The sequence below is a fragment of the Stegostoma tigrinum genome, chromosome 31, assembly GCF_030684315.1.
Source record: "Stegostoma tigrinum isolate sSteTig4 chromosome 31, sSteTig4.hap1, whole genome shotgun sequence".
Lineage (NCBI taxonomy): Eukaryota > Metazoa > Chordata > Chondrichthyes > Orectolobiformes > Stegostomatidae > Stegostoma > Stegostoma tigrinum.
In genome coordinates this window covers 15,640,881-15,712,969 of record NC_081384.1, presented here as the reverse complement: position 1 = coordinate 15,712,969, position 72,089 = coordinate 15,640,881, and the positions used below count along the sequence as shown (strand labels likewise).

General features: G+C 42.0%; 3 protein-coding genes across 8 annotated transcripts in view; all 3 read right to left on the bottom strand.

Annotated features, from left to right (window-relative positions):
• The window catches only part of si:busm1-163l24.3 (uncharacterized), a 23,088-nt gene extending 14,573 nt beyond the window's left edge, over window positions 1-8,515 (bottom strand). Inside the window, exons 1-5 of one of the 4 annotated variants that reach the window (XM_048560924.2) lie at window positions 8,313-8,515; window positions 7,956-8,050; window positions 4,699-4,879; window positions 2,768-2,871; window positions 1-535 (exon numbers count right to left, since the gene is read on the bottom strand). The exon at window positions 1-535 is cut by the window's left edge and continues 2,714 nt beyond it. In XM_048560924.2, the coding sequence (XP_048416881.1) occupies window positions 1-535; window positions 2,768-2,871; window positions 4,699-4,873 (814 nt within the window). In that variant the 5' untranslated portion in view covers window positions 4,874-4,879; window positions 7,956-8,050; window positions 8,313-8,515. Of the gene's footprint in view, window positions 536-2,169; window positions 2,208-2,767; window positions 2,872-4,597; window positions 4,880-7,955; window positions 8,051-8,312 lie in introns of those variants that run through there. The other 3 variants (XM_048560923.1, XM_048560927.1, XM_048560925.1) reach the window with 3 other exon arrangements.
• A 19,979-nt stretch (window positions 8,516-28,494) lies between these two features.
• Window positions 28,495-58,007, bottom strand: ifi35 (interferon-induced protein 35). 3 transcript variants are annotated; one of them, XM_048560852.2, is made up of 10 exons: window positions 57,866-58,005; window positions 52,381-52,427; window positions 47,340-47,429; window positions 46,097-46,255; window positions 43,112-43,228; window positions 40,029-40,176; window positions 37,548-37,654; window positions 36,098-36,284; window positions 33,500-33,612; window positions 28,495-30,873 (listed from the first exon to the last, which is right to left on the bottom strand). In XM_048560852.2, exons 2-10 carry the CDS (start codon window positions 52,393-52,395, stop codon window positions 30,661-30,663), a joined length of 1,149 nt encoding a protein of 382 aa, XP_048416809.1. In that variant the 5' UTR covers window positions 52,396-52,427; window positions 57,866-58,005; the 3' UTR covers window positions 28,495-30,660. The 3 variants fall into 3 exon arrangements, with proteins under 3 accessions (XP_048416809.1, XP_048416810.1, XP_059494718.1); XM_048560853.2 differs by lacking the exon at window positions 57,866-58,005 and adding an exon at window positions 57,468-57,597; XM_059638735.1 differs by lacking the exon at window positions 47,340-47,429 and having other exon boundaries at window positions 57,866-58,007.
• A 4,329-nt stretch (window positions 58,008-62,336) lies between these two features.
• rpl27 (ribosomal protein L27) lies at window positions 62,337-68,081 on the bottom strand. The gene is made up of 5 exons (XM_048560873.1): window positions 67,994-68,081; window positions 67,276-67,358; window positions 66,489-66,658; window positions 63,092-63,202; window positions 62,337-62,422 (listed from the first exon to the last, which is right to left on the bottom strand). Exons 2-5 carry the CDS (start codon window positions 67,354-67,356, stop codon window positions 62,374-62,376), a joined length of 411 nt encoding a protein of 136 aa, XP_048416830.1. The 5' UTR covers window positions 67,357-67,358; window positions 67,994-68,081; the 3' UTR covers window positions 62,337-62,373.
• Window positions 68,082-72,089: the final 4,008 nt, after the last annotated feature.

Here is a 72,089-nt window from a genome sequence, read left to right as displayed (position 1 = left end):
CCTTAACGTGGTACTGACGAAGAATGTTTTCATAGCTGTCTTTATAAAATTTCTGAATATACTTGTAAATATCTGAATCCATCAATAAAATGTAATCTTCAATATTCCCCAAATGTTGCTCTCTGCCACGTTGAAAGTCGACGTCTTTCTTAACATTGTCATTCTCAGGGCTTTGCACACCATTTTTAGTTCGCAAATCTTCTTCCCCCTTGATGCTAGAGTCTACACTTAATTTCCTAGCAGCTTTTCTGATGCTGTCTGAATGACCCACAGCTCTGTTTTCTGACTGATCGTGTTGGACTTGCTCAGCTTCATAAGAGCTGCTGTTGGCTTGGTTGGGTTTTAAACTGAGCAAATGGTGAATTTCTCCACTTAGTTCCTGTATTTGAGAAAATCTTCCAGCAACATTGCATTGTTCTGCCTTCTGATCAAAACTGAATTGGACATCACTATATTTCTTCTGCAAGTATTTCATTAATCCTTTTCCACTGAGAAGTTTTCCATAATCTATTGTCATAGAAATATGACAGATAACCTGCAAGAATATTACAAAAAATAAATCTACTGCATTCTATGACGTGTAATTAGGCCCGAATAAAGTGGACAACAAAATGTGAGGCTGGATGAACACAGCAGGCCAAGCAGCATCTCAGGAGCACAAAAGCTGACATTTTGGGCCTAGAATGAATCTGATGAAGGGTCTAGGCCCGAAACGTCAGCTTTTGTGCTCCTGAGATGCTGCTTGGCCTGCTGTGTTCATCCAGCCTCACATTTTGTTGTCTTGGATTCTCCAGCATCTGCAGTTCCCATTATCTCCGAATAAAGTGGATCTGCCTATGCTAAATGAAAACTAATGCTAAGTGTGGGTCTTTCTTCAAATGCAATTTGAACAAATGTTATTTCAAAGGAGAATGTCCTTCTTGCCCACTCCTAATTAAAAATGGATATTTCAGCACGGAATTAAAGGAATATGAATATGTACGCAGCATTAAAAATGGGAAATAACATTGACAATATTTACCTCACACAGATAGTACAGGTATTTGTTTGCATGTAAGCCGACCTCAAAAATACCCTCCAAAGGGCTTAAATGTCAACTATAAAGTGAACTGCCGAAAGCTGTGGATAGTTGTCACCTATGTCAATCCCGAGCACAGTTTGTTTTGTTTGGGTGTGTCCTAACTCTCCCACATCTTCAGAACGCAGCCCATATTCCCTAGTTGATTAATGCAGCCAGTTACAAAGGATCAGTGAGTAAAACTTCCTTTGCAGGCTGAGAAGCTGAAGTTGCCTATTATTGCACAGCTAACGTTCATGGCAATCACTTGCTAATGACTCTGTGTAATGTACAATGTGCCTTGCTGAAAACAGGAATCAACTTCTACACCAAATTTATGCAAAAATATGAATTATCGGCACAAAAAATGATGGTGCCTCATATACCAGGCCAATTTGTACCCTATGATTTTTGGAATGCATACAAACATTGTCTCAAATGTGAACTGTGCAACATACTCCATGACAGTCATGAATATTTGTAATAAAACTCAACGAATGCCTAATAGTCAATCTCCTGTGGCACACTGTGCAATTCACTTGAGGTCTTCATGTGCCATGAGTGGTCAAAATATGATGACTTAATTCAGTTCCTGTTTTAATGTCCTATATCCAGTCGTAATTTGATAGCTGTGTCATAAATGACAAGCCAAATTTCCCTCTTCACATAGCATCCTCCTTGCCCAAAGTTTGCTATTCATAGCTCAACCCTTAATATTGCACAAGAAAAAGGCAGCTCCCAAGAACTATCACAGCCACCCCAAACGTAAGACCACAGAAGCAGAATTAGGCCATTCAGCCCACCAAGTCTGCTCTGCCATTCGATCATGGCTAACATGTTTCTCAAAGCCATTTTCCTGCCTCCTCCCCATAACTCTTGAACTCCTTACAAATCAAGAATCTGTCTTTCTCTTCAATACGCTCAATTTGGGACCCTCCCACAGCCTTCTGTTGCAATGAATTCCATAGATTCACTACTCTCTGGCTGAAAAACTTCCTCCTCTTTTCAGTTCCAAATGGTTTTCCCTTCACTCTGAGGCTGCGATTGAAAGTGCGCTGCTAGCTAACACATTCTAGCTAACTGAGCCAATCGATTCATTTATTTACACTTACATTGGGAAATGCCTATGGCCACACTGCAGTTACTTGTGCTGTGAAAGAGGGATATAATTAACATGACAAATTTCCAATGGCAGCTTGCATTGTAAATGTGAACACAAAAATCAAGGAACCAGTGGGAAGGGATCACAGATGAAATTTTTGATTGATTATACATAGATATAAAATGGCACCCTTTGTGATTTCATTTTATTTCAGCATGGTAGACTGAATTTAGCAAGCAGTCCTAATACATGATAACTTACAACTAATATCACAATTCAAAACTATTTCCCAACAGCTTGTACAGAAAGCCTCAGCTTCATTTCAAAAGCCACTATATCACAAAAATCAGAAAATGTTAGAGACTATCCTGCTTCTCGGAAATATTTTTAAGTGTATTTGCTATTTATCAACAAATTGCTGTAATAAAAGTGTCACATTTACTGAAAATATATATGATCCCCCGCTGAACATGTTGCACTCTGCAAGCTGTAAGATCTAAGCATTTAGTTTGCACTGCCTAAGTGATGACGATCAGCAGGCATCATGTTCCTCAAATATGTAAAATAAACGCTAGATTTTGAGGATATTCAAGTAATTCATCAGTTACCTGATCAACTTTGATCTCAGTACAAGCTGATTCTACTTTTAATTTGTAATGCTTCCCAGAAATTGAAAGAACATGATTTTCCACTTGGAGAACCCGTTGAGCCACTGAGAAAGAACAGAGAATATTGGTTATTGTTAATACTACAAGCCAATGCGTGTGCTGAAGTTGGCAGCTGTTAACTCAACCACAAAATAGGACTCTTCAAGAAAGTATTGTCTCTCTCATCCAAGGACCTTTATTTCTTTAACAAAGTCTCACCGCACCCTTCCTCCAAAACAACCAATATTTCAGGAGCAAAGGTGACCCCCACCACCCAGAATTCTTTTGTCTACTACCAACGACCTTCTTAAACCCATTCCCCTCCTTCCTGTCTCTCTGGGTTCAGGGCTAATTGCTATCTTTACCAGCCATTCACTTGCTTCAGTTGCTTCCCTTTATCCCACCAAATCAGAACTCTTCCAAGCCATCGCCACCAATCCAGGCCTGAACAGTTTCTGTCCTGGCCATCTCATGTCCTTTTCAAGCTTATCCCATTCATACCTTCTGCACGGTCAATGCAGTTACAGCGCAAAACTCCTGACCACTCAGCTTTCTTCTGAAATCGTGCCAGGAACAAGGAACAACTTTTTAAAATAATTTCACAGTGCACAACAAGCAAGCAACAAAATCAGGTAAGGGTGAAAGCTCATGCTATGCACTGTACATTTTCACAATCAGTTTAAAGACCTTCTGTGCCCTAATCTGGATCAAATATGATTTGCCTGTGGACTTCATCAAGATTGACACACTGGTTCACTTCTAGGCTATAAAACAATTTTTTAAAATTAATCTCACAATTCAATATTTGTGATTAAAATTAATCCTTAGCAGTGTAAAATGCTTTCTCTCTGCAGATGCATTTTCTCCCTTTAAAAATCAGATGCATCATCTTCTTGCTCACAAAAAAAACACACCCATCAGCTCTCTTTCCTTGCAATCTGTGCCCGTTCACCTTACTTTCCAGGGAATCCATGGCCTAATCATTAATCGCCAATTCTGCTCCTAATGTGTCAATCTGTCCTCAGCCTGCTCCATCCTGTCTCAGGTTTTCCCTCAGTATGCTGCTCCATGGCAAGCTCCCACATCATTTGGACTTTCCCTGTCAGTAGTGCAAGATGTTGGAAATGCCTGAGACAGCACCAACCCCATTACTTAGAATCAACATTTGATCCAATATTATTCTCCTCATTATGATTTGAAGTTCTGAAAAATTCTTTCATAGAATGATTGGGCACCATTGGTTAGGCCATTACTGTCCATTTCCAATTGCCTTTCAAAAAGTGGTGAATTCACACCTTAATTTGAATTGCCTGAGCAGTAAAATTAAATTTTATCATCATGAAATTGATGATAAAAGAAACTGTTCTATTAAAATTGCTGAGATGGCTTAGATTAGTGCCCTTTGGTCCTAGTCTCTCCTACAAGTGAAAAACATCTTCTCCATTTCAACTCTCTCCAGGCCTCTCAGTAATTCTGTAACTTTCAAAGAGCACCCCTTCATCCACTGAGCACAGACCCAGAGTCCTCAACCACTCCTCATTTATCCATGAGATCATTCTTTTAATCCTCTTCTGGACCCCTCTCTCAGGTCAGCATGTCTTTCCTTAGATACAAGGCCTAAAACTCCTGATAATATTCCAAATGGGAAATTACCAGAGCCTGATATAGTCTCAGCAGTACTTCGCTGTTCTTGCATTTTAGGCCTCTTGAAATGAATGCTGACATTGCTTTTGCCTTCCTAACTGCCAAGTGAACCTGCAGGGCAGTATGACCTCAACGAGCAATACTTACAAAGCCTTCCTCTTGTGGACTGCAGCCCATATGTTCAGGTTCAGCTCACTATGGGTTTGTTCGATTCTGTCATCGCTCTTTACTAGAATGTGCTACTTTACCTTCTACCTCTTCAAAGACAATGACAGCAGACGTTGGCAATTCCGATGGAAACAGGATATCGGTGATCTCGCCTCCTCCATTCTTGGCCCGTAGAAAATGAATCATGAGTTTATCTTCAAGATTCCGTTTTGAGATATCCGTGGGTAGATCAGACACTTGAATGGCTCTATTCATTGTAAACTGTGAAGAAATCGTTTTGTTAAAGCCTGACAGGAATGCTGCGATTCCCTGCATTACAAGTGGGCACATTTTGCAAAAAAAAGCAAATTTGTTTCAACCAGCACCTTATGAATCAACACTCTCATTAAACCAGCAACAATTATATACCCGAAATACTAGAAATTTACTGTATTACATGATCTCGTCAATGTTCAAGTAGTCAGCTGGGGGGTGTGAGTGAGAATGCTGTCTGCCGGTTAGTTCCATTTGAGGCAAATTTGCTTTATTATTTAAGTGATTTATGCTGTAAGTATAACAGTGATGCGTAAACCCACTGCATTACATTTCTATTACTTAGAGTGTGTTTTCACATTGATTATGTGGACTTCTTGATCAACCAGAATATTTGATCAACTGGTACACTTCTGCTCCCATAGAAGCTGGTTAATGAAAGGTTTGCTGTTCTTAATTAGTTCTTGAGCTATCCCAAAGACATTAAATGTGCTACATCAATGCAAACTTTCTGTCTTTTATACATGAGTTTTAACAAGCAGGAGAGGGTCAGTGAGGTGGATCTGATATTTATGCAATCATAGTGATGATTAAACGGTAATTGATGTCACTTTTGGAGCAAGGTTACAAGATCAGTATGTTCTTCATTTATCAGTTGATTTACATTGAAGAACACTAATTACTATTCAGCAAAGTGTAGTGAGTGCTGCCAGTAAGTATGATGCTGTGCATTAAATGACCATAAAAATTAGAGTTTAATATGACTCATTCAAGCACGGGGTCCTTTGAAATATAACTACATGAAAGATGGCAAGTCTCTGATATTCACAATACAGACGAGGTTTACCGGGATGTTACCAAGGATAGGAGACTCAGTTATGAGGTAAAATTGGAAAAGTTAGTAAAGTTCTTCTTGAGATAGGGAAGGTTAAGAGGCAAAAAAAAGACTTTCAGGATAAAAGGTTTTGATAGAGTAGAGAAAAATATTTTCTCTCTGGTGAGTGAGTCAATATGCAGGAGTCATAACTTTAAAATCAAAGGCGAACTATCTGGAGGTGAGATGAGAATTATTTTCACTCCAGAATGCCACAATCCAGAATGCTCTGTGTGAAAAGAGTACGCAAACTAATTCCATCAATCGTGCTTAATGGGATTTGGACAGTATGTGAGGATGAGTGACTTAGTGGCTTACAAGGGCATGTGGGACTAAGCATAACATCTCTTTAAAAGGGATAAAACTGGATAAGTGGTCTCCTGTTCTGTGAGTTTCTTTGATTGTAAATACAACGGCTACTACAATGACCCTGACATTTCAGGTTCTCCTTTCGGTTTTATATTGGTATTTTGAGATGCAATCAAGCCTATTATATTTGGCAGACTTGTTTCAAAAGGACCCTATATGAAAAATAACAATAAGGACAATGATGAAATATACAGCAGGCTGACCAACAGCTGGCTACTAATGCATATAAATGAAGGCTCTCTACTGCAAACATCCACCTCTTTTCGATATAGAAATAATAGGAACAGCCAGTGCTGGGGAATCTGAGATAACAAGGTGTAGAGCTGGATGAACACAGCAGGCCAAGCAGCATCACAGGAGCAGGAAAGCTGATGTTATGGAATTCTGAAGGGTCTAGACCCGAAATGTCAGCTTTCCTGCTCCTCTGATGGTGCTTGGCCTGCTGTGTTCATCCAGCTCTACACCTTGTTACCTCTTTTTGATATGTTCTTTTACTGGTAGTTTTAATTATCTATTTGTCTCTGGTTTTAAATCAGCTTTGTACAGTTTAAAAGCTGAAAAACCTTGTCAACTGCTGTAGACAATAACTGTTAAAACTGTTGCACATGAAAATGATACCAAGCTTCGCTTTTCCATACTGATTCTCAGGCTTTAGACATTGTTTGTATTTATGGATCTTCCCTAGTTGCCTGACTATATTGTTTGCTTGACCTCTCCCGAGGGCATTGGTGTGCATCTGAATCACAAGTAGACCAGAAATTCAGTGAGAGTGGCAGATGTCCTTCCCTGATGGACATTACTGAACCAGATGGGTTTGCTCAACAATCTGACAAGGCTCATGTTACTAACACCAGCCTTTCCTTCGCCCCCTTTTTAAAACGGAGTTCAAATTGCAGTGATGGGATACCAATTCACGTTGTGGATTATCAATCCAAGCTTTTGAACTATGTAGTGTAACAGGATGCAGACTAAGCTACTTCATCCACATCTCATCTTCCTCTTAGGCAGATATTCTTCCATTGCAAAGTTGTGAGTCCTGAGGTGACTGGATCCACACACCCTGCCAGAGGTGCGATAGGCAGTGTTTGAAGAAGCAGGTTGGTAACAGGCTTGGGTTTCGACACACTCCTTCAACTGTTTGTGCCTGGCCTCCACCTGGGCCTGTCAGACATGCTCAAAATGGACAGCCCCTCATGAGAAAGCTCAGAGTGCAGAGTTTGCTTTGGGAATCTTGTGCCAGGAATGGAGTCAATACAACCCAACCAGCACAGCTGATCAACTGTAGTCAGCGTCTCAATACTGGGGGCATTGGTTTGAGAGAATACCAATGCTGCTTGGCCTGCTGTGTTCATCCAGCTCTACACCTCAGATTCTCCAGCATCTGCAGTTCCTACTATCTCATCACTGATTAGAATATAGGTTAGTCAACAATGCAAATATCTCAAATTACAACACAACAGGGTGGTATTGTCACTGGACTATTGATCCAGAGACCCAGATGATGGTCTGGGGAATGTGTTCAAATTAAATTGGAATCAAAAGAAAATCTGGAATTAAGGGTCCACTAATGACCATGAAACTGTTGCTGATTGTCAGTGGGAAAGCCCATCTGGGTCACTAACGTCCTTTAGGGAAGTAAATTACTACCGTTACCTGGTCTGGCCTACATGTGACTCCAGACCCACAGCAATGAGTTGCCTGTCAATTTCCCTCTGGGCACTTACGGATGGTCAACAGATGCAGCCTAGCCAGTGATGCTCACAATCATATCAATGATTTGTTTTCAAAAAATCATAACTACGCGCAAGATAAAAGCACTTTTCTGCAGCAGAGTGAACTCACCTGCTAGGCTGAACAGGACTTGGGGTCGATGGGGGCTCAGGATTGGGTTCTTGACTATGGGTTAGCGAGGCCGCATCCGTTCACAGCAGATCCATCTAGAAGGGCCGCAGAATGAAGACTACATTCAATGTCACGATGCAATTTACGGCCAAACTGAACCTACAGCCCATCCCCCCCGCATAATGGGTGTCTCCACTTCCCCCTGAAGAAGCCTCTTTCTGTTGCAGAAAGACCATTGTAGATTTCCGCCTGTCTCTCCAACATCCCCCGAACCCCGGGCTGTCCCCTCTCCGGAAGGTTTGGGGGGGTGTTTCTGGTCAAACTACTGCCAAAGTAGTAAAGGCTTGAAATTCCCACCTGCTGCGCTGCTTGTGTGTCAGTCCCCTCGCGTCGGCATCCAAAACAAAGAGACAAACGTAAACGCAACTGGAAATGTAACAATCGAAAGTGAAACTCCTTGAGATTCAATGCCCGCTCTCAGCTCAAACTGATTCCGAGTTCACCTCCCCCCGTAACCCTCCAACAAATCAACATGGGAATCTACAGCACACCCCGACCCCTAGGCTCACTCAATCCACTGCCATTCTCTAAAGGTTGGCTCTCTTTTAATTCCTAAATCCAAAAAGAAAATCAAGAGATAGTAAGAACTGCAGATGTTGGAGTCAGAGACAACAGTGTGGAGCTGGACGAACACAGCAGGCCAGACAGCATCAGAGGAGCAGGAAAGTTTGACGTTACGGTTGGGAATAAAGCTTGCCATCCAACTCTGTGGCACCGCAAGCACGGGGAACTGAGACCCGACCCAGCCCTGTTCTGAGGAAGGGTCACCGGACCCGAAATGTGAACTCTTCTTTTTTCCTTCACAGATGCTGCAAGACCTGCTGAGCTTCTCAGCAACAAAGTGTGGAGCTGGATGAACACAGCAGGCCAAGCAGCATGTTAGGAGCACAAAAGCTGACGTTTCAGGTTTTCTGATGAAGGGTCTAGGCCCGAAACGTCAGCTTTTGTGCTCCTGAGATGCTGTTTGGCCTGCTGTGTTCATCCAGCTTCATACTTTATTATCTTGGATTCTCCAGCATCTGCAGTTCCCAATATCTCTGAGCTTCTCAACAACTTTGTTTTTGTTCAGCCCTGTTACGTTGGGAGTCTTGAGTAAATTAGAATTAAACCCCATGAGACTCCTGGGAGGAACACGAGAGAGAAAAAAATTATTTTTGTTATTTAATTTTTTGAACAGTTGAATTATAAAGATATTAGCACATGGGTGGAATGAAGGCTATAGCTGGCTGAGACTGCAGGTGGTAGACCATATTTTATTAATGGGATATGGGCATCACTGGCACAGTCAGCAACTGTTAGAGTACCACATTCCAATGGGTCTGGAGTCACATTTAGGCCAGGCTGGATAAGGATAGTAGCTGTCCCTTCCAAAAGGATACAGGTTTTACAATAATCAATGGTAGTTTCATAATCACCATTACTAATCCTAATTTTGTTCATTAAACCCGAGCCCCCAGACCATGAGGCTTGGCACGAACATTACCAGTCCAGTAACATTGTCCACCATGTCACTGCCTCTGCACAACCACGCCTCTCAGCATTATATCCAATCAGGATTTACAATTATAATTGAGAAGTGGGGAAAATGTTGAAACCAAAAGGAAGACGATTTGGCCTAACATTGGGGTGGGGATCCCAATAGATGACAGGGGATAGTGGGGAGGGTGGACCAGGAAAACCAGCTGATAACAGAGGCCAAATAGGCAGATATATATGATCTGGCACCACGGAGGCTCAAGGCAAGGAGCTGAGCTGCCTCAAGAGTACAGTACAGTACGGGTGGAACTCTGCACGGTTAACAGTTGATAGATACTGTATACTAGTCAATAAGTGCAGGCTCATTCATTACGAACAACCATCTTTATTCTGAGGAATTTTCCTTCATTCTGAGGCGTTTTTCTTCTTGTCCATCTCTCTATTCCTAGAGTGTCCTGCCATATCCCTCATGCTCTTTTTCCACTGCCATTCCGTTGACCTTAACCTGAAGTAGCCATAAACATACTGCAGCCAAAAGAGCAGGTCAGAGGCCAGGAATTTTGCAGTAAATAACTCACCTCATACCTCCCCAGTGTCTGTTCACCATCTACAAGGCAAAAGTTGAGAATATTCTTCATTTGCCGAGAAGAGTGTGGCTCCAACAAAAGCAGCTTGATACTATTTACGACAAAGCAGCCTATTTAACACTCCATCTAATATCTTAAACATTTACTCCTTCTACAACTGACACACAGTGATATTAGTGTGTACCATCTATAAGATGCACTGCAGTAATTCACCAGGTTTCCTTCAATTACATCCTCTAAATCATGATATCTGTTTCATAATTTAATGATTCCTAAGAGCTTGACGTTTCTGTTACATTGGGTCCACCCATTCTACATTCTGTGTCCCACTCAGCCTAAGGGTGGAGAAAGTAAATATTATTCCAGCTTTACAAGGGAGGATATGTATTTGTACCAGCTCCCTAAGATACTAGCCATTATACCCAACCAAATGTTGTCGTATTTATTGATCTCAGGCAATTAAACATCTTGTTCTTTTAGGACAGTGCCTCTTCTATAGAAATTCTACAGTGGTGCATCCTCCACCATCAGTCATGAGATAGGCCTAAGACAAAGCAAAGACAGAAGAAATTGGTGGCATCAACTGATGGATGACATATATCACAGGGTACCAGCAGTGATCACTTGGGAATATATCACACCCTCTGCTATTTAGAAAGACAAGAATGCAGCAGCCATAAAGCAACACCAGCACTTAACAATTTCCCCTCTAAGCCACACACCATCCTGACTTGGGACAATATATCATTGTTTCTTCATTGTCATTGATCCTGGAAGAAATCCTGGACTCCCTTCTGAACTGCACTGTGAGTGCCACTCCATTAGATGAACTGCAGTGATTCAAGAAAGCAGCTCACCTCCACCATCATCTGAAAGGTGTTTGGACTGAATAACAGTGCATCTGAAAGATACAGTCTAATAAATGTTTCCAATCTTAGAATGATATTTCAAATGGTGCTTTCTCCCTAATATTGTCTCAGGATTCTAAGGAGTTCCCAGAGAAGATTCTTTCCCTCTCACTTTGTGGAGATTGTGGGGGAGTAGGGGGAAGGTAACAGGATAAGGATCGGGAGACCCCCATCATCTTTCCACCATCACAGAAGTTAATTTTTACAAGTAAGAACTCTCCTGTTCCACCTCTAGCTGAGATTGTTAAGTGGCCAATTAGCGATGATGTAAGGACGTCTACATGACAGCCCCACGATTAACTCCATTTCCAGTAAGTGAGGATGGTCTTATGGAGAACATTGGCATCCTGGCTAATTGGTAAAACAGTAAGGCCTACTAGCTGGATGAAACATAGAAACATAGAAGATAGAAACAGGAGTAGGTCGTTTGACCCCTCAAGCTTGCTCTGCCATTCAATATGATCATAGCTGTTTATTTAGGCCAATACCCTAATCCTATCCTCTCCCCATACCCTAATCTCATCAGCCACAAGAGCCACATCTACCTCCTTCATGAAAACACAATGTCTTGGCCTCAGCCATTCTCTGGGTGAAGAAATTTCCCATCTCAGTCTTAAAATGTTTAGTCCTCATCCTTAAACTATGACCCCTGGTTCTGGACTCCCCATCAACGGGAACATCTTTCCTGTACCTAACCCATCTATTTGTGTCAGAATTAGAGCCAGAGAGCACAGAAACAGACCCTTCAGTATAACACACCCATGCCAACCAAACATTTCAATCTGACCCAGCCCCATTTGCCCATATTTGGCCCCTATCCCTCTAAATCCTTCCTATTCATGTACTCATCCTGATGTTTTTTAAATATTGTAATTGTTCACACCTCCAATGCTTCTGCTGACATCTCATTCCATACACACACCACCCTCTGCATGAAGAAGTTACTCCTCAGGTCCCTTTAAATCTTTCCCCTCTCACCTTAAACCTCTAGTTTTGGACTACCCCACTCTAGGAAACAGACCTTGGCTAGTCACTCTATCCATGCCCCTCATGATTTTATAAACCTCAAAAAGGTCACTGCTGATCCTTTGACACTCCAGTGAAAATAGCCCCAGCCTATTTGGCCCCTTCCTATAATGCAAACCCACAATCCCAACTAAATCCTTGTAAATCTGTTTTGTACCCTCTCAAGCTTGACAACGTCCTTCAATGAGATATTGTATCATGATTCACTTTACCAACTTACAAGTGATTACGTTGCTTTCTCTAATGTAACTGACAGCTTCCACTAAAAACGCTGCCAATGTCACCAACAGCGTGCCTCTGCCAATGCTACTGACCTCGATGTGACTATGTCACTTCCATTAACGCCACTGACTTCTTCTGCCTTCGCTGCATTTTCTCCCATCATGGAGCATTTCAATCTCAGACATCCCAGAGTCTTCAAGGAATGCAACTTACTCCTTCCGGCATTTCATAATGCCCACTACGGCATCTCTAGCAATTCCCACACTTCTGCCCTCAAATGCCCTCCCCCCAACAATTAGGATAGAGTCCCCCAGTCCTCACATATCACCCCACCAACCTCCTCGTCCACCACATCATCATCTGCCACTTTCACCACCTACAATCCAACCCCACCACCAAAGATCCTCCCTACCCCTATCTGCCTTTTGCAGGGACCGCGCTCTCTGCAACTCTCTCGTCCACTCCACACTCCCCACTAACCCCACCACCCTGGGCACCTTTCCCTGCAACCACAGGAAGTACTATATCTGCCCCTACATCTCCCCCCTCACCTCCATTCAAGGCACAAAACAAACCTTTCATATACGACAGGGGTTCACCTGTACATCCTCCAACTTGGTCTGCGTCTGCTGCTCCCGATGTGGCCTTCTCTACATCGGTGAGACCAAGCGCAGACTCAGTGACCAATTCGCGAAGCATCTGCACTCTGTACGCTATAAGCCACAACACCTTCCGGTCGCCAGTCACTTTAACTCCCCCTCCCACTCCCTGGGTGACATGTCCATCCTGGGCCTCCTCCAGTGTCGCAGTTACACCACCCACAAACTGGAGGAACAGCACCTCATATTCCACCTCAGGAGCTCACAGCCCAATGGCCTCACCACAGAATTTACCAGTTTCAAAATCTCCCCACCCCTGGCCTCATCCCATGTCCAACCTTCCCTCTCATCCACACCTCTTTGACCTGACAGAACCTGTCCATCTTCTTTCTCACCTATCTGTCCCACCATTCCCATGACCTATCCCCGCAATCCCCCACCTGCATTCACCATCACCATATCACCTACCTTCCCCCAGCTCCACCCACCCGATTTACTTCCGAGCTCCCTTCCCCCTCTCCAATCCTGATGAAGGGTGTACACCTGAAACAACGACTTTCCTGCTCCTCTGATGGTGCTTGACCTGCTGTGTTCCTCCAGCTCCACATTGTGTTGACACTCACAAGTGCACCATGTTCACTCTGCCACATTTCCATTTGGTCATTCATAAAACTGCGTTAATCTAAATTAAACATCCCTTCCAATGCATTTCAGCTTCTTTGCACCTTTAAATTGTTATCAACCTCATGCTGCAAGCAGCATTAAGACCTGTTTCTGTATCAAAGGCCATCCCTGAATAAGTGTTCATACTATAACCTACGTAGAACAATGCCATCCCCGCCATCATGTCTCCATAACTCACGCAAAACTAAGGAAAGATCATAACGTTGCCCTGAGCAACCATCTCTCGGAACCTGACTAGGTTGCAGAACATCTAAGAGTTTCCTCCACTACTATGAACTTTTAAAATACATCTTAAATAGGGCCACTACCACCTTTAAGAAACTTATTATCGAAACAGTGCTTCCATGAAAATGCATGAATGAATGTGTAAGAACTATCAAAAAAGGCAATAATAGATGAAATCTCATGACCCAGCTGTGTGAGATCAGTTTAATGTCCTCTATACTTTTATTTAGTACACGTACAATTTTTCACTTATTTAGATCATGTAGGTCTAGTATTTTTAATAACATTATTAACTTTAAAGACAAAAGGACTAACACCTCTTAATTATGCAAGCTCCGACCTGTTCTAATCCCAACAGGAGTAACAGCCAGAGATAGTAGGAACTGCAGATGCTGGAGAAACTGAGATAACAACCTGTAGAGCTGGATGGACACAGCAGGCCTAGCAGCATTAGAGGAGCAGAAAAGCTGACGTTTCGGGCCTGGACCCTTCAGAAAAAGAAGGGTCTAGGCCCAAAACGTCAGCATTCCAGCTCCTCTGAAGCTGCTTGGCCTGCTGTGTCCATCCAGCTCTACACCTTGTTATCTCCAGAATACCAGCCAGCATTTGTCAAGTGCTTAACCCATTTCCAGCCTCCCCAGGACAGAAACTTGTGTACAATAGATACAGCTATGTGTTATCATAATGTTAAAGTTTTAATGTATGTAAAAACTGTTTATAAAAGAGGCTAGCGTAAAACTGCTTAGGATTCCATCGCTGCCTCAAACAATTGATTTAACCTGAATGATCAGCATGCCTCAGGGAAGTCGAGGGGTTGAGGCGAAGACCCTTTGTGGTCAGCTCACTGGTGTGGCAATTGAGCCCTCTGTGCAGGGCATCAGTCTGCATCACAAACCAACTGAATTTGAATAGAGTTTAGGATTGGAGAGCCATCCATGCAATTATTTTTTTTTAATGAATGTTTCTCACTGGGACTCTCTCACCGGCAAACTTTTTAAAAGCCAGCTCAGCCATACAGGCGAGATCAGTTCCTGATCTCAGCTGAATTTTTTGACCTGGGGTGGGTCAGCGTTAGGAGTTCATTGATTGGAATGAATTCTCATTAAGTTAGCGAGAGGGATACTACACGTGAATAGATCGATGTTTTGAAAAGAGGATGAGATATGAGCAAAAGTTGAATTGATGTGGAAGACCAGCCACAATCATCATCGACGGTGGAGCAAGCTTGAGCGGCCATGCAACATTGTGCTGCCGCTATTTGACTTGTTCTGTGGAAAGGAAGGAAAATGGTCCAAGTGTCAAAAATGCCGAAGACCACATCATTCTACAACCTCAAAATTTGATTGTGTTCAGCATGTTGTCACTCCTGGTACCCCTAAATCCTGGTCTATCATCTCAGCAGCTCGACTCTGCCCAAAAGCTGGTTACTTGTGACATTTTTGAGGGATCTTCCCAAGTCTGAAAATCATTTTTGTTTTTGTACAATCCGAGTTGGCCAGTGTGGAAGGAGGTCGTTTGGCATATCGTAGCTCTTTGAAATAACTCCCCAGTTCGTCCCCCTCTGCTTGGCAATGACTTCAACCACTTATAAAATCTCTTTAATGGAGGGAGACTTTGAAGGCATCTGATTGGAGTATTAACGATCCCAGAATACAACTGAGCCTTATTAAGTTGTTAGTTCTGATGATCAAGAGCTTGATGAAAGAGGATTGTTTGAAAAAGTGCCTTAAAAGAGGAAATGTACAGAGGCTAAGAGGTGTAGGAAGTTAGCGAGTTTTGAGAGGATTTGTTGCTTGGGTTGAGGTTCTGGATGTGAGTTTGCTCGCTGAAGGTGTAGGAAGTCTCTTCTTGGGTTTGAAGCCGACACAATTAAATGTTTGGCAACTAGTAGTGGGCTGTTTAAAATCAAGAGTGGGCAAGCGGACATAATTAGACGAGTGCAGATGTCCTGAAGTATGGTTGGACTGGTGGAGATTACCAAAATAGCGATAGGCGTAGCCAAGTAACGATTTGTAAACAAAAATGAGAATTTAATAAAATTACTGTTAATAGTATCAGTCAGGTAGAAAGTACAGAGAATAGGAATTGGTTCAAGTTGAGACTCAGGCAGTGGAGTTTTAGACGACCTCAAGTGTTCAATGGACAAATGTGGGTCTCCATCAGGGAATGCATTGGAATTGTCAGGTCCAGAAGTGAAGTAGTTCCAGGTGAAGGTTTCACTGCTAATGAGCCGAGGTATACAAGATAATGAGAGGCATAGATAGAGTTGATAGCCAGAGACTATTTCCCAGGGCAGAAATGGCTAGCACGAGGGGTCATAGTTTGAAGCTGGTTGGTGGAAAGTATCGAGGGGATGTCAGAGGCAGGTTCTTTACGCAGAGAGTTGTGAGAGCATGGAATGCGTTGCCAGCAGCAGTTGTGGAAGCAAGGTCATTGGGGTCATTTAAGAGACTGCTGGACATGTATATGGTCACAGAAATTTGAGGGTGCATACATGAGGATCAATGGTCGGCACAACATTGTGGGCTGAAGGGCCTGTTCTGTGCTGTACTGTTCTATGTTCTAATGCTACTGTGGTTGCTCTATAAAGAGGCTATTTTCACCACTCACTTGGTCATTGGTCATTATTGAACACAATCCCACACTTCCTATAGAAGGGCAACCAGAATCGCACGCAGTATTTTAGAATATCCTCAACAATGTCCTGTACAGCTGTAACATGATGTCCCAACTCCTGTAATTAATGTTCTAGCTAATGAAGGCAAGCATCCCAAATGCATTCTTCACCAGCCTGTCTGACTGTGACTCCACTTTCAGGGAATTGTACACCTGCATTGAAGGCCCTTTATTTGGCAACGCTCCCCAGGGCCCTACCGTTAATCATATAAGTCCTGCCCTGGTTTGCCTTACCAAAGTACAACATCTCACATATACCTAAATTAAACTCCATCTGCCACTCCTTGGCCTGTTGGCCCATCTGGTCAAGGGCCCCATTGTATTCTGAGATAATCCCCTTCACTATCCACCAATTTTAGAGCCATCTGCAAAGTTACAAACATACTTCCTATATTCTCATCCAAATCATTTATATAAATGATGAAAAACAGTGAAGCCAGCACTGATCCTTGTGGCACACTGCTGTTCACAGGCCTGGAGCCCAAAAACGGACTCCCTCCTCATTCTTCCAAACTCTAGTAAATACAATCCCAACTGACTCAATTTCTCCTCATATCAATCCCACTATTCTCGGAATCAATTTGAGAAACCTTCACTGCACTTCGTTTATAGCAAGAACATTCTTCATTAGATAAAGAGACCAAAATGGCACACAATATTCTAGGTGTGGTCTCACCAATGCCCTGTGTAACTGCAGCAAGATATCCTTGTTCCTGTACTCAAATCCTCTCACTAAGAACGCCAATGTGCAGTTTGCCTTCTTCACTGCTTGCTGCACATGCAGGCTTTCTTTCAGCAACTGGTGCACTAGGACATCAAGGTCTGGTTGAATATTCCTCTCTCTCAATTTACAACCATCCAAATAATAATCTGCCTTCCTATTTTTACTACTGAAGTGGATAACCTCACCTTTATCAACATTATACTGCATCTGCCATGCATATGCCCACGCACTCAGCTCGTTCAAATCACATTGCAACATCTCTACATCCTCTTCACAGTTCACTCCTCCACCCAGCTTTGCATCATCTGCAAATTATAAGATATTATACTTAGTTTTCTTATTTATATTATTCATATATTTTGTGAAAAGCTGGAGTCCTAGTACCGATCCCTGCAGTACTTCACTAGTCCTACTCTTTATTTCCTCTTTGCAAATTCATTTTCTTTCCATCTCAATGCACTACCCCCAATCCTATGCACATTAATTTTAAAGGTTAATCTCTTATATGGGACTTTGTCAAAGGCTTCTACATTCATTGTCTCCCCATCAACCCTACTATTTACGTCCTTGAAGGATTCCAGTAAATTTGTCAAGCATAATTTCCCTTTTGTAAACTCATGCGGTGCCTCATTCTCCCACTGTTTTCTAAGTGCTCTGCTATGAAGTCCTTACAATGGGCTCTATCATCTTTGCCACTATTGACGTCACACTCACTGGTCTATAATTCCCTGTTTTCTCTCTATCTCCTTTTTATCTTCAGAAAGGAAAATATGCCAGAAAAAATCGGGAACACAGGACTTGGTGAGAAGGACGAACTGAAGCAAGTCTGTATTAGTAGAGAAATGCTGTTGGAGAAATTGATGGGATTGAAGGATGATACATCCGCAGGGAATGATAATCTACATCCCAGAGTAATTAAGGAAGTGGATCTAGAAATAATGAATGTATTGGTGGTCAACTAATAAGATTCTAAAGACTCTGGAACAATTCTTATTGATTAATCCCACCATATAAAAAGTGTGAATTTAGTTTGTTAGCCATTTTTTTAAACCCCATTTCTGACCATAAGGGACCTACATTAGTTTTTGCCAATTCTTTCTCTTTACATACCTAGAGAAGCTTTTACAGTCAGTTCTTAAATCCCTACAAAGTTAATTCCAAACTCGATTTTTTTCCTTCCAAATCAATTCCTTAGTTCTCCTATTTTGACTTCTAAACTGTTCCCAATCCTCAGGTCTCATGTTTTTTCTTGCAAATTTGTGCATCTCCCTTTTGCATCCATAACTATCTCTAACTTCCCTAGTAAACCATGTTTTGGCCACTCTTCTCTTTGCACTAGACAGGAACGAACAATTTCTGTCATTTACCTCTTCGTTCTTTGAACATTTGCCATTGCCTATCTACTGTTACTCCTTTCAGTTACATTTCCCAATCCATTGCAGCCAACTCACATCTCATGCCATCATAGTTTCCCTTAATTAGATTCAGGACTCTAGTCTCAGAATCAAATACCTCACATTGCACCTTGATGAAGAATTCTGTCATGTTATTGTAGCTCAACAGTAAAGGATCACTCAAACTACATCCGAAACGCCAGCTTTTGTGCTCCTAAGATGCAGCTTGGTCTGCTGTGTTCATCCCACTCCACACTTTGTTATCTTGGATTCTCCAGCATCTGCAGTTCCTATTATTCCTTTCTCTAGTTGGTTCCTCACGTATTGGCCCATATACCCTCTAGGAATTCCTCCTCTACTGTATTGCCACTTACTAAATATGTCCAATCTATGCAGATTAAAGTCATTCATAATTACAGATGTTCGTACACTGCATACACCTCTGATTTCCTCTTTAATGTCATTCCCAAGATCATGATTGTAGGTTGGTGGTCTATACATCGCCCTGACTGATGTTCTTTGCTCCCTCATATTTCTCAATTCTACTCATGCAGATTCTACATTGTCTGAGCTAATATTTTTACTCAATATTACGTTTATATCCTCTATAACCAGTATTGCAACTCCACCACCTTTTCCCTTTTGTCTGTCCTTTCTAAATGCTGACTATCCCCAGATGTTCAGTTCCCATCCCTGGTCAGTCATGTCTCTAATTTATCTCAACAATGTCATTCCCATTTGTGTAAGTAATTTATCTACTTTATTTCGAATGCGCTGTGCATTCAAGCACAAAAGACTTAAAGTTTGTCTTTTTTAATATTCCTGTCCCTTTCCCACTATTTTGTTACAGTGGCCATGCCTGGCTCTGGCCTTTGATTCCTCTGCCTACCACGCCTCTTATTCATCTTTCTGTCTTTTGATCTTGATTCCTTCCATAGATTCCTAAACCCCTGCCAATTTAGTTTAAACCCTCCCCAGTCACTTGAGCAAATTCAGCCCCAGGTCCTGCCCAGGTGTAACATGTCCAGTGTATAGTGGTCCCTACTCTCCCTGAACCATTCCCAATGCCCCAGAAATCGGAAACCCTCCCCTTCACACCATCTCTTTATGCGCATGTTTATCTGATACATTGTGCTATATCTACTCTGACCAGCATACAGCACTAGTAATAATCCTTAGAACGCTACCTTTGAGGTCCTACTTTTCATCTTGCTTCCTAACCTGCTATATTCTGCTTTGAGGGCCTCAACTCTTTTTTTAACTGAGTCAACACAGTGTGGAGCTGGAGGAACACAGCAGATCAGGCAGCATCAGCAGAGCAGGAAAGTTGATGTTTCAGTTCGGGACCCTTCATTAGGCCTGGGGAGGGGGAAGGGAACTCGGAAATAAACAGAGATTAGAGGGATGGGGTTGGGGGAAGGTAGGTGGGATGGTGATAGGTGGATGCAGGTAAGGGGTGGTGGAAATAAATCATTGGGAAGGGTGGGGCAGACAGGTGGGAAAGAAAGCGGACAGGTAGTGTCAGGTTAAGGAGGTGGGTATGAGAGGAAGGGATTGGACATGCGATGAGGCCAGGGGGTGGGATGGGGGGTGGGGCCTTGGGGGTTGGGGGAGAGACTTTTAAAATTGGGGAATTCTATGCTGAGGCCAGCAGGCTGCAGGCTCCCGAGGTGGGATATTGGGTGTTGCACCTCCAGTTTGCATGTGGTATCACTGTTACACTGGAGGAGGCCCAGGATGGACATGTCACCCAGGGAGTGGAAGGGGGAGTTAAAATGGTGCCAACCAGAAGGCATTGTTGAGCATACAGAGCACAGGTGTTCTGTGAATCAGTTATCGAGTCTGTGCAATGTAGAGGAGGCCTCATCAGGAGAAATGGATACAGTAGACCAGGTCAGAGTATGTACAGGTGATACCCTGTCAGATTTGGAAAGATTAGTCTGGGGCCTTGGATGGAGGTGAGCGGGTAGGTATAGAGGCAGGTGTAGCACTTCCTGCGGTTGCAGGGAAAGGTGCCGGGGGTGGTGGGGTTAGTGGGGAGAGTGGAGGGGTGAAGGAATCGCAGACAGAGTGGTCCTTACAAAAGGCAGGTAGGGGTGGGGTCAGAATGTAGGTGGCAGAGGATGATACAGTAGATGTGGAGAATTCTGATTACTAGTAGTGTATTGGGTTATGGAGATGAAGTAGATAAAATGCATTGAAATGTTCAGTCAACCATGTAAGCACTGAATCGTGAGGTAGGCTTGATGGGCTGAATTCCTGCTCTTACGTCTCCCAGTGTGTGAGGCCCAGGTTCTGGAAGTGTCTCTCCTCTGTTCATTTTAAGGATCTACGTACTTTTCAGGACCTTTAAGTATTCTGACTGCGTACTCCAAGACTGGAAATTGTGAGTTAGTGATAGCCATATCATGGATGCATTTGTGCCATGTGAGAGCTAGGAAAACAAAACTTATTTTCTGTAACAGCATAGATAGTTGGCTACAAAACCGGAATATCGCAGAAGTGCTCATCCAAGGTCACATCAGTGGATTGGAAAATGGAATTAACATTTCAGGATGATGACCATTCACCAGAACTAATTAGGCAGATGGGGATTAGGGAATACAGGAACATGACGAGTCCATACTGCTTGTGCAGAGAATAAACACCAACATGGGCTGAAGGCGCTACAAGACCTGTCTCCATGTATAGATGTCTGTATTATAGAGAGTGCAGGTTCCTCACTTCTTTGCTGTTTAGCTTTCAGCTGCATCACATCACAGTCACTATTGAAGAGAACTTGTCTGATGTCAATAAAACTTCTACGACCTGATTGTTTGCTCTTCCCAGATGAAAGTTTCATCTACAGGTATGCCCATAATGCTCAAAGTATGCTTGAGGTTAATGGATTATTTTCTACGTACAAAGAGTTCAGTCAACAGTCAATATAAATCTATTGCTTTTCAAGTTTAATTAAATCAGTTTTGGCCTGCCAAGGACTGTAGAAATCATAGGTTCAGTTATGCTGTTTTTGATCCTCATGTCTGTTTCCCTGCCAAGGTTGGGTGTTTTATTTCTTCTCTGGCTTTTATTTTCCTGCAATTGTTCTTTTTGTGTTTGCATAAATCCAAAGAAACATAAGCATTGTTATCAGCCTCTCTCTGGGTAATAGGAAAATGATCAGCACACTTTGTAAGAAAATGACAAGAATCTATTCTTTTCTACGGTACAGTAAAGATCTCACCTTTACTGTGCACTGCTTGCTTCTATGAACAGCCAACTAGTGTTTCCAACAAACTGCCAAATGGATGTGTGCGTGGAGTACTGACACTGGCAGGATACAAGTGGATCCAGCAGCCCTGACTTAAACTAGGTAGCCATGACGTGGAGGCGCCGGTGTTGGACTAGGGTGGACAAGGTCAGAAGTCATACAATGCCAGGTTATAGTCCAACAGGTTTATTTAAAATCACAGGACTTCAACTAATGAAGAAGCAGCGCTCCAATTTTAATTAAACTTGCTGGACTATAACCATGTGACTTCTGACCTTAAGTTAAAGAGACAGAAAGCGGCTCAGACACCACCCACCCTGATCTTAGCATCATGAGGCCTAGGAGATTTTAAATTGCATGTCTTGTTTATGGAAGCCCCGCTTCCCCAAACTCCTCGGCCCAAAACTGACTAGAAGCAGCAGCTGACTGACGGGCAGGAGAAGAACATCAAGCGACAGGAGGTCCTCACTGTTTTCGAACACAGATACAGGAATACGCAGGGAATAGAGGGATACAGACTGCATGGAGGTATCATGTGTCAGTGCAGACTTGTTGGGCTGAAGGTCCTGTTCCTGTGCTGTACTGTTCTTTGGTGTTCAGAAGGGGCAGAGAATGGAAACGCCTGGGGTTGGGGGCGTTTATATGTGCAGCTCAAGATGCACTTTTGCTCTCTTTTGACCCCCACATAGCAAGTTAAATGAAAAGCTAAACATGGTTTTTGGTCATGCTTAGACCGATATTTCTTTCTTGTGGTGAATTAACCAGTTCAGAGTTCTGATTTGAGTCCAGATGTATCATCAGAATTCAATGTATCTTTTCATAGATCTTTCATAGCTTTCCAACCGGGTGTCTGTTTCGGCCGCTCAGAAGCACGTATGATTTATTGGCAGTTTTGATTTTTGGAGGTTACATGTTCGTTTCCCTGTTGTGAAGTTGGATAGAGAATTTGTGGACTAAGAGGCAGAACATTAGAATTTGGTGTTTGTAAAGTATTGGTGATTGCAAAATGCTAGGGGCAAAAGCAGTGCGCAGTCCCTTTAAGAGATGATGTGCTTTTTCTATGCTTAGAGATTCAAAAAGGATGTCTGTGGGCAGCATGTTGTGGGTTTGCAGATGCACAGAGCACCTGAATTGAAACATTTGTACCAAAAGGCCATACAGTCAGCAAGCCAAGCGGCAGTTTTGTTTTGTTATCAAGACAATAAGTTTTGAATTTCACCAATTCATTTGAACCAGGCACCCAGATACAGAAACCAATTAAGTTTAAATCTGATAGTTTTGAAAACATTGGACTAATCCTTTTGTAAAAATTATTGATATGTCACCAAGGGTATCACAGAAGGGGCAGTTGGGCAAAGACAGGAGAGTGAACTGCCATCTGCAAGACTTAACAGCTCTCAGCTTTCAAGACAGAATCGCTTGCTCTCACAGTCTTCTCTAAGTTTTAGACAATGCACCATCTAAATCAAAGGTACCTGTGACACAACTAGTTAGTGTTCCTGACAGAACATAGAACATAGAACAGTACAGCACAGAACAGGCCCTTCAGCCCACAATGTTGTGCCGACCATTGATCCTCATGTATGCACCCTCAAATTTCTGTGACCATATACATGTCCAGCAGTCTCTTAAATGACCCCAATGACCTTGCTTCCACAACTGCTGCTGGCAACGCATTCCATGCTCTCACAACTCTCTGCGTAAAGAACCTGCCTCTGACATCCCCTCTATACTTTCCACCAACCAGCTTAAAACTATGACCCCTCGTGCTAGCCATTTCTGCCCTGGGAAATAGTCTCTGGCTATCAACTCTATCTATGCCTCTCATTATCTTGTATACCTCAATTAGGTCCCCTCTCCTCCTCCTTTTCTCCAATGAAAAGAGACCGAGCTCAGTCAACCTCTCTTCAAAAGATAAGCCCTCCAGTCCAGGCAGCATCCTGGTAAACCTCCTCTGAACCCTCTCCAAAGCATCCACATCTTTCCTATAATAGGGTGCCCAGAACTGGACGCAGTATTCCAAGTGCGGTCTAACCAAAGTTTTATAGAGCTGCAACAAGATCTCACGACTCTTAAACTCAATCCCCCTGTTAATGAAAGCCAAAACACCATACGCTTTCTTAACAACCCTGTCCACTTGGGTGGCCATTTTAAGGGATCTATGTATCTGCACACCAAGATCCCTCTGTTCCTCCACGCTGCCAAGAATCCTTTCCTTAATCCTGTACTCAGCTTTCAAATTCGACCTTCCAAAATGCATCACCTCGCATTTATCCAGGTTGAACTCCATCTGCCACCTCTCAGCCCATCTCTGCATCCTGTCAATGTCCCGCTGCAGCCTACAACAGCCCTCTACACTGTCAACGACACCTCCGACCTTTGTGTCGTCTGCAAACTTGCTGACCCATCCTTCAATTCCCTCGTCCAAGTCATTAATAAAAATTACAAACAGTAGAGGCCCAAGGACAGAGCCCTGTGGAACTCCACTCACCACTGACTTCCAGGCAGAATATTTTCCTTCTACTACCACTCGCTGTCTTCTGTTGGCCAGCCAATTCTGTATCCAAGCAGCTAAGTTCCCCTGTATCCCATTCCTCCTGACCTTCTGAATGAGCCTACCATGGGGAACCTTATCAAATGCCCTACTGAAGTCCATATACACCACATCCACAGCTCGACCCTCATCAACTTTTCTAGTCACATCCTCAAAAAACTCGATAAGGTTTGTAAGGCATGACCTACCCCTCACAAAGCCGTGTTGACTGTATTTGATCAAGCCATGCTCTTCCAGATGGTCATAAATCTTATCCCTCAGAATCCTTTCTAACACCTTGCAGACGACAGACGTGAGACTTACCGGTCTATAATTGCCGGGGATTTCCCTATTTCCTTTCTTGAAGAGAGGAATTACATTTGCCTCTCTCCAGTCCTCAGGTACGACTCCAGTGGAGAGCGAGGATGCAAAGATCTTCGCAAGTGGCGAAGCAATTGCATTTCTCGCTTCCCAAAGCAGCCGAGGACAAATCTGATCCAGGCCTGGCGACTTGTCAATCTTAATGTTTGACAAAATTTTCAGCACATCAGCTTCGACTATCTCTATCCATTCCAGCATGCACACCTGCTCTTCAAAGGTTTCATTCACTACAAAGTTCGTTTCTTTCGTAAAGACAGAAGCAAAAAACTCATTTAGGGCTTCCCCTACCTCCTCAGGCTCCACACACAAGTTCCCTATGCTATCCCTGATCGGCCCTACTCTTTCTTTGATCATTCTCTTATTCCTCACGTAAGTGTAAAATGCCTTTGTGTTTTCCCGGATTCCTTCTGCCAAGCCTTTCTCGTGCCCCCTCCTGGCTCTCCTCAGATCATTTTTGAGCTCCTTCCTTGCCTGCAAGTAATCCTCTCTAGCTGAACTTGACCCTAGCTTCCTCCACCTTATGTAAGCTACCTTCTTCCTTTTCACAAGAAGCTCCACCGCTCTCGTCATCCAAGGTTCCTTAATCTTACCCCTTCTTGCCTGTCTCAGAGGGACATATTTACTCATCACTCCCAACAACTGTTCCTTAAACCGTCTCCACATGTCTATAGTTCCCTTACCGTGGAACAACTGCTCCCAGTCCATGCTTCCTAACTCATGTCTAATCGCATCATAGTTTCCTCTTCCCCAATTAAATATCCTCCCATTTTGCCTAATCCTCTCCTTCTCCATAGCTATGTAGAATGTGAGGCAGTTATGGTCACTATCGCCAAAATGCTCTCCCACCACAAGATCTGATACCTGCCCCGGCTCGTTTCCGAGCACCAAGTCTAGAATGGCCTCTCCCCTCATTGGCCTGTCAACGTACTGCGTTAGGAAACCCTCCTGAACACACCTTACAAAAACAGCTCCATTCAAATCTTCTGCTCGAAGGAGCTTCCAATCAATATTAGGAAAGTTAAAGTCACCCATTACAACAACCCTACTGCGTGCACACTTTTCCAAAATCTGTCGACCTATGCTTTCTTCAATCTCCCTGCTGCTATTGGGGGGCCTGTAGTAAACCCCTAACGAGGTGACTACTCCCTTGCTGTTCCTAATTTCCACCCATACTGACTCAGTAGGCAGATCTTCCTCGGCAAAGGAAGCTTCTGTAGCTGTGATACCCTCTCTGATTAGTAGTGCTACACCCCCTCCTCTTTTTCCCCCCTCCCTATTCTTTTTAAATGTTCTAAACCCTGGAAGATCCAGCAACCATTCCTGCCCATGAGAAACCCATGTCTCTGTTATGGCCACAACATCATAGCACCAGGTACTGATCCATGCTCTAAGTTCATCACTTTTATTCCTGATACTCCTTGCATTAAAGCAAACACACTTTAACCGATCCCTTGGTTCCTTCCCAGGAAAATCCTTCCCACTAGCTGGTCTACCTCTTGCTACTGCCTCACCTGCATCAACGCTCACCTCTGGTATACAGCTCAGGTTCCCACCCCCCTGCCATACTAGTTTAAACCCTCTCGAACTACTCGAGCAAACCTTCCACCCAGGACATTGGTCCCCTTCCAGTTCAGATGCAACCCGTCCTTCTTGTACAGGTCCCACCTTCCCCAGAAGGCATCCCAATTATCAACATATCTGAAGCCCTCCCTCCTACACCAGCTGCGTAGCCACGTGTTCAGCTGCGCCCGCTCCCTGTTCCTCACCTCGCTATCTCGTGGCACCAGTAGTAAACCAGAGAACACTACTCTGTTCGTCCTGCTCTGCAGCTTCCATCCTAACTCCCTGAAATCACTTTTTATATCCTCAAACCTATTTCTGGCTATATCATTTGACATCTGACAGAGAAGGCACAGAACATTCCAGAAGACACATAAATAGTAATTTTGAGAGGCTAAATTCCACTTTTATTGTTTATATAAGTGGAACTTGTATTTATTGGAACAGCATACCATTAGAATCTTGTTTTATTCAGGAACAGTTAGTTAGAAGGGGTTTGTTTGGTTTGTTAATAATTTATTTAATTTGTTCACCGTTAAGAGTTAGATAAATGAAATGTTACTTGTTGACTGTAAAGTGAGTGTTAGGGGTTTATTTTACTTAAACACTAGAAGTTGCTGAGAAAACATATTACACCCCTGCTCACTCTACTTTTAACAGCTTATAGGGCGAGACACTCCTCTCTGGGTGTTTTGATTTTAGTTCTCAGATTGGGTGGGGTGGGAGTCGACCTCCACTTTATAACATCCCTTTGGTTGAACCGTAAGGATGATGCGAAGTGCATGCGAGGGAGACATATATTCCTCATTCTTCAAAGACCTTTGTGTTAGGATCTAGATACTCCATTGGTGCAAACAATTTTCACCGACGATTTTATGAGCACTGACCATAAGACACAGGAGTAGAAGTTAGGCCATTCGGCCCGTCGAGTCTGCTCTGCCATTCAATCATGGCTGATAAGTTTCTTAACCCCATTCTCCTGCTTTCTCCTTGTAACCCTTGATCCCCTTGACAATCAAAAACCTATCCATGTCTTAAATGTACTCAATGACCTGGCCTCCCCAGCCTTCTGTGGCAGTGAATTCCATAGATTCACCACTCTCTAACTGAAGAGGTTTTCCTTTATCTCTGTTCTAAAAGGTCTTCCCTTTACTCTAAGGCAGTGCCCTCAGGTCCTAGTCTCTCCTACCAATGAAAACATCTTCCCAACATCCACTCTGTCCAGGCCATTCAGTATTCTCTAAGTTTCAATTAGATCCCTCCTCATCCTTCTAAAGTCTACCGAACACAGACCCAGAGTCCTCAAACGTTACTCATATGTTAAGATTTTCATTCCTGGGACCATTCTTGTGAACCTCCTCTGAACCCGCTCGTAGGGCCAGTAAATCTTTTCTGAGATAAGGGGGCCAAAACTGCGCACAATACTCCAAATGTGGCCTGACCAGAGCCTCTGAAGTACATCCCTGCATTTATATTCAAGTCCTCTCAAAATAAATGCCTTGGTCATGTTTTAATGAATTAAAGAAGAGGGTCTACTTTGTATTGACAAGGAACAGATGAAACACCTTAGACTTCTGTAATTGTCTCTTGTTACTGTTCAGTTATTTTAAAAAAAAAGACTTATTTCTTTTGTTTACAGATTAAGCCATAATTTGATAAAATCTTCATTCCATCACTTTCTGAAGTTACAGCAGTCTCAAGAGATCCCATGAAACATGCAGTCAGCTAAACATTGTAAAGAAGTGTTTCTGTTCCCCATTTTGTGTGATTACTAGGTATTGCGCACATGATATCAGAGTCTAATTCTTAAGGAATGAAGTCTTGACAACAAAAGTGACCTTTGATAGCAGCTGCACAATAAATAATAGATGTAGCTCCCAGCTTCAGGACTATCAAATCTTTGCAGTTACACAAAGGTTGTGTGGTTAGATGTATATGTGACTGAATCCACTTTAACTGTAATATTATATTGCCTGAGGTGTCTTTATATTTATTCAAACATCACTTCCACCTTCCTGTTTTTGTTTCTCCATGGTCATGGAGGAAATGCAAAGAAATTCTTACATGCAGCAAAAATTTAAAAATAATTTAACTGATTTGTTCAGAACTGGCAGTTATGGAAGATGCTATATCACAATATTATAAATGTGGCAAATGTTTTTGACAACATGAAAAGATGTTGTTGGAATTTAAAATTAGATTGCATGGATTATGGAATAATAATTCTAACAAACCAAGAGGCAATTCCGTCCATTTTATTAACTTACTAAATTAACCCATCATTAAACATTCCACGTGCTAAAGAAGTTACAAAGAAATTACTGTGCAAGTGTGATATGAGAAATCTCTGCAGGTGTAATTAGCTGACAGACTTATGAGTCTTAATGTGATTGAATGTCATTGTGCCTGAAGAATTGAATCATTTATCAAAATTTTACTGATACACAAAATATTCTGTTTGACATTTGTGTGCTTGACATCAAATAATGATCTAATGATTCCAAGACCACATGCAAACAGAAATATGTATTTTGCACAAACATTATTAAGAAGCAATAAAAAAGCTATTGTGAGTCTTTCAGCTCAATATACCCAGGATAATATAGCAGTTGAATTGAACAATGGAGCAAAATACAGGTCTATATTATTTAGAGAACAGTCAACTTAAATCATGCAAAAATGTTATTTGAAAGACCCCTTATGTTTCAGAAGGAAGACATGTCAAGTATCCTATTAATGTTTGTGTCAATATTTCTATCCCTAGAGGATATAAACAAGACACATATTGAGTACATAACAGTGCATCACTCTTAGACTAATCTGAAAAGTCACAAAATGAATTTTAAAGATCTTTTACTTAGACAAATTAGAATGCAAATACGATATAGTCTAGAAGTAAATATTGTGGCTAATTTAATACAAAATTGATCAACATCAAATAACATTTATTGTACTATTATTCTTTACACAATCTGTCTGCATATGTGGTTCATTGGGTCCTTCCTGTAATGGGATTTGGATCAGTCCTGCATTCCAGGACAGACCTGGATTGACTGCATATCTGTACACTAAATTGCATGTGTTAGAGAAGGTACAAAAAATGATAGAAGACTCACTGGGAAAGAGTTGAAGGGAGCAGTGATGTTGCCTGTCTTCTGATCTAACACAGAATCTCCTCTTTTGCTTTGTTTCCACCCTTCCCCATTTGACTTATTTATAAAGATTGCATTTCTGACTTTTTCCAGTACTGCCGAAAGGTAACAGAAGTGAAACATTAATTCTCTTTCTTTTCCCACAGATGCCACCTGACCTGCTGAATGTTTTCAGAGAGTCCTGGTACGATCTAACTGATGTCAAAGATGATGTTTTCAAATTACTTAATTTTATTTTTTCAGATGCCATGCTTGGCAGAACTTCAAAGATGCAGCCCAGATTTTGGAAAGGGGAAGGTATACAAGCTCCACATGAGGAAGTCCAACTTTTCAATATCTGGATTGCTCCAGAACCGTTAATAACTCAGATAGTGCAACCTGAGGCACTGAGACAGGGTCTGCTCATCTAGCATTGAAGCAGAAATGGTCTGCTCCTATTTTCTATGTCTCTACACTGCGGAAGAGATGATGACAAAAAAAAAGTCCTTAGGCCGAGGCTCAAACAGCAATTATAATAGCCACTCAAGTTACCAAGTGTTCAACAGAATTACTTGTATCCAAATGTCCATCTCTTTAATTAAAACTGTGACCTTAACCCTTAATGTTTATTATAATATATACTACATGCATAAATGTATGTAACTTAATGGTATTTCGCAACTACCAATGGGAGGCCAACTTTCTGATATTCGCAGTGGGACATAGAAATATCATAGATATCATTGAATCCCTATAATGTGGAAACAGTCCCTTCGGCCCAACAAGTCCACACCAACCCTCAGAGCATCCCACCCAGGCTCAGTATGTTCCAGTTTGCAGACTCTGCTTTTCTATCAAATATGTCAGAGCAGGAGGGCGCAAAGTGCTACAAAATGGTGAGGTCTGACCATCATCCCATGCAGTTCCAGGGCTCGGCCATGTTACGGGATAAGTGCATCACAGCGAACGACAATGATGGTGGTAGTTCTCATCTCCTCCCTGACCATGGTTCTTAGCAACACCGGTTATGTTCCAAGAATAAAGGATTCATCCTGGCTAGTGGCTGGGGCAGCTGTGAGAAGCTGAGGACAGGTTCCTTCAGTCTTGGGTCTCTGAGTATGACTGCTGCTGGGGAAACTAAATATCTCATCTCTTTTAGACTGAAACTACCTCTACAAATCTACTGGAAGTCAATTGAAAAACACAGCTAGCTTTGAGTATGAAGTTGTCTGGATGGTAAATGGTGAGAGCAGTTAATCACATTCTGTACTACAGTAATTCTTCATTCTTCTTTTCACTATCTACCTCAAAACAAACAATCGCACTTTTCTCCTCAGGAACATATGCTATTGCATCCACCTCACCACCCCCATTACTGGGTTTCTGGAAGTGTATTTCCAAATTATCTTGAAGGATTTCTTCATCCATTATGTCTGGAATTCCAGTAAAGAGGATACTCCTTTTAGAAATGACCTCCCGTACCTGAGGGTAAAGCAGAGAGCAGCAGGATATTTCAATAAAACAGAAGTACCTCCAGCATGGAAAATCCAAACAGAAGAAGCTGGAAATATTTAGCAACATTTGTCAGAAAGGAAGAACAGCAGACTGAACTAACTCCACAGAAGCTAGTATCCTGTCATCGGGTGACCCTTTATTTACACACGGAGAGTCCTTTGACACTGATCCAGCTCCCTCAGAGCCAGCGCTCAGGGTGACAGGGATGTCTGACACCCCTGTCCTTCTCTGTCAGCCAGGGCTTCTGATTGAACCAGGTTTACAGCCAAAATCACTGAACTCATTCAATGAGGTCCACCTGGCTGACCTTGTTACAATCACTACACTGAGATTACAATCACTACACTGAGATTACAATCACTACACTGAGACTACAGTCACTACACTGAGATTACAGTCACTACACTGAGATTACAATCACTACACTGAGATTACAGTCACTACACTGAGATTACAATCACTACACTGAGATTACAAACTAAAAATATTTTTAAAAGGGAAACAGAGTAACAAGAGGGGAAAAGAGAGACACATTATAGGATGATTTATGCAATGCTTAGATGGACAATGGGAGAGAAGGAAAAGAACAGATTCAAGGGGAGAAAATGGCAAATAAGTGAAATAACGAACAGAAACATATACACATTACTAAGTTACTCTGATTCACCAAAAGCAGAAGGGGACACAGGAAAAGCTAGCAAGGTAGAGGAGGTTCCTTGGTCCAGGACTACAGTAGAAAGAAGTGAAAAACAGTGAGAATTAGCATGACTGAATGCATCTAAACAAGTGATTGTAAATGTTACTCCCATGTTCCCGGACCATTGTGCTGGAACAGTTATTCCTGTGTTCCCGAATCACTGTGCTGGAACTGTTACTGCTGTGTTACTAGATCACTGTGCTGGAACTATTACTCCCAGTTCCTGCATTACTGTGCTGGAACTGTTACTCTTGTGTTCCCTGATCAATGTGTTGGAACAATTACTCCCGTGTTCCCGGATCACTGTGCTGGAACTGATACTCCGGTGTTACGGGATCACGGTGCTGGAACTGTTACTCCTGTGTTCCTGGATCGCTCTGCTGGAACTGTTACTCCCGTGTTCCCGGATCGCTCTGCTGGAACTGTTACTCCCGTGTTCCCGGATCGCTGTGCCGGAACAGCTACTCCCGTGTTCCCGGATCGCTGTCCTGGAACAGTTACTCCCGTGTTCCCGGATCGCTGTCCTGGAACAGCTACTCCCGTGTTCCCGGATCGTTGTCCTGGAACTGTTACTCCCGTGTTCTGGATCGCTGTGCTGGAACTGTTACTCCCGTGTTCCCAGATCACTGTGCTGGAACTATTACTCCCGTGTTCCGGATCGATGTCCTGGAACAGTTACTCCTGTGTTCCCGGATCGCTGTCCTGGAACTGTTACTCCCGTGTTCTGGATCATTGTGCTGGAACTATTACTCCTGTGTTCCTGGATCGCTCTGCTGGAACAGTTACTCCCGTGTTCTGGATCGCTGTGCCAGAACAGTTACTCCCGTGTTCCCGGATCGCTGTGCCGGAACAGCTACTCCCGTGTTTCCGGATCGCTGTGCCGGAACTGTTTCTCCCGTGTTCCCGGATCGCTGTCCTGGAACAGTTACTCCCGTGTTCCCGGATCACTGTCATGGAACAGTTACTCCTGTGTTCCCGGATCGCTGTCCTGGAACTGTTACTCCCGTGTTCTGGATCGCTGTGCTGGAACTGTTACTCCCCTGTTCCCGGATCGCTGTGCTGGAACTGTTACTCCCGTGTTCCCAGATCACTGTGCTGGAACTATTACTCCCGTGTTCCGGATCGCTGTCCTGGAATAGTTACTCCCGTGTTCCCGGATCGCTGTCCTGGAATAGTTACTCCCGTGTTCCCGGATCGCTGTCCTGGAACTGTTACTCCCGTGTTCCGGGATCACTGTTCTGGAACTGTTACTCCTGTGTTCCGGGATCACTGTGCTGGAACTTTTACTCCCGTGTTCCCGGATCGCTCTGCTGGAACTGTTACTCCGCTGTTCTGGATCGCAGTGCTGGAACGGTTACTCCCGTGTTCCCAGATCACTGTGCTGGAACTATTACTCCCGTGTTCCGGATCGCTGTCCTGGAACAGTTACTCCCGTGTTCCCGGATCGCTGTCCTTGAACTGTTACTCCCGTGTTCTGGATCGCTGTGCTGGAACTGTTAATGGGATCACTGTGCTGGAACTGTTACTCCCGTGTTCCGGGATCACTGTGCTGGAACTGTTACCCCCGTGTTCCCGGATCGCTCTGCTGGAACTGTTACTCCCGTGTTCTGGATCGCTGTGCTGGAACTGTTACTCCCGTGTTCCCGGATCGCTCTGCTGGAACAGTTACTCCCGTGTTCTGGATCACTCTGCTGGAACTGTTACTCCTCGTTCTAAACTGTAAGTTTGTGGAATACAAGGAATGTCTGGCACCGAACTGCATCCATTCCTCCATTAATCAAATGTAATGCACCCAAACTGTAACTTTTGTTTACTCCTTTGTGATTTCTCTGAGTAAATATAAGCATTCATATAAAATAAATGAAAAATACATAATAAGAAGAAATATCTTCATACCGTTACTTTTACAATCTCCCCATTGATAAATGGGGATATCCTCAGTAGGAGGATGTTGTCAATTCCTCGGAGGTCCACTTGGTGAAACTCTTTCTTTGTCAAGTTCTCAGAAACTGAAAGAAATAGAAAGAAGAGTAAACATGGATGTGCATTGATGTGATGATTGGCTAGTGTTTTTTCTATCTCATGAATTCCTATTCATAACATAGCAATCACTTGCAAACATTGCTAAAATTTTTCATAAGTTCCTTCCTTCTTGTGATTCTGTTCTGCAACACTCAACAGACATCGAAGCAAAACTAGTTCTCGGGTTTGTACACATCGTCACAAACGTTGTAGTGCCTGAGAAATGAAAAGTTGAGGATGGGAAGGTTTAGACAGAACTTAACCACATAATTTTTTTTCCCCTTTCTTGTGGCCGGGACATTCATAGTTTGCTTTCCCATTGGGACAAAATTACAAGGGTCGAGGCCCAAAACGTCAGCCTTCCTGCTCCTCTGATGCTGCTTGGCCTGCTGTGTTCATCCAGCTCGACACCTTGTTATCTTGGAGACTGTTCAGTCCCTTGGGGCCACTTCCACCTATTAATTTGATCAGTGTTCAGACTGAGGCCAAGAACTTCAATACTTTGGTCAAGAAGCACTTTTGTTTTTGCTGGGAGAAGGACACACTGTTACTTTTTGCACTCATCAAAACAGATGTAAGAATGCCAAATTTTAAAGGGAGCAACAATTTTACACCTCATAAGACAAGGGTGCTGATTAGCTGGCAGCTTGAGGCCAATAAATTAGATATTGCCATGGAAAATGCAACAAGGAACTGCTGTTCCCCATGTTCTTGTTTTATTCAAAAAGCGTGCAATGGCTCGATATGTTCCGTTTGCCTGCAGAGGATAGGTCCCTGTGTATGAATGTGTCTGAAACTGGTATTGAACATTGCAAGTCTGACTGAAAATCTTATAATGGCAATTCATGGAACATCTAGGGTTGTTCAGCAAGTGATGTCCAATCCAGAATCACATCTACTACCTGACATAATATTTGCAACCATCAGCAGATTGATTCACCTCTCTGTTCTGCCTATTGTACATAACACATCACTTTGGCTGGGCCCTGGGGGTTTCTCCATGGCAATATCTTCATCAATATATCATCTCTCCCTTTCACGTTTCGAAATGGGGTACCCTACAACTCCCTGCCACCTGCCCCCAGTATCCAGTTCATAACGTCAATGTAATTCAAATCTGAGACAGTCATTTTAAGTCATAGCGGCCTGTAACAATGTGAGTGATGTGGGTTTTTTTGCCCATTTCACATCCCACCCCACTTTACATTTCACTGGAACTCACAATTGACACATTTCGTATCAGCAACACTCAAAAGGTTTTCTCCTTCCAAGTCCATGCCCTCAGGAATCAGACACTGCTCAGAAGTGGAAACTCTGGTCAATTCTCTCCTGCCTAGCCCAGAGGTCACCAACCTAGGCTGAGATCTGTGAACTCAGACACTGATTCAACATCAAATCTAAGACTTTTTCACTCCATATTTCCAACCATTGATTGCTGAACCAGCCAAACCTTTGGAGAACTCCAGATACTAAACAGCAAATTGATTTTATATACCACCCTCATCACCAGAAATACTCAATGGGGCAGTACATAGAAAAGATCACATAAATGACTGCAGGGGTTTATAATATAGAAACTGACCCTAACTAAAGTCCTCAGTCAGACTATAATGAGTAGCATTGGATCCACACTGTGAAAAAGATGTCAAGGCTTTAGAGTGGATATAATAGGTTCATTAAGATGCTGTCAACCAAGATAAAATACACTGGGCTTCTTCCTAGTTTAGAATAAATATTTCTGGGATGAATGGCCATAGGGACAAGATTAAACGCAACAATACTTTGAGATTGTGAAATTCACTTCCAAAGGCTCATTTTTTATTAAACAAAAACAGAAATTGTTGGAGAAACTCTAAATCTAAGAAAAAACTCAGCAGGTTTGGCAGCATCAGTGAAGAGAAAGCAGAGTCAACATTTCAAGTCCGGCGACTCTTCATCAGGTTCTGTTAAAGAGCAGACTCAAAACAATAACACTGCTTTCTCCCCACCAATGCTGCCAGACCTGCTGAGTTTCTCCAAGAATTTCTGTTTCTGTTTCAGGTCTCTAGCATCTGCAGTTCTTCGTTTTTTTTTCACTCGTAGGTTAAGGAGATAGTGGCTGGACCAACATTTATTACGTACATTTATGCCCAAAGGACAGTTCAGAGTCGACTACAATGCTGTGGGTCTGGAGTCACATGTAGATCCGACCAGCTAAGGATGCCCAGTTTCCTTCCCTAAGAACATTAATGAACCAGATGGATTTTTCCAACACATCCACAAAATTATTCCATGGTCATCATTAGATGGTGCATTCTGGATGGTCACTGAAGTCAAATTTCTCCATCTGCCATGGTGGTATTCAAATCTGGTCCTAAGAACATTGCCCAGGGCCCTACATGTAACTTCAGTATATTTCTATCCGCCTAGGAAGAGGTTACTAATTCAGTACAGTTCACATGTTTCCCAAGATATTTTCAGTAGACATCTTACTTCCTTCAGTAACAAATGTTATTACAACATTGCCAGAATCTTCCAAAACCTCAATATTTTCCACTTCTCCTCCACCGTTTCTCTGTTTGCTGAAGTACAGCTCCAACTTGTCGAGCAGCTGGTCAGTTGTGGTAAGCTTCGGGATATTTGAAACCAGGATTCGCTTTTTACACACTCCTGTCTGAATCTGTGGGAAAAGATCAGTTCATGCATGTCATCCCTCTTACTCTGTGAGGATTGGCCATCGCCAGAATGTGTCACTGACTGTGTAATACTCACCCAGCAAAAACTTGTCACATAACATCAGACAGAACTGCCTTCTGAAACCACTACACAAATAATATGACAGTATCTGCATTAGGAAGGCAATTAGTAAGGTACAAAGGGTTCAGAAGAGATTGACCAAGATGTGCCGGGTATGGAAGGCTTGAGTTATTAAGAAAGGCTGGATAGGGTGGGAATTTTTTCACTGAAGTGTAGGAGTTTGAGAGGTAACCTGATAGAATCATGAGGGGCATAGATAGAGTTAGAGGTAATTGTCTTTTCCCTAGGATGGGGGATTTCAAGATTAGGGGTCATATTTTTAAGGTGAGAGGAGAGTGATTTTAAAAAAAGACATGAGAAGTAATTGTTTTTTTACATAGAGGGTAATTTGCTTGCTGAATGAATTTTCTGAACAAGTGGTAGATGCGGGCACATTTCAACATTTAAAAGACACTTAGTTAAGTGCATAAATAGGAAAGGTTCAGAGGGATATGGGTCAGGAGCTGGCAGGTGGGACTAGTTTAGTTTGGGATTATGTTTGGCGTGGACAAAGGGTCTGTTTCTGTGCTGTATAACTCTATGACTGTGACATTAAGTATTGAGACAGGAAGGGAAACACTCCAAACAGCACGTGAACATCCCAGGGGCAACAGAGGAGCTCAAAAGAAGGGGTGACAAAGTAGACCGGAGGGACATCCGTGTTCTTCCGAAAGCTGATCTTTTATTTGTGGTTCATACCTCCAAGAAGTAATATTTAGATGAGGAAGAGAGGGAAATCAAGGATAGGCCTTAAAAGAACCATGTAAGGAGCAGGACTGGGGAACAGCAGTGATGGCTGAAAACACTCTAGCTGTAATCGGGGCACGTCACAGTAAGAACAATCTCATTAATCTGCGCACAACAAAGAAGGATGGTGGTCTGCACTGTGTTAAAGTTCAAAGAGCAACAACACATCATGGTTATGCAGTGATGTGCATGTATAAAGATTACACATGTCCTGTCATGGGACACGAGTGCCCATTTTAAGCCAGAAAGTGGAAGTCACATTCAGAGCAAATGAGGTTATTCCACCACTTGGTCTCCAGAAGCAAAAAGCTCTGCTGCAAGATGTCTGTCACTCTGCCATCTAGTGACTGATCAATGGTAACTGCAGGTGATGAATTTATAGTATAGAGCCCACACTTACTTCAATCTCTTCTAACATCTGCAGCTTCAAGGGTTGAGCCTTTATCTTAATTCGACAGTCTCCTATTTCAATCTCATGTTCTTCCATTTCCAGTATTTTATTAGCAACTACAAAAGTAAGAAAAATCAAATATAAAAAATTCTTAAGATACAAGCGTTAGCCTGCTTAACATTTCCAAGAATATTTCTAGATAATTGCAGAACTACAGTAAAAAATCACAGATATTTTGCACTCATTGAGCCTTCATGGTTCATAAACCTAGGACCAGCAGTTTAAGAAACATGTTAGATGAGTTCTCACTGCAGACACTGCTTGGAGACAACTTGTTCAGATACTTTGCACTTAATCTGTGACGGCATAATATTACCATTTCCCACTGGCATCTCACTAAATTAAGAGTGATGCAGTATTCACTGTACTGTCAGGCTGCTGAGTTTGGAGATCTTAAAGGACAAAAACTGAGCCACATTGAGCTACTTTTGTGGCATAAACACGGGACAGTTTCAGGGAGAATCATACCGATCACCGCTGTTTGCACGGGTGCCTTCTTGATCAAATAAGGGGCCTGCTTGGGAGTGAGTAACAGACCTTTTATAAAAGCAAATGAGGAGCCTAAATCCCAAATTATTTAACAAAGGGCCAGAACTGACTCTGGATGACTCAGGATCTTTCAGTGACCCCTACGCAGTGGCTGCTCCTAGAAACATTTCTATCCTTCTCCTGTGTCCCCAGCACCCCATCATATATTCATCTTTTGCAAACACAATGGGCTTCTTGTGGTTTTTGACTTGTTAGCCCATGTATCATATACCACGGAGGATCAGGTTTGTACTGAATCAGATATAACAATGCACTATGTGCACTAATATAACATCTCATTCTTAAATATATTGTCTTAGAGTCATAGAGCTGTGCAGCACAGGAACAGTCCCTTCGGTCCAACTCATCCATGCCAACCAGACATCCTGAATGAATTTGTCCTGTTTGCCAGCATTTGGCGCATATCCCCCTAAACCCTTGCAATTCGTGTATGTCTTGTTTATATGCTTATTTAGATTACTAATATATCACTTGGTATTGATATGAGAGTATGTATGATATTACTATTACAGCAAAAGTAAAGTTATTGATAGTATATAAAGTTTTATAACAGTCTTACCAGACCATATGGCAGCTCTCTCAGAGAGTGATGACTGGTGGAGGTTTAACCTGAAGGTCAACATGCTTCAGGTGAGGAGAGAGGCTGAGAACACGCCCTTCACGGTAACCTCAGCTGGTGCAGGAATTGAACTGCGTTACGGACCAGCCATCAAACTAACTGAGCTAAACAACCTGACCTATTGCTGACTGATTAACAAGGTGGGCAGTGTCCCAGGCTGCTGATTTAACTAGCTCACTGAATAAACAGCCAGTAACAGGAGACCTCCTATATTACAGCATCAAATGCTGTGATGCCATACAGTTTTGATTAGATTCCCTACAGTGTGGAAACAGGCCCTTCAGCCCTACAAGTCCACACCGCCACTTGAAGCATCCCACCCAGACCCATCCCCCTATAACCCACACACCCCTGAACACTATGGGCAATTTAGCATGGCCAATCCACCTAGCCCACACATCTTTGGACTGTGGGAGGAAACTGGAGCACCCCGAGGAAACCCATGCCGACACGGGGAGAATGTGCAAACTCCACACAGACAGTCGCCCGAGGCTAGAATCGAACCCGGGTCTCTGGCGCTGTGAGGCTGCAGTGCTAACCACTGAGCCACCATGCCGCCAGAGATATACTTAGATATACCGTACAGTGCCTTTCTGAGACTTGTGCCAATGTAGAAAACAGCTGCCAGCCCACATTTGACTCTCTTCCTCTGCCCAAGCCCATGGTGTAATGTGGGGCTGAATTTGAAAGCCTCATGAACTGTCTCCCATGTGCTGGCAGCACATCTACATGATTACTATGAGGCCCAGTTGCTGCCAAGCCTCAACCATCTTAACAGAGACAGGCTGTTTTTGTGCACCAATGAGTATCAGTCTAAAAATGAACCAAAACCAATTTTTATTCCTTAATCTTTTCAATGATGCCTATTGGAATGCAAAAATAGATGAAAGGAACTACCAATGACAAACTCAAAAAGCCATGCAGTTTAATGATTACAACAATAACTTGCATTCTTGTAACAGCTTTAACTCACAGAAACATCACTTTCGTCGTTGTGAAAATGGAATAAAGTAGTTTTAGTGATGATGTGGACATGTAATTGGCAACTCAAATTTAACGCCAAAAAAAAATCAATTTAAATCAAATTTAGCCATCGGATTCAGCCTCTGACAACTGCCAAGATTACAACTAATAGCTTACAGCAATCAGTACATAGAACCGTTCTGTATTTATAGCCAATAATTACTAACTTTAATCACTAGGATCCAATGCAAGAAGACATGCACAACAATTGATTCCTTTGTTATTCGATTACTTTCTACCTGCTTCATCTTCGAATGTAATCACTGCCGAGCCTCCTTTTATTGGATAACGAATGTATGGCTTTAGATCAAACTCTCCTGCTGGTTCGTCATCTTCCTCAATTTTGCCATTAAAGCTCCATTGTTTGTGAGGCATGGAGAAAGAAACCTATAGGGGTCTCAAGAAAACCTCAGAATTAATATGATTAACAACAGGGACAAATAAGCAGCATTTGTGTAACATCTGGTAGCAATAAGATGTGCAATATAGGCTGTTCATACATACACTAATATTAAATTGTTATTGCTGTCCAGGCTGGGGCATGTTCACAGGCTTTGACAGAAGTACTAACCACAAGCCACAAAGCCAGTCCCCCTGTAGAAGATGTTTGTTACTTCTAAACAGAATAGGGCATTTGTATTTTGTGAGATACGCACTTCTAAAAATTTCTTCTTTCCAAACTATTTTGCTGCTAAATTGCCTAAACTGACACTAAAAAAAATAAGAAGAAATTGTAAGCCTTCTTTGCCTTCAATACAATCCTGGCTGATCTTTTCTTCTGTCCCCTCTATCCACCACCTTCCCATACGAAAGGTCCTCTTAAAATATCATCAGCAATGGTCCATTCACAACACTTTGTGGTAGTGAATTCCAAGGGTGCACAAGCCTTTGAGGGAAGAAGTTGTTTCCCATCTCAACGCTAAATCATCAGTCTTTTATTTTGGGACTGTACCTCCATGTTTTAGATTCCTTGTCAGAGGTAACAGTCTTTCAGGGTCTATCCTATCAAGCGCATTCAGATAATGTTTTGGATATCACAGCCCCAAAACATTAACCCTATTACTCTCCCCACAAATGCTGCCACACCTGTTGATTATTTCTAAGATTTACTGTATGCACTTTACTTTCTCATTTCCTATGTCCCACTTGTTTCGCTTCCACTCAAGTATCCAATCACAGAATAATTGGACAGCCTACTCACTGGCTTCTGTCCAGGGCTAATCCTTTCAAAATGAGAATCTTTCTTACCATTCAAATGCAAACGTAATGGAAAGAGAGAGCAGAAAAGGTATGTCCAGCTCTTGTGGAGGAGCGCTGTACCCAGCTATCCAGGGATTATGAAAGAAAGGTTGACTCATTAAGGAAGGAACAGGAAAGGGCAAAACCTGAGCTGACTATCAGCTGGAAAAAATAAGTACGTTGATTGTCCAAAGTTGCAGCCTTTAAGGCTTGTGAGGATCCCAGAACTAAAAAGAAATCTTACAGAACCATTCAATTATTTCTAATAATGTTTTAACTTCAAACTTCTAAATCAGAGATAGGTTGCTAAAGCTTTTCATCTTGCACTCACAGAATTACTGAAGTGTGGAAGTAGGTCATTCTACCCATCAACTCCAGGTCTACCCTTTGAAGAGCATCCCATCCAGACGAAGCCTGCTACCCGACACCCTGCATTCCCCATGGCCAACCCACGTAACCTGCACTGCCCCAGGCACTATGGGCAATTTAGCATGCCTAAGCTACCTAACCTGCATGTGTTCAGAGGGTGGGATGACACCCACACAGACACAGGGAGAATGTGCGCACAGACAGTCGCTCAAGGGTGGCATCAAACCCAGGTCTCTGGCACTGTGAGGCAGCAGTGCTGACCACTAAGCCACCGTGTCACCCTCATCAGGACAATTGCAAGTACGTAGAATTTCAAACAATCACTACAATTTAAACGACTGGGCCAAAACAAGCTTCAATTACTTGGCCAGTCAATTCTGATTTTAAAAATGACTTAGATGAAGCAATGGAAGGTACAGTTGCCAAATCTGCTGACAACACAAAGATGAAGGAGTAGGAAAGATGTCACAAAACAACATGGGAAAATTGAAATTGTCCATTTTGACAGGAAGAATAAGAAGTGGGCGTATTATCGAAATGGTGAGAAATTGCAGAGCAACTGAAGCATAGAGAGATGTACTGTCCTTGTGCTTGAATCAAAAGTGCAGACACAGCAAGTACTTAGGAAAGCTAACAAAATGTTATCATTTATCACGAAGGGAAGCGAATATACAAGTGGGAGGTTATGCTTTAGTCTCGAGACTGCATCAGGAGTACTGCACAAAGTACTGGCCACTTTTTTTAAAGAAGTATGTAAACACATTGATGGCAGTTCAGAGAAGGATTACCAGACTGATAGCTGGAAATGGCTGGGCTGTCTTATGAGGAAAAGTTGGACGGCGAGGCTTGCATCTGCAGGAGTTTAGGAGAATAAGAGACAACTTAATTGAAACATAAAATCGGGAGGGGGTCTTCACAGGGTGGATGTGGAATGGTGTTTCCTCTTTTGGGAGAATCTAGAACAAGGGAGTACTGTTTAAAATCAGGGACCACACATTTAAACAGAGAATAAACAAAAACAATTCTCTCAAAGAGTTTATGAGTTTTTGAAATAGTATTCCTGAAAATGTCATGGAAGCAGAGTTACTGGATTTTTAAAAATTCTTTCATCATATACTCCATCACTCCAAAAAAAAATCAGACAATTGGAATATTTCTGCTCGATCCATCTTTGACCTTCTCTTCTTCTGTAAATCCTGTCCACTTTTAGCATTGTACCCAAGCAAATATTACAATTGTCTCCAAAGAGGTGAGGTGCATACCTTACCTCCCAGTTTGTTTACTTCCCCTCCAGAAACATGTGTACATTAACAGATGATGCCTGCGGGAGAATGTTAGGTAGTGATTGCTTTTTTGGGAACGTGTGGTTTCAGGTTCTCTCTTTTGGACGCTTAGAAAATTTTCAACTCTCTTTTATCAAAATGAGTTGGCATTAGCAGACAAGAAATTGCAAATTAGAAGCAATCAGGTTGGTTCTAGAAAGCTCAATGGTACATCACATTTATACTGGCTCTGGCAACTATTCATCAGCATATAATGTCCTCTAGGGCACTCACCAGCATAAAGATATTTTGGGTCATTATCCCAAGTGAGGTAGGGCAGTACTACTGACTCCAAACATTAAATGATTGTGATCTCAGATTAGAATCACTTCTGACTTCTGTTTTTCATCACAAGCCTTTCAACATCTAATGGAATATTATTGCAATCTTACCTTGAGTTGCTTTTCTAGCTCTGATCTTTCTTCTTTGAGTCTCATCAACTCAACCTTTATATTTCCTTGATCCTCCCTCAGATTGTTATTCACAGTCTCTACATGTTCCAATTGTTTCTGTGGAAGAACACACAGAATCCATAAAAAGACAATACATTCAAATTGAATTCATTTTGAAAAACAAAACAGGTTCCAGATATAGAAATAACAAAGTGTAGAGCTGGAGAAACACAGCAGGCTAAGCAGCATCAGAGGAGCAGGAAAGCTGAGGTTTCGGGTCTCGACCCTTCTTCTGATGCTGCTGAGCCTGCTGCGTTCCTCCAGCTCTACACCTTTTTATCTCAGACTCTCCAGCATTGGCAGTTCCTACTATCTCCCAGCAATTGAAACATCTGATTACAGAAGCAGGAGTAAATCATCTAGCCCCTTGAGCCTGTTCCACCATCCAATAAAATCATGGCTTAGCTACAAATGCATTCAATGTAACTACTTTTACACTGTGTCTTTTGGTAACTTTGACTAACAAAAGTCTATCAACCTCATTTTAAAAAATGAATATTGATCTAGCATTAATTGCCATTTGCAGTAATAAGTTCTAAACTAATACAGCTCTACTTTACTTGAAGAGGAGTTTCCTAATCTTACCCCTTAAAGGTTTTGTCTGTTGTTAATTTTTTCACTCTTCCATATTCCCCAATGAGTAAAAATAGTTTTTCCAACTCATCCAGTCTATTCCTCTGAGTGTTCTGAAAACCTTAATCAAACCATCCCTTAACTTCTAAAATTCCAGAGAATATTTGGGGGATTACTCTTTGTAATTTAACCCTTAAACGTTGAGTAAAGGTCAGTACACTCAAAATTCATGTTTCTCCTGATGTTGAGCATTTTCAATCCAACTCTTGTGTCTGGTGGAAATCTCCTCTCTATATTAAGTTCCTCTACTTTCTGAAAACTAAGCTTCTTTTGTTTTATAAATACGAATAACATAAAGGGTGTAGAGAGTTACAACAACAGCTTGTATTCATATAACTTCAGTCTAATAAAACCTCTCAAGATGCTACATAGAAGCAGCAGAACACCAAAGATCATGCAGAGCAATATCAGGAGATGCTTGGAAAAAAAAAATGGCTTGATTGAAGAGGTCGGTTTTGAGGAATGTCTTCAAGTAGCAAAGAGAGGTGGAAAGATTCAGAGAGGAAATTCCAGAACTTTGCACCTTGGTAGCTGAAGGCTTAGTCACAGTGATGGAATCCCCAGTTAGCAACACAACGCTTAGAAATAATTTGTACCTGTAAGATCAGTAGCTGTAAAGTTTAGTTTCCTTATTGAGAACATACTAGGCCACAAATTACTGTTGGTGCTATTAGGGACAAAGATTTAATGCACATAAATATTTACAAATTAAAATGACAGGCACATAAATGTCAAGTGCTTTGCTTTAAGAGGAAATAAAGGGATAAACTCACCTTTTCAGGGTCCAAGCAGCATACGTCATTTTCATGGAGGGAGCATATGATAACATAATCCTCATTTATCATTCTGAAACTTCGTATAGTTTGGGACACTTCTATTAGATCTACACACCCAACCAGATGTCCTGTCATCTTATCTACAGAGATGGGCAAAGTGAAACCAAGGCCAAGGCCAAGAAAATGGTGCAAAAATCACAAGAAAATTCCTCTAATATGCTCTCAGACAATCTGGGAGGTCACAATTAAACTACATATTTGCTACCAAATAATCTTTTTCTGTTCCTTAAGGCCCAATCTCAGGCCGAGTCAAGGCCAGTTCAGTTCCCTCTTGAACACGTGCCAGCACATATTACAGCAGCCGGAATGTTTCTCTACCTTCTATTTTAAGGAGGTATTCACCATTTTTTAGATAATGCATTATCTCCAACAAATAACAGAAGAAAATAACAGAATCACAAGTTATTGAGAATTTGTCATCAAGTCATTTCTATTCTCTTTGGGAGGAACATTCAAAGAGGAAGCCCCCATATGGCCTCAGGCTTCAGTTTTTTTTAAACCAGTGTACTACCACATGCTTGAGATTGGAAAGATATGTAAAGGCATTATTTTCTACCTACAAAGGCCATTTATTTAATTGACTGTTAACTCTGTTTTCCCTCCAGAGATGCTGCCACACCTGCTGAGTTTGTCTAGCAATTTCTGTTTTTGACCCATATTGGCTCCTAGTTCAATAACCAGCCAGTTTTAAAATCGTATCAGAGATAATAGGAACTGCAAATGCTGGAAAATCTGAGATAACAAGGTGTAAAGCTGGATGAACACAGCAGACCAAGCAGCATCAGAGGAGCAGGAAAGCTGACGTTTCAGGCCTAGACCCTTCATTTAAAATTGTCATCTTTGTTATGGCAAACCTCAGTGGCCACACCTTTCCCTAACTCTGTAATCTTCCCCAGCCTGACAACCTCAGAGATGTTTGTGCTCCTCCTACTCTAGCCCTTTGAAGATCCATGATACGAATTAGTGCTCTCTTGGTGGCTGGACGAAGGTCACTAATATCCCCCAAGCTGCTCGCCAAACTCTCTCTCACCTTTTTAACACCTCTGCCTATGGGCAACCTTCTCTAAACCAGTGCTCACATCCATCAAATTCTATTTGTTATAAAATTCCCATGAAGAGTCTGGCAGGATTTTATTATATTAAAGGTGATATATAAATGTTTGTTGTAGTTGTTTTTTGTAAGCACCCAAAAAAATTGCCCAGTTTTCCTTCTTGCTTCACCAATATAAATGCATTCCTCTGCAAGCTCACCATTGGTGATGGTGTTGGAATGCTTGTGATTGATGTTCCTATATGGTACAGTGTCCAAATCATTAAAACAGCTTTTGCACATCACAGGACTTGCAGGTGCATTACACGTGTTGAAAACATTATTTGCCCTGACAGTTTAAAAATTCAATTGACTCTTGCTTTTTGCATAAAGCTAAAGATAAACATAAACCACAAAACTGCCAACCTGAAAATTTAAATCCCGCTTGTGTTTTTCCAATTTGTCATCCTCCATATTTTGTTGGAGTTTTTCAATCCGGGCATTAAATTCCAGTGCAATCTGTTCTATTTCATGTTTTGCTTTTTCCAGCTGAGCTATGTCATTTTGCAAAGCATTGTGAAAGGCCTGGTGAAAAAAAAATCAGTAGATTATTAATTAGACCCTTCTATCAAAATGTTCCTACAATACTATTGGAAAATTGCTAGTATCACTCCATGTTTTATGGAAACAAAGAAGGGAGTGAGAGAGAGGAACCAGGAGCTACGTCACTCATGTATTCATCTGTCATTAAACCACAATTTGACATATTCTGTCATTCCTGAGATGCGTTTCCAGACTTAAATGTTCTCTCTGGTTCAATCTCACTTCAATTTTCATTGAGCTTCAGAATTCAAGTTGCTTACTCACCCACGAAAAATACTTAAAAAGAGATTTCAAATGGTATCCTCTTTAATTCCCCATTCCTCCTTAATGGCACAGAGACCATGTTGGATAAAAATTCACCAAGTCGCTTTATTAAGAACAAAAAAAATAGAATGGTGTATGGACCTGAGTCTGTCCTGCAATTCAATAAAGACCTGGCCAATATTTTTTGTCTCAGTCCCACTCTCTGCCCTTTCCCTGATCAGTTGACTCTCTTAGTGTCCAAAGATTTATCCCTCTCAGTTATGCCTGAATATTTTTGGGGTAAAGAATTTTAAAGACACATCAACCTGAAGTGATGCGTCACCATTCTCCAGTGTCTCAACATCCAGCTATCACAACTCTTAAGACCATCTTTAATTTCAGTGAGATCATTGCTTAATTTAGCAAATGCCAGAGAACAGGGCCATTTCTGCATTGTTACTCCTGAAAGCACCTCCCTCTCATGTCAGGCATAAATCAAGTACCTTCCCTTCAGATCCATCAAACAAATTAAATCTTTCCTTAAAAAATAAGAACAAGCCTCCTTGCAGTTATACTTGAAGCCTCTTGCAATAAAGGCTATCATGTCATTTACTTTTCTAACTGCCTCCACCATGTGCATGTTAAGTTTCTGCAAACTTCGCATCATTATATTGAACAAATTCTTGGAAGTGTGTTTGTGATTTATTGAAAATACTGTAAAATCTTCTTAAAGCCATTTACAATGATGCAGTATATAGAACTCGGAGGAATTTCGGCTCATAGAGAAGGTAAAATCTGATGTAAAACGTCTCTGAAATCTGACCTTGCGATTTTCTATTTCTTGTTGAATTATTTCCAGTTTTGAGGCATTGTCCGTCACCAATTCCAGGTTCGGGCATTTCACAGCCAATTTCTGCAAAAAGGAACATCCACTCTTACAAAAACTGGTGATGTTTTCATGTTCATTTTGCATGTTTAAGACGATTACAGACTTGGACTTGAATTTAGGCTGCTGTTCCCATGTAGTAGTGAAGAACAGGGTGTTACATGCTGAAAAGACTTGTCTTTTCGCATGATGTATTAGACTGAAGTCTTTAACAAATGGCTGTAATGTAGGAAATCCTAAACCAAAACATACAAATGAAATTAAACAATCTGTAATCGAAAAATCTCATTTCTCTTTGCACTATGAAAACCAAAAAACCTTTGTGAATTAGAGGTAACAAGGTGTAGAGCTGGATGAACATGGCAGGCCAAGCAGCACCTTAGGAGCATAAAAGCTGCCGTTTCAGTCCTAGAACCTTCTTCAGAAATGGGGGAGGGGAAGGGGTTCTGAAATAAATAGGGAGAGAGGTGGAGACAGATAGAAGATGGATAAAGGAGAAGATAGGTGGCGAGGAGACGGATAGGTCAAAGAGGCGTGGGTAGTGCCAGTAAAGGTAAGGAGTTAGGAAGGAGATTGGTCAGTCCAGGGAGGACGGACAGGTCAAGGGGGTGGAATGAGGTTAGTAGGTAGGAGATGGGGTGCTTAAGGTGGGAGTAGGGGATAGGTGGGAGGAAGGACGGGTTAGGGAGGCAGGGACAAGCTGGGCTGGTTTTGGGATGCAGTTGGGGGAGGGGAGATTTTGAAGCTTGTGAAATCCACATTGATACCATTGGGCTGCAGAGTTCCCAAGCGGAATATGAGGTACTGCAGGAGGCCCAGGAGGTTGTCGAAGGAGTGGAAGGGTGAGTTGAAATGGTTTGCAGCTGGGAGGTACAGTTGTTTGTTGCAAACCGAGCGCAAGAGTTCCACAAAGCGGTCCCCAAGCCTCTGCTTGGTTTCACCGATTTACAGGAGGCCATATCGAGAACAGCAGACACAGTGTACAACATTAGCAGATGTGTAGGTGAACATCTGTTTGATGTGGAAGGTCTTCTTAGGGCCTGGGATGGGGGTGAGGGGGGAGGTCTAGGGGCAGGTTTAGCACTTCCTGCGGTTGCAGGGAAAAGTGCCGGGTGTGGTGGGGCTGGGAGGGAGTGTGGAGCGGACCAGGGAGTCACAGAGAGAGTGGTCCCTCCAGAAAGCAGATAAGGATGGGGAGGGAAAAATGTCTTTGGCGGTGTCGGATTGCAGATGGCAAAAGTGTCGGAGGATGATGCGTTGGATTCGGAGGTTGGTGGGGTGGTATGTGAGGATGAGTGGGATTCTCTTTTGGTGGTTATTGCAGGGAGGGGGTGTGAGGGATGAGATGCAGGAGACACGGTCGAGGGCATTCTCAACCACTGAGGGGGGGAAATTGCGGTGCTTGAAAAACGAAGCCATCGGAGATGTTCAGAAGTAGAATGCCTCATCCTGGGAGCAGACACGGCAGAGGTGAAGGAATTGGGAATAGGGGATGGCATTGGGTGGGAGGAGGTGTATTCTGGGTAGCTGTGGGAGTCAGTAGGCTTGAAATGGATATTGGTTTCCAGGTGGTTGCCAGAGATGGAAACAGAGAGGTCCAGGAAGGAGAGAGAGGTATCAGAGATGGTCCAGGTGAACTTACGGTTGGGGTGGAAGGTGTTGGTGAAGTGGATGAACTGTTCGAGCTCCTCGTGAGAGCACGAGGCGGCACTGATACAGCCATCGATGTAACGGAGGAAGAGGTGGGGTTAAGGGCCAGTGTAGCTACGGAAGAGAGATTGTTCCACGTTATCTACAAAGAGGCAGGCATAGCTTGGGCCCATGCATGTACCCATGGCCACCCCCTTTGTCTGTAGGAAGTGGGAGGAATTGAAAGGGAAGATGTTAAGGGAAAGGATGAGTTCAGCTAAGCTGATGAATTGTTTTGCTGCTAATCACATTATATAGTTATCGATAAAGGATTTATAATGCTGATTAATTGGATACAATCTCACAACCGATATTCAAAGCAATTTGCATTTCATCATATCTAAAGTTGTATTCCATTTAATTCAGATTAAAAAATCTATTTAAATTGTTGCAAGGGGTTTTTCAATTTACATAGAATTAGTAAGAAATCACGGAATATTTTCATTTCTGAACATTTGAGCACCAGGAGATTTCCTGCTGCTTTGATCAAAATCCCTTGTTTAACCCAAAACCAATGGTGGCAAATTGCCAGGTCACTCATCTCTGTTGTTTATGCGAGTTCACTGTATGCAAGCTGGAAGTTGCTTGATTACACTCTAAAATTAATTGGTGAAGTACTTCAGGATGTCTCAGGGATGTGATAATGTGCTGTGTAAACTCATTGTGTTTCTGCCTTTTTCAAAGTTACCTAAGAATACTGAACATCCTGCTCTGCATTCTTAGCACTTGCTGTTTATTAGTAAATGTGTTCATTGAATATATTGCTCCTTTGAAAACACAACTCTATCAAGTCAGAAAGAAGCACAATACATCACTTGCAGGTGATAACTGGTCTATACTGAGCTATTGTGTTAAATTGTACCTCAGGAAAGTTGTGGAAGTGGTGTAGCATAGTTTGACTAAAGTGAAACTGGTGTATAAAGGAGTAAGGTATGAGACCAGGTTGCATAAATTTGGCTTGGATTCCTTTGATTTGAGAAATTTGATGAGTGCTCAATACGCTTGACCAATTGTTGATTGCCTGCTGCACCTTGGCTTTTTTGGCTAAAAGTCCTTCATCGTTCGTACATCTTGCAGATCAAATTGTGTGGCACTACTGCTGTGCTAAATAGGACAGACTTGGAAAAACATTAGCAACATAAACCTGGGCATCCATGAAACACTGTGCGCTAGCAGAAGCAGCAGAACTGTACTCAGAGTCTGCAACATCATGACTTATATAGCCCCACTCTAGCATTACCACCAAGCTGGAAGATCAACCCAGGTTCAGTGCAGGAGGACATGCAGTTGGCAAACCAACAATTGTGGTATCAACCTGATGAAGTTACGACGTAGTACAATTTGAATACCAAACATTGGAAGCAGCATATCACAGTCCCCATAACTTATGGATCAGCTCTAAACTCTGCAGTCCTGCCACAACCAGTCACGAACGGTAGTGGACAATTAAACAACTGACAGGAGATGGGGCTTCACAAATTTTATTTTTTTATTCACTCATGGAACATAGGCATCACTGGTTGGCCAGTGTTTATTGCATGTCCTTAGCTGCCCTTGAACTAAGTGGCTTGCTAGGCCATTTCAAAGGGCAGTTGAGAGTCAACCACATTGCTGTGAATCGGCTGAGTCACAGGTAGATCAGACCAGGTGAGGATGGAAGATTTCCTTCCTTGAAGGACATTATTGAGCCAGATGGGTTTTTTCAACAATCATCACCACATCCACCATTAGAAAACAGGGATCAGCAACAAATGTTGGCCTGGACAGTGGTGCCTCGTATTGCATGAATAATATGAAAGGATGTCAACCTATGACTTTTGACCAAAACGCCCAAACTCTTTCTCTTGCTGTTGAAGACAAACTCCACTGGACGCAATCCTACACATTCACAAAATTATAGAATTGCATACCATTGAAGACAGCTATTATCAGATATTCCTGTCAATTAATGAAGTCAAGGTTATCACCTCATGTGTGCACACTGCATTCCCACCAATCCTGTCGTGTGATTTGCCAATATGGCATTAAGAAGAAACAGCAGATACATAGTAAAAACTGAAGAGCTGCAGATGCTGTAAATCAGAAACAATGACAGAAGTTGCTGGAAAAGCTCAGCAGGTCTGCCAGCATCCCTTCCTAAGAATAATAATTTTGATATGCAAAACATGCAAACAGTGGAAAGCCATTGGGAGAAAAGGAAGATGAAGACACATCAGTGAAAATTGCCAGATAGATTCTATCTGAATCTTTATCCCAAAACAAGCAAAATGATTGGGCATTGCAGACTTCAAAGCCAGCCCTGGATGATGCAGCAGGTGTATAACAAGAATCAATTTTGTACAGTGACATAAGACCAAAGTTTCACAATTTTAAATAAAATTCAATAATAAAGGTACCCTTTAGGCCAATTTGTTAAGGTACCAAATTAAAGGAAAAGCCAACATATTTGTACTGTATGAGAAAGGAATTCTGATTGGTTGATAAATAGACTCTGATTGGTAGAAGCGTTGCTATGGAGAGTGCAGTTATTAATGTTAAATTGATGTTTCTTGTGAATTGTCCTGATGAGTGCAAAAAGTTTTAACCAAATGTGTCTTTTTCAGCAGTTCATGAGTAAAAATACCTTTTGGCACATTTTGAACTAATTTTAGGAGGGGTAAGTTGACCAGAACAGTCTCTGCCCTCCTGACAATGAGAGCAGGTGACTTTCAAATCCTCAAACCCACGGAAAAGCTGACCCCCTACTTTCTGGCTAAAAGGTTAGTCTTGGAAGCTGGTATTGTAATAAGTCTAGATGATAATCAAGATGCTTAAGATGAAGAAGCAATTTTCTGGGTAAATAGAGTAAAATTATTTGCTTTGATGAGGGAATCCTGAAGAAGCAGGCATAATTTTAAAATTTGAACGAGGGCAGTTTGGATAGTTTTTCTACACAAAGGGTAGTGGAAATCTGGATGTTGGGTCAATTCAAATTTTCAAAATTGAGACTCATAGATTTTTGTTTGCGAAGGATAGCAAGGACTATGGAGCAAGGATGGTAAATGGAGTTGGGCAAATCAACGACATGGCAACTGAACAATTTCTGAACTGAACAGGCTCAGAGACTGAGTGGTGTATTCCTGTCCTTATTGTTTTTTGTCACAGTGACAGAAACAATGATCAACTCACCTGTTGCTTCTGTGCAGGCTCACTCTGTAGAGAAATTATAAGGGCTTCACAAGCATTTGTACTCAGGGAAACTGTGTCACTTTCATTATTGAATGAAGTTACTTCAAAAACAGTGACTCACCTGATCCGTTTCCATACTGAAATTTACAGAGTCTCCATGCCACAAGCCTGCCAAAAAAGGACAAGTTTTCACATTAATCTCCTGTAGGAGATGTTGCTGAGACTACCAGGGTGATTTAAATTGTATAAACCAACTGCACCTTGCTTATCCTGGTGTGAAACTAAGTGTAAGAATAATGGAGGTTACTGCTATCACATTAATGTTTTCACCACTACTACTGTTGACATTGTTTGATTTAAAGATTTTTATAATGCAAAAATATTAAGGGATTTGGGACACAGGCAAATATATGAAGTTAGGTTGCAAATCCATCATGATTTCATTTAATGATAGAACAGGTTTGAGGGGCTAAATGGCCTCCTCCAGTTATGATGTTCCTTTCTGGGTTAATCAGAACAGTCTAGATGTACCTTGTGTTCCCCAGTTTACTCATCCTCGTTCCTGAAGGGTAACTTGATGGAGTATTGCTCCATGTGAGCAAGCAGCCCTCCCGTTATATTGACATTCTTCTTCCGTGATTTTTTTTTAAACTTCCTAGCTCACGAGCATTGCAGCCAAATTTAATGTTCAAACTGCTACCAGCTGACCCACCATAAATCAGGGATCAAATGTGGATCTATGTTAAATCTAATAGCTTGGCAGTTCAACACTAACTTAGCTTTTGGGGAAACACTAGCCCATGTGATACCGACGCAGGTGTATGGTTCACCCAAACTACCTGCAGCAGCCAATTTCACACATTTAATATTTAGAGTGATAGATTCTACACAGATTCCACTTGGCATGCTTTAATCACATGAATAGCGACTTTCAGTGTTATGATCCAGGTTGGTTGAAACCAATAACTGTGGCAGGGTTTGAAGGACCTGAGCAAAAAGCTTAGGCCTAATGTAACACTGAATTTATCTATTCCTTATGACAATGAATTGAATAGTTCAATCTAGATAGCTGGGAAACATATTTAATCAAAGGTAAGACTTCAGGGTTCCTCTGGGGTCTCTGACAGCTTTTTGAAGTACAGTGCATATTGAGACATTAAAGTAAAATTTCAGTCAGACTACTGAAAAACTGCACAGCCATTAAATGATAAAATATTAATTTTGATTTTAAAATTTGATGCGTATCTTGCCCTCCTTGATATTCATCAGCCTTAAATTTATCCGCTTCTTTAAATTGGAACTTAGCTTCTACGTTATTCATCTGAGACTAGAAGCAGAGGTTATAGTATTTAAGACATCAGATAAGTAGCTTAACTTTATTCTCAAAAATAGAGAAACAAGGATTATTATGCAGAGATAATAATTCCTAATATAGTCAAATGTTAGTGTTGTGAAGTTGGTATAGTACTTGTGGATTGGAAGGCAGGATGTTGGGATCTGATGTTTGTAAAATAATAGAGGGTAAGAGTGCATGGCCCCTTTAAAGTTAATGTATTTTTTTCTGTGCAGGTGCACAGACAGGTCCTGAAATTGAAACACTGTATGAAAAGACTGTTGCCATTTCCTTAGCAGGTACTATCTAAGGACATTTGTTAAATTTCTGCAGTGTGTCTTGTAGATGGGATACACTGCTGTTACAATTTGTTTGTGGATGTAGTGCCAATCAACCAGGCTACTTGCCCAAGCATCTTGAGTGTTGTTGGAATTATACCATTAAGGCAAAGTAGGGAATATTCATCATACTGCTGACTAGTACATTGTGGATGGTGGACAGGCTTGAGGAGTCAGGAGGAGAATTACTCACTACTGGATTCTTAGCCTTTGACTTGCTCTTATTGGCAAAGTATTTATAAGGCTTGTCACCACCTAGATGTTGACAATGGATGTTACAACAAAGGTAATGCAAATGAATGCCAAGGGGCAATGATTGGACTCTCTTGTTGAAGATGGTTAGTGTCTGCCACTTCACTGGCATGAATATTACATTCGTCCAAATCTGGAGATTCCTCAGGTCTTACTGCATTTGGGCATAGACTGTTCCGTACCTGAGGTGGATGGTGCTGAAAGTTGTGCAGTCTTCAGCAAACATCTCTACTTCTGACTTTATGATGGAGAGAAGGTCGTTGATGAAGCAGCTGAGATATTTCAGATCAGGATATTACCCCTAGTAAGTCTTGCAGAGACGACTGATGTTATACGATTGCAAAGTAAAATGATTATTCTTTCTTCGTTTCTAACAAAATATACAGCAAACCAAGCACGGCCAAAGTGAGTTTTTAAACCTCACACACCAGGATATTCTCATTCTTAGAGAGAGAGGGGTTTTACACTCTTCTGCTTGCCAGGTTTGCAAGTGGTATGTGCTGCAAAATTCTCTGGAATTTCAAATGGAGTTTTGGTTGGCAACAAGAAGCGGACTGGATTGTGGGCTAATGACCAATTACCAACGATAAAGATCTTCTGCCTGCCAACAACTGCATGATTGATTCTCAAGTAGCTGAACAGTTTGAGATAGTCAACAAGATGGATGGAGGTCTTCAGACCACCATCAACTTAGGAGCTCCCTCTCTGTTCTCCACAGCAAGCCCTATCAACAGAGGCACACAGCATAGAAACAGGCCTTCATCAACCATGTCTATGCCAGTAACGACTGTATTTCTCAGTTAGACCACTACACAGCTTCCACTGCTCCGAAGAAAACAAACCCAGCCTATCCAGTCTCTCCTTCTAACTGAGACTTTCCATCCCAGGCAACACTCTGGTGAATCTCCTCTGGACCTTCTCACGTCCTTCTGACAACCTGAAGAAAAGCAATTTACCTTTCACTGAGCAGTTGCTATAGGCTAATAAATCAGAGGTCTTTTAGTGGAATACCAGCCACCCTGTGTCTCTTGCAAACTCACTGGAAGCATTCAGAGAAGGTCAAGTAAAAAGCATCATTCTGGCCAGCACAAGAAATGTACAAATCATCTCAGCAATTGAGAACAGGAACTACTGAACTCCTTTCATAGTGATCCTTCCAACTATAACCCTCATGTTTCTTATCTGTTTCTGAGTGCACATGTGGGTGTGGTTTTATGTGTGAGTGCAAGAGAAAGTTTCCAAGGGGTTTAGAATTTTAACAGTTTATCTGTAGTTAGAGTGCAGATACATATAATGAATTGTTTTGTTGTTAAGAGTAGTAACCTAGTCTGTGCTTTCCATCAATCTGGGTCTGAAAATCAGGTAAATTGGGCAATCACTGTATATTTCTTAAACGTTTGTGATGACTCCACGAGTAGCAGAGCTTGATTCTGATCACAGAGTGGTGTGACAACATTTGTAACATTGTTATGTTTTGGATTAATTCTTTGAAGTTAAATTAAACACGTTGTGTGACCAGTCATGAAGTCTGTCTGACAGATAACCTGGTTGGTTTGAATTTTTAACAGATAAACGACCACAGATCCTTTACTGAGAAGGAGGTACAGAGTCTGTATATTTGGGAGATAATGGCAGCAGCCTGTGTGCTAACAATGGATGTCCAAAGTCCCGAGAAAGGACTGAGAATGCTGGGTTGTAAATAATTGTACTTCAAATTGTCCATTTACTTCCAAACTTGAGCTCTCAAGAAAATCTGGACACAACACCCACATGATTCATATTCTATAGAAATGGGCTTTGAGAGGAGAGGGGTTTCTAAGATACCCCTGAAAACACATAAATACAATTGACTGTCAGGATCCAGGTAGGGAGGGCACTATAGCTCCAGGACCCATGGTTCACTGTGCAGGAAATGTAACTGATAGCTCCCATTCAGACTGAAAGGATCATATTTATGGAGAGTTGAAACAGAGCTTCAAGGTTTGCCTCACGTTAGCTGGAGGAAGAGATAGTAGGAACTGCAGATGCTGGAGAATCTGAGATAACAAGGTGTAGAGCTGGATGAACACAGCAGGCCAAGTATCAGAGGAGCAGCTTTCCTGCTCCTCTGATGCTGCTTGGCCTGCTGTGTTCATCCAGCTCTACACCTCGTTATCTCTTTAGTTGGAGGAAGATGTTTGCAGGTAAACTCATTGAGAATGACAGTTCTGGAGCTTAAAGCTTCCATGCTGGGAAAGGAAAAGAAATATACTCGCAGGAGCCAAGAACCATTTTGGATTAATTTGGGGATAACTGAATTTCTAGTTAAAGCATAGTATAACAGATACCTCGTAACGGGATTTTTCAGTATTGTCAAACATTCTGTCCTATAGCTTTACATATAAATTGCCTGCAAAATGAATGGTTAGTTATAGTATTTTTGGTTTGTTGCAGTAAACATCGCAGAGTCATAGAGTCATACAGCATGGAAACAGACCCTTTGATCCAAACAGTCCATGTTGAACATAATCCCAAACTAAACTAGTCCCACCTGCCTGCTTCTGGCCCATATCCCTCCAACTGTTTCCTATTCATACGCTTATCCAAATATCTTTTAAACGTTGTAATCGCATCTGCATCCATCATTTAACAAATGAAATCATGTCATTTTTACAACTATTAACTATTTTCAAAGTTATAATTCTCTTCAGGAATGGTAACATTATCCAGACAGCACAAATTCTAACCAAACTGCTCAGAGATGTTTTTACACAAGTCTGGAGAAGGGTGGGACAAACCTAGGTCCCCAGGCTCAAAGGTAGGGACATACCACTGTGCCACAAGAGCCTTAATGCAGGTGTTTACATGTGAGTACTGAAATAAGGTTTGCAGATGAGAGATAATGGGAACTGCAGATGCGGGAGAATTCCAAGACAATAAAATGTGAGGCTGGATGAACACAACAGGCCCAGCAGCATCTCAGGAGCACAAAAGCTGACGTTTCGGGCCTAGACCCTTCATCAGACATTTGTCTGTTTGTGGGGAATAGGTTACGGTGAATGGGTGAGGGAAGTAGAGAGATAGAGTGAACAAAAATACAGGAATTAAAATGGATACGTAGTGTGGAAGGGGCGAGAGAACACCTCAAGGAGGATGTCAAAACTCCAGAGATTATTCTTTGACCGTGTTTTATTTTAAACGTCACAAAGGGCATTTACGATTTTAACAATGAAATACACTGTGAAGTAAAACAAACCTGAACATCGCCCCCACGGTAAATAACGTGGCAGCGTGTTTATTTATTACCTTTGTTTTCAACTTTAAACACGCGGAGGTTACAAAATGTAACATTCAAATAATCACCATCGGAAATATATTTAACTAACTTTCACAACTCGTACATTTTATCCACTAAGACATGAAAACCATTACTTTCACTTTCGTTTCATTGGCAAGCAAGTCGAAATCATCATCGCTTGCTGACATCCGTACCCCAAAATTAAAATTTCCTCCCTCAATGCAGAACATAGGATCACACACCAACACCTCCACCCCAATGAAAAAAAAGTTAATTGCCTCTTTTAACTTTCGCCTAGGTTTTGCGGTGTTTACTGAATGAAAGGTACTAACTGCCTTTTTTTTTGCCAAACTTTTCATTATTCATGAGTCGAGGAGAAAGAGGCGGGGAGACCCCAAGATCTTACCATGAAATCAGCCCATAGAGCAGGGAAGAGAAGGAGCTCTGGTCACTTCCGACTTCCAGCCTGACATCACCCGTCGTACGGGAACCCGAAACTTAGCTGCGCTGCAGTACGGTGACAAGTATCCGAGAGCGCAAAGTGAAAGGCCAGAAGGTGGCTGGAGATTTAAATCTAGATGTCCTCTCAGTGCCCAGCATACTATTTCATGCACGCGTTACTGATGTCACCCCCATCTCTGTAACCTGTGATAATGATTTCTCACAGCCCCTGCAAGGCCACTTCTTCTGTTTAAAGGTACGAAGAATAAGTAGAGGTTTGTCGGGTCAGAACCAAAGGATTTCAGTTCAGATTATTAGGAAAAGAACCAAAGAAGACATGAAAGACAGCGGAGGAGGCCATTCAGCCCCTCACGCCCGCTCCACTATTCTAGATCATATCTGATCATCATCTCAGCTCCATTTTGTCATGTTATCCCCAATGATCCCACGATTCCATTAATAATTTGCAATCTGTCAAATTCTGTCTTGAACACACACTCAAAGACTGAGCTGCCATAGTGCATGGTGAAGAAATTCCTCACCTCAGCCTTAAATGATTTCCCCTTATTTTGAAGCTGTGTTTACTGGTTCTAAATGTCCCACCCAAGACAACCAGCATGTACACCGTCTAGCTCCTTAAGAACTTTATAACGTTCAATAACATCACCTCTCATTCGTCCAAACTCCAGCTAATACAGGCTCAGCGACCTCAGTCTCTTCCTCATGGCACAAACTAGCCCTCCCAGGAATTAGACTGGTGACCCTTTATTATATTAACTCTATGGAAACAGTCAGCCATTGAGCGTCCCCAAACATGTCTTACCTGGCTGATGTCAGTATATCCTGCTGAAGTTCCACATCCTTCCACACCTTTGGGCGGTATAGATTTGTCAATTTCACATTTAATTTTTTAAAAATCTAATTCATTACTATTTATCAAGGAAGAAGCTGTTTGGTGGAACAAGTAGCTAGGAGTACACTACCTGACAGGATATAATTTCAATGGTAGAAATTTAAGAAACTAGAATAAATATTTCAAGTAGAAAATATGCAGGGGTAAGCAGAGAGAAAGGCACTGCAATTGGACTGAGTTTATCTAAAAAGAAACCTATGCAGACTCAAAAGGGCCAAATGACTTTCTTCTGTACTGTACTATTCTAGCATTAACTGAACTAAATATCCCACTTGCTTCAAAAATGCTGGGTACATTTTCTAGCTTGCTTTGGTATGAATTATTTCATACATCTCATCAATATGAATGACGACTATAATCATTCAATAAAGGACTTTCAAAATGGTATTATCATCTAATACTAAGTCACCTATATCAAACCCAAGTCACTCACTCTCCAGTGTGGGAAATATATCACTGTTCCTTCAGTGCTGCTGGATCAAAATCCTGGAACTTCCTCCTTAAAGGCACTGTGTGTCTGCCAACAACAAATGGCCTGCAGTAGTTCAAGAAGACAGCTCACCTCTACCTTCTCAAGGGCAAATAGGGATGGACAACAAATGCTGGACCAGCCAGCAATGCCTACATCCCTGAGTGAGTAATGAAACCTTGTAAGGACATGGTTGACTGGGTGGCAGTGATCTCCAGGCCCCCTTACTGTGGAAACTCAGACAACCTACAGCAGGTACCACAAAGATCTGAAGAAATAACCCTTATGCATGGCAATGTCTGACAAGTTGACTCTGACCCACTGTGATCCAATGTTTCTCATACTCCACACACTTACTGCATGTTGTTACTCTGGATCACACAGGTGGCCACCCACTCCCACATTCTCAGGCTGCATTGTGTTCTGCCATCTCAGTTGTGTTGGATTTAAATAATTAAGCTCCAAGCTTAGAAGTGCCCCTTGACAACAGTTTATAATTATTTTAAAGTTTAACAAGTTAAGCTATACATTTAATACGGGTATCTCCTCAGTGTTGTTTTAAAGTTACTGACCCTATTTAGTGATTAAATCTCAAAACTTACAAGCACTGAGTTACTAACCTAATTAATACCTTTGAACATTCACCAGCTACAGGAGGTTGAAGAAAAATATATAAAAATCACTACTTCTTTCCTCACCTGCACCAAATCCTAGGTTCAGTTTCAATCCTTTTTGCATTGAAGACCTTGTCATCTCCAGTTAGTGCTCCTAGCTCTTGTCTTTTATGCTTCAGTCTTAAAATAGCACAAGAAGCACAAATGGGTAAGTCACTGGATTCAAAATGTTAACTGTGTTCACTCCACAGATGAGGCCAGATCTGCTGAGTTTCTCCAGCAACTAGTTTTAGCATGGGGAATTCTCGATTAGCACGGTGACTCAATGGTTAGTACTGCTCCGTGACAGAACCAGATACCCAGGTTTGCAGCCTTGGGCGACTGTGTGGAGTTGACATGCTCTTCCCAGGACAATGCAGATTTCCACCAGGTGCTCCCGTTTCCACCCACTGTCCAAAAATGTATAGATTAGATGGATTTGCCCTTGCTAAATTGCCCTGCAGTGTCTCGCATTGTGCGTGCTAGTTGTGTAAGCCATGGCAAATGCAAGGTTAGAGGGATTGAGTAAGGATCTGGGTGGGTGTGCTCTGTGGACAGTTGGTGCAGACTTGATAGGTTGAATGGCCTCTTTCCAAATGGTAGGGGTTCTATGGTTCAACATCACGATCATAGTGAGTAACTAGCTGATTGCAACAGACAATTAAAAACACAAGATGTTCAGGAATTTTACTCAGAAGGGCAGTAGGTAAATGTAACAATGGAACCTGTTAGAATTTATTACACTGGTATTCCATTTCCAATGTGTCAGAATCACAAAGATCTACAGCACATTAAAAAAGGCCCTTCAGCCCGTTGCATCCATGGCAGTTAAAAACCACCAGCTATTCATGTTTTCCAGCACTTAGCCCATAACCTTGTATGCCTTGGCATCTCAAGTGCACATTTAAATGCTTCTTAAATATTATGAAGGTTTCTGCCTTCTACCAGCCTAACAGGCAGCAAGTTCCAGATTTTCACGACCCATTGGGTGAATGTTCTTTCTCTCAGGAAACAGGAGCACTACGTATAAGTACTGCAATTTCAGTTTAAGATTACTTCATTAAGTCAATTAACAACTTTCCATGAAATCTTGATAGAAAGCAGCACTGGTATTGAAAAATAAGAATGTGCCACATAAGACCAGGTTAAACAAATATACATCAATCAACAGCAGGTCACAATAACTTTCAACTAGTTTAGGTTTTTGAAAACAGTCATACTTAAATCAGATTAATCTAGAAAAGTATGTTGAGTGGATGGTGGCCATTTATAGAATCATAGAATGGTGACAGTGCAGGTCATTCAATCCCCTTCCATGTCCATTCTCAAGGGCAAGTTTGCATGTGCTACTCCAACTTTGCCCTGTGATGCTGCAAGTTTATTTTTCTTTTCAGATGAAGACCACAAGTCCTTCTGAATGCTACAAGTGAATTGGGATCAAACACACGGACAGTATATATTCCAGATCCTATCTACTTCCTGCACAATTTTATTTTAGCTCCTATTGTTTGTTTTGCCAATTAACTTCATCCTCAGGCTTTGATACTTACAGTTCCTTCCCATTGCCCCTATCTGGACCACTCACCAGGTTGTGGCAGCGATTGCATCCCTGTTGGCCACAAGTTCAGGTTTAACTCCCCTCTGTCAAGGAAATGTGTCACGTTTGAACAAGTTGATTCCAATAAATCAGTTTGAAGGTTTTAATTGGTTAATACGTATATGTAAATTCCCAAATTCCTTTCAGAGAACAAATAAAAAGTTTTATCAGTATAAAGAGGAGGTGACATTTTAGGTCAGAAAATGCATGTTAGGCATGAGGCCTTGATGCACTGATTGTGCTTTAATTTGAAGTCAGACTGACTATTTCTAAAGTAGGAATTTATAAAACCCAACATGGACTGACTGTCTATCTATAAATCATGCTCTTTTCGAACCAAGTATTGTTTGGCTTTCTGCAATCTCAATTACACTCGTAGTTGCCCAAACAGATTAAAGGCGGTAGCTACAGAATTTGTGGATAATTCTTAAAAACAAATCAGTCGTACTATTTTCCCCTCCATTTATTTTTCTCCAAGAAGGAAAGTGTTTTTAAAAAATCTAAAATATCACTGTCTTTAATTACAGCCTTCTAATTAATACTTACTTGTTAGCCTAAAAATAAGAAAAGTCCACAGTTCTTATGGTGCAGTGGTAATGCCCCATCTCTGAGCCAGGAGGCTTGGGTTAAAATGCCACCTATTCTGGAGGTGTGCAACATTATCTTTGAATAGACTGATTTAAATGGACAAAGGTAGACTATGCTTTTACAATGTGCACATTTATGACACATACAGAACAATATTGAAAATGTCAATGCAACAAAATTTTGACAAAGTAAGTTAATGACTCCATCAATACTCAATATTTTACATGAATATTTATTTATATTGAAATACAACTTAGAATCGGAGCTTCTGGAAGAACCATTTATTCTTTCCTGTCTTGTACCTGCAGAAAAACAAAGTTGCACATGGTTAACTTCTCAAAGGGACAGCTTGGTGTTATTGTTCTAAAAAGGGTAATCCATAAATAATTAGAAGTAATCCCAGAACAGCCAGAGATATCTTAAATAGACCTTAGGTAAACTTCCCTATTTGGTGCAAACGATTACAAAAGTTGGTAGATGTAACAAAGAAATTAGAAGGTCAGCAATAGACAGAAGTGATTTTGAAGGTGAACAATACGTTAACTACAAAAAAAAAACATGACAATCTAAACACAGGAAACTTGCAAAGTATAATTTACTGCAGTCTACATGCTTAGGAAAGTCTTTCACATAGGTGAGGTTAGAGTATCAATTATGACACATTTAACAATAATAATCTCTTAACATGTCACTTGTCTGTTGGTCAACAACCTTACTTTTAAACAGATCTTTTATTTTATAGAACAATCAATAAGTATATTCATAGCCATCTTGATGGACTTATACAAATCTTTCATGAAGAATAATTAGCTTTAACAATTGTTTTGATCATAACACTTATCTTCAAAGCAGGGTACATGCGAGTAAAATGGACAAGGCCCAAGCACAAAGTTCCATCAGTCTTCTTTTGGAAAAGAAAAAGTTTTTTCTAAAATGTTTCCTGTCTTATTTGATCCATATTTGATTCCTACCTTTCTTCAAATTTTACTTTGGCCTCCCTCCTGGCTTTACGCTTCAAAGCAGGATCCCTGAAAACATCCTTATTCACAACGGTCTTATCCAGGGGAATGTCAACAGAATATCTAGAAAGAGAGAAAACTTAAGGCTAACAAAGGAAAAAGGACTACATTTATGACAATGCCACCTCTAGGCAAATCTTTGCAGTCTGCAAGGCAAGGGGTGCGGCCATCAAAATCTGGTGCACATGACTGTGTCAATTTTACCAATACTCATTACTAACAGGAAACAAGTAACCAGAGAGTAATTTTTTTTACATTAAGGTCTGGGAAAGCTCAGAAGTGGTTGTTATCAGTTGCTAAATTTTAAAAAACCTGGTCTCCGTACAGGTGCAGTGCAATGTCATTTGACAATTAATTGGCCTTTATTCATTGAACACTAAGAACTCTCGCACCAAGAGAAGTTTACAGATGGATTATAACTGCTTGACTTTTCTCAGACTTTCTAACCAGTTTCATATTATTGCTGGCATGACATTATGGTTACACAACTGCAGACATGCAGATGGATCATGATGGCCACTTTTGAGACAGGAACCATTTTGGTTCACTAATGCCCTTTAGAGAAGCAAACGTTCCAGATAAACGAGAGTGGTATCAACATCCCATGACTAAGAATCCAGAGAAGCCATGGCAGTGGCAGGGATGTTAAAAATGGCTCCAGTGCTCTTGGGATAGGGTAAGGAAAAGTTGCCAGTCTTACCAGTATGTAGGGCTGCTCTTTCAGAGAGAGATGACTGATTGTGTCTGAACCCGAGAGTCACCCGGCCTCAGGCAAGTGGAGAACTGAAAAACAGGGTCCCTCCTGGTAACATCAGATACTGCGGTAATTAAACCCATGCTGTTGGCATCACAAGCCAGCCATTGGTTTTGAATAACCAGCATCATAATCCCAACAGCAAATTAAAATAACAGGCCAATACTGCTTCCTCAGTGCAAGTGGATTGAATAATAAAGGTTACCTCATTGGTACTGCTCACAATACACAGCAGGAAAAAAAAGTGCAAAAATTTCCCAGGACAGTAAATTCAGTTCAATTAGCTCAAAGACAAAAGCAATTTGATTTTGAGTGGAAAAAAAATGGAAATCTATAAGCCAAAAATAACCAAGAGCCGAGCACACCACATTATAGGTGCGGAATGTGAGGCTGGATGAACACAGCAGGCCCAGCAGCATCTCAGGAGCACAAAAGCTGACGTTTCGGGCCTAGACCCTTCATCAGGCCCTCTGATGACGGGGCTAGGCCCGAAACGTCAGCTTTTGTGCTCCTGAGATGCTGCTGGGCCTGCTGTGTTCATCCAGCCTCACGTTTCATTATCCTGGATTCTCCAGCATCTGCAGTTCCCATTATCACATTATAGGTGGGATTTGTTCTGGAGGCTAGAGAATGGCTTCCCAAAAGTGATGCAACTATCCAACGAAGCAAAGCTGCCAACGGGCTGCACCGTCTTCCCCTCCCCGACCCCCAGGTGTACTAGGTCTCCTCACCTCATCCTTACTCTCATGTGCCTTCTTTCCCTGTCCATCCTTGCTCACTGAGGTATCACTATTTACAAGACTTGGAGATTTCCCTACAACTTATGTAGGGTATCAAAATTTCCAAAAAATTTCCCAAACACCCAAGCCATGACCTCCAAGACCACCACCTGTGGCTCCAAATCAATCTAGATCAGAGATTCTGACCGGCAAGCTTCTGTTCTACCAGATTAAATGGAAAAAGTCTCATCCCAGAAACTGTGTCAACAATCCTAGAGAAACTAGTAAAGGTTATTGAAATAAGAGTGTGCCAATTTATACCAAATATCTGGTTCAGAATCAAGTTAGGTCCCAGTCAAGAAATGCTTTGCCAACTTCAATACCTACAAGATACCTGAAATTAAATTCTTATTCAGAACATCTTCAACTTTGAAGGCTACATTTGCAAAAAAACAAATGTCTATTATGTTTACTACATGACCTAAGTGCTTGAAGCAAAAAGCATTTCATAACCGCAGCAGTAAAGTAAAATTGGTCAGTGACATTTTGGGTGCTTTGTTACGCCTAATATTTGATCAAATCCATTTTTCAGCTTTTTATTAAAATCGTGAAAAACTGTCACAACATTTCACACCATCAAACCACATCTAATTAGGTACTCAAAACTCAACTTCATTGAAGTGGATGGATTTTTTATACAAACTGCACTCTCCGTTGAAAACATGTTGTCTACCCATTGAAGCAAACAAAAAAAATTACTGGAGAGACTCAGCAAGCCTGGAATTTGCATTTAAGCTCTCAACATCACATTGCATATTAAAATTGCTTAACTCAAGTTTGAAGACTTAGAACCTGTGCCTCTCCTCCATCGCATCATGTTCTCTGTATTACGCCTGGGGTTAAATGCAGTATTTTGGTGAGTTGGAATTTCTCAGCTCACATCCTGCAAACTGACCATAAGTCATGGGAGCAGAATTAGGCCATTTGGCCCATTGAATCTGTTCTGCCATTGAATCATTGTTGACATGTTTTTCACCTTCATTCTCCGGCCTTCTCCCCATAACCTTTTAACGCCTTACTAATTAAGAACCTACCTCTCTCTGCCCTAAAGACACTAAATGACTTAGCCATCACAACTTTCTAAGACAATGAGTCCATAGATTCACCACACATTGGTTGAAGAAATCCCTCATCTCAGTTCTAACGGGTTGCTCATTCACTGAGACTGTGCCCCTGGGCCCTAGTCTCTCCTACCTGCAGAAACATCTTCAAGTCCACTCTATCCAGGCCTCTCAATACTCAAGTTGGAATGAGACTCACCCTCTTGTCCTTTTAAAACACCATTCAGCACAGACCCAGAGTCCTCAACCACTACTTCTAAGACAAACCCTTCATTCTTGTGAACTTCCTCTAGATCCCATCCAAGGCTAGCACATCCTTCCTTAGGATGGGGCCCAAACTACTCAACATTCCGATGCGGTCTGACAAGAGGCTAATACAGCCTCAAGCAGCTCATCCTTGCTTTTATATTCTAGCTTCTCAAAATGAAGCACTCAAGCTCTCAACATAACACTGTTAAATGGTAAATACATTTTTATAAAGGTGTCATATAAAATTCATCACATAAGTAGGTCACATACTAGTGGATTTTCCACATTGGAATTGGGAAGGAACACAAATAAAGATCTAGAAAACTCTCAGGACATTACATTAGGGAGCTTTTAGGATTAAAATGCAATCCCAGAGCCTGACAGTTTGCCAACCAAAATTTAAAGTGACATACTTCTGAAATTCTAGCACTAAAGACAGTTCTAAACATATGACTGCAGCAGCAATTGAACTCAATTTCCACAGTGATGCATGTTCTAATTCTTACCTGGTTGGCATCAGATGGTTGTAGTTGTATACTTTCACAAAGGATTTGATCTTGGACCGCTTGGCCACCTTCTTCTTGCCCATTTTGGCAGTGACCTTACGTGGGTAACGATCTATACCAGCAACAAGAGCATGACTGTAAGGTCTGTCAGAGGTACCATCATCGATGTTCTAAAAGGTAAAGCATAATATTTAAATTCGAGTTAGCTCAAAGTCCATCAGCAAAAATCTGCTTCCTGATTCATTAGATCAAGTCCAACCTTTGGTTGTGGTCCACCTTCTTGGCATTGAGCGTTGCCAATATCATCCTCACCTGTCCCAATGAAGCCAGTTCAGCTTCATTCAGTTCTCCTCCTGCAGCCACTTAATTAGAACTCTTGGGCCTAAAGCTCACCTTCATGGCCCACCACTTACAAATCTATGTATAGGCAAAGCAGATACATGGCAGACAAAACAGACACAGACATTTCAAGGTCCTTGATTCCCCAAATGTTGCTGTTCAAGTCCAAATTTCTCTGATTTTAACTGTGACCATCAGAGCCCCCCTCTTTCCTTCCCATTAAAAGACACCAGTTAGTAGCCAATACGTGGTAGATCTGGAGATAATTTGCTACAAGTTGCCAGATCAAGTACACATCCTTACAAAATATCTCTCAATACATTGCAACCAGCTGTAACTCAAAAATAGATTAATCCTGCAGTTGAGTAAGCATGCAGAAATTGCAGCCTCATTATTAAAAGCACTATTTATGGTATTTCATTAACAACCACCATCACAAATACTGTACCTTTACGATGACACCTTTGCGCCCTGCATAGCGTCCGGCTAGCACAAGAACCACCTTCCCAGGTTTCATAAACTTCCCCATTTCTGTAAAGACAAGAGTGTTGCACATAAATGGCCAGCACAACAAAATATCCACTCTTCCAAGAGGCACAGAAAGTGCTCCCAGTCAGGTGATCAAGGCTCACCCTGCAGCAAGGAGATTTAGCCAGAAATTCATTTCATTGTGCATAATGCATCCTGGGGCTGAGGGCCTCGCTGGTTCTGATTTCGCCCATGCTGCAAATTTTCGGTGATTCTTTTGCCTGGAATCATTTCCGGTTAGTGCTAAGGGGGCTGGCATGAGTTACATTTACTTCCTTCCAATGATCTGATTGCAATGCTGGATTCTGTCAAAGCCCCAGTGGCGGATGAGCCCCGATTGCAAAAGGCACACATTTCTCCGCACAAGGGGAGGTTTAAATAGAAATGCAGGCGGCTGAGGGTATCCCTGCCGTGAAAAGCGTGCGTTTTACTGCACAGGGAGAAAGGGGCAAAGCGGGAGACTGAGGGAAGGCCTAATCAACCTCCCTCCTCCACCGGCGGCCTAACCGGGGCACCGACACCACAAATAGCGCGCCCGCTGTCCAAAGGAGGACCGCTGGATTGACGAGGGGCCGGGATGGAAATGGCGCGGTGCGTCCCGATGGCGGATGAACAAGGATTGTAATCGCATCATTCACCGGCTCCGCCGCTCGCTGGTCAATGGCTGTCACCCGCCGGAAAGGAAGTACCGCCGCTCACTCTGACCTTTGACCGCACTCCGCTCCGCCCACTTAACGCCACTTCCGCTCTCTAGCAACCGCCTCGAAGCTGCAGCCGAGTCATATAATCAGAACTTTCTTCCGAAGGTGGATCACTGTATTCCACTTCTAACTAACTCTGATTTCTCTCCACTAACCTACTGAGGGTCTCCAGCAATTTCTGTTTCGTTTGCGTCAGATTTCCAGCATCCACAAGGTCCCAACGCGGGGGTCAGAGCCTCGAGACCAACGTCTTGAAATGGAGTAAGACGGCCGTAGTCTTAAATTCTCTCATTAAAAAGAATTACTTTCAAATTTTATATTATAAAATACTTTTATTTATTTAATTTATTGTAATGATTTATTACGTTTGAAGGTCTGTGATGCTGAATTACAGCATTTCAAGACACTTTACAGAACATTATCAAATTACATCTTTTCACTAAACAGCAAAATGACACACAACAAAAAGCACCTTTAATACAGAAAAACATCCCAAGACATTTCACACGATTGCTTGATTAATTAAAAATCAATCACAATTCAACACTGAATAACAGAAGGAGATTTCAAAACAGGTAATCAAAAGCTGTGGAAGCAAGGTATTAAAAGATTCCCTTTAAGGGATGAAAGAGAGGTAGAGAAGCAAGTGTGGAGCTGGATGAACACAGCAGGCCAAGCGGCATCTCAGGAGCACAAAAACTGACGTTTCGGGCCTAGACCCTTCATCAGAGATGGGGATGGGGTGAGGGTTCTGGAATAAATAGGGAGAGAGGGGGAGGCGGACCGAAGATGGAGAGAAAAGAAGATAGGTGGAGAGGAGAGTATAGGTGAGGAGGTAGGGAGGGGATAGGTCAGTCCGGGGAAGATGGACAGTTCAAGGAGGTGGGATGAGGTTAGTAGGTAGGAAATGGAGGTGCGGCTTGGGGTGGGAGGAAGGGATGCGTGAGAGGAAGAACAGGTTAGGGAGGCAGAGACAGGCTGGGCTGGTTTTGGGATGCAGTGGTGGGAGGGGATGATTGTGTGATGCAGTAGGGGCAGGGGACGAACTGGGCTGGTTTTGGGATGCAGTGGGGGAAAGGGGAGATTTTGAAGCTGGTGAAGTCCACATTGACACCATTGGGCTGCAGGGCTCCCAAGCGGAATATGAGTTGCCGTTCCTGCAACCTTCGGGTGGCATTATTGTGGCACTGCAGGAGGCCCATGATGGACGTGTCATCTAAAGAATGGGAGGGGGAGTGGAAATGGTTGGCGACTGGGAGGTGCAGTTGTTTATTGCGAACTGAGCAGAGGTGTTCTGCAAAGCAGTCCCCAAGCCTCCGCTTGGTTTCCCCAATGTAGAGGAAGCCACACTGGGTACAGTGGATACAGTATACCACATTGGCAGATGTGCAGGTGAACCTCTGCTTAATATGGAAAGTCATCTTGCGGCCTGGGATAGGGGTGAGGGAGGTGGTGTGGGGGCAGGCGTAGCACTTCCTGCCGTTGCAGGGGAAGGTGCCGGGTGTGGTGGGGTATTTCAGTTTGAGAGGTAACATAAACATGGTCTTTCTAAGTAAAATGCACTGGAGGCAAACTACACCACATTCTGCCTATTGATGTCAGAGTCACTTTAGTGGATCCTTGAAATAAGCAGCTGAAGAATTAATAGTAAATTAACAGTACATAAATGAACCCTGTGTAGTCTGATGACAATTCCACGGCAGTAACTTCAAGATGATTTTCAGGTTACAACCTCCCCTCCTCATGCAAACTGATAAAAGTTTCTTGGTGGGCACTAGTCAGAAGTGCACTCCATCCCCTTGGCATTCATTAAAAGTGAACATAAACTTCTGAAGAAGGAAGAGAGTAATAACCGTCAATGCTGCAGTCAGAGATAACATTGCGGAGACACTTGACTCGAAACATTCACTTTGATTTCTCTGCACAGATGCTGCCAGACCTGCTGAGCTTTTCCAGCAATTTCTGTTTTTGTTTCAGTGTTTTTTGTGTTACTGCTTTTTCACGAGCTACAACATAGTCATACCAATGATCAGCAGATGGCAGTATTCACTTGTTTATAAATGATATTCGTGAACTGGGTGACTACATAGGAGTGCAGCTGCTACAGAAGAACATTATGAACATAGAACAATACAGCGCAGAACAGGCCCGTTGGCCCTCGATGTTGCGGCAAATACAAAATGAAATAAACACAAGCCCAGCCTAATGCTTTTGAGAGAACATTTTAACTACAACCTCCATTTGCCCCCACAAGATTTAAATCAAGTAGACATTAATGATACACTACCTCCAGTGAGTGAAATCACAAAAAACAAACAATGCTTATTGTTTACATCTTATAACTGGCATATGCACTTGATGTGATGAAAGGTCATGATAATTTTTGGAGACTTTTGATTTAAAACTAGCAGCATTCACGTTTTGATTATTTTCATTAAAGAGCTTAACAAAATCAAAGTCAGAGTGTCCCCTCTGAAATCAAATCCAGATTTGTTTGAAGTAGGCACATACAAATCTGCTGAGTGTTTGATGGAGGATTCTTTGTTTATACTGCAGAGATTATGACAGGAAGTTAACATCCAAACACAAATAAAACAGAGAACTGTAGATCAGGGAAATCTGAAGTAGGAACAGAAATTGCTGGAGAAAAATCAGCAGGTCTGGTAGCATCCATGGCGAGAAAGCAGAGTTAAAAGATGTAGCAACTCTTCTTCAGAATAAGATTATGTAGGGAAAGTGCTTTTGTAGTGCAGTGGCAGTATTCCTTTCAGAGACAGGAAGTCCAGATTCAAGTCTCATTTACTCCAGAGACATGTAATAACATCTCTGAACAGGTCGATTGGAAGACATCTACTCTGGAAAAACTCCTGCAGACATGTCCCAGAGCCAGGATGACTGACTTCTGACAAACACAACCGTCTTCCTTTGTAACAAAGCGCGCGGCTGGATGAACACAGCAGGCCAAGCAGTGTCTCAGGAGCACAAAAGCTGACATTTCAAGCCTAGACCCTTCATCAGAGAGGGAGGATGGGGGAAAAGGTTCTGGAATAAATAGGGAGAGAGGGGCAGGCGGACTGAAGATGGATCAAGAAGATAGGTGGAGAGGAGAGCATGTGTGGGGAGGTAGGGAGGAGATAGGTCAGTCTGGGGAGGACGGAGAGGTCAATTAGCAGGATGAGGTTAGTAGGTAGGAAATGGAGGTGCGGCTTGAGATGGGAGGCGGATAGGTGAGAGGAAGAACAGGTTAGGCAGGCAGGGACGAGCTGGGGAGGGGAGATTTTGAAGCTGGTGAAATCCACATTGATACCATCGGGCTGCAGGGTTCCCAAGCGGAATGAGTTTCTGTTCCTGTAACGCCCCTCCTCTTCTGTGCAAGGTCAACTCCAACCAGTGATAGGTCTTGCCCACAATTCCTAGATTTGCTAGGGCTTTTTCACACCACATTGAGTCTAGAAGTCAGCTGTAATCAGTCTCGCCTCACACCCAAAATTCAGCTCTTTTACCAATGTTTGAATCAAGGCAGTGATGAAGTCAGGAGTTGAGTGGCCATGGTAGAACTCAGCCTGAGCATCAGCAAAGAGGTTATTGCTGAGCAAATGCAGCTTGATAACACTTTGAGGAAGAGATTATGTGGATAGAAATTGGCCAACTGGATTTATCCTACACTTCATGTACAGGACATAGCTTGGCAATTTTCTACATTGCAACATGGAGACATACAAGTTTTGTAACTGCACTGGAACAGCTTGGAAAAAGAACATGGCAAATTCCATGTTCACTCCCATTTTCACTCCTATTGCCAGAAATGGTGCCATTCAAATAGTTACTGTACAAAACCTCAAACCCATTTAGGGATGGGCAATAAGCAGCTGCCTTGTCCACAATAGCCACATCCCGTGAATGATTTTTTTGATAAATTAAAACATATTTCACATACCAGTCACTCTAACCATGATGGTGGAAAAGATATTAGAAGGAATTATGTTAAGACAGAATAAGGGTGAGATATTAGCTGAGAAATTAGCAGTGGGAA

What these genes read in the sequence shown, in the direction of transcription:
- ifi35 (XM_048560852.2), bottom strand. An exon ending in AGATGTTAGAAGAGATTGAA is followed by an intron (nt 36,285 to 37,547) that starts GTAAGTGTGGGC and finishes CTTTTCCCACAG; the next exon opens with ATTCAGACAGGAGTGTGTAA. An exon ending in AACATTTGTTACTGAAGGAA is followed by an intron (nt 33,613 to 36,097) that starts GTAAGATGTCTA and finishes TATTTCTTTCAG; the next exon opens with TTTCTGAGAACTTGACAAAG.
- rpl27 (XM_048560873.1), bottom strand. Translation starts at nt 67,356, where the DNA reads ATGGGGAAGTTTATGAAACCTGGGAAGGTGGTTCTTGTGCTAGCCGGA. An exon ending in GCAAAGGTGTCATCGTAAAG is followed by an intron (nt 66,659 to 67,275) that starts GTACAGTATTTG and finishes TTTACCTTTTAG; the next exon opens with AACATCGATGATGGTACCTC. An exon ending in AAAGTAAAATTTGAAGAAAG is followed by an intron (nt 62,423 to 63,091) that starts GTAGGAATCAAA and finishes GTTTTTCTGCAG; the next exon opens with GTACAAGACAGGAAAGAATA.